This window comes from Halichoerus grypus, chromosome X, assembly GCF_964656455.1.
Source record: "Halichoerus grypus chromosome X, mHalGry1.hap1.1, whole genome shotgun sequence".
NCBI classification, from domain to species: domain Eukaryota; kingdom Metazoa; phylum Chordata; class Mammalia; order Carnivora; family Phocidae; genus Halichoerus; species Halichoerus grypus.
Window position 1 is genome coordinate 121,653,358 of NC_135727.1, and position 72,089 is coordinate 121,725,446.

Sequence of the window (72,089 nt, forward strand, 5' to 3'; positions counted from 1 at the left end):
AAGGGAAAAGATGAGCACTAGTAGAGTATATGCATAGCAGATGTGAATATTTCAATAGAAGAAGGTCTGTGACAGGGAAGTTGGGCAGGGGGAAGGGGAGCAGACAGATTGGCTAAAAGGGTGAAGTGCTCAAAAAGATAAGAGCATGGGATCCAGAGCTCAGAGGGGTGGAGGGAAGAGAACCACAGCAAGCCCGTGGTAGGGTCGACATATTTGTGAGTGTGTGCATGGATGCATGTGGAGTGGGATTGCAAAAATGAAGTCATTCTCTACATCTTGTTTCATACCCTGCTTTTAAAATTGTAGACATTGTGAAGGACTGTAGTAAATGCTGTTAGGGCCTCTAGCCTTTACCACTTGAGTGCCTGCAGCTCAACTTCCTGCGGTCATCCCCCGCATCTCCTTGCCCAAAGGCTCCCTCTGACATTGTAGTTGCTTTGGCCACCTGTTGTCAGGCTAGAAGTTCTACTGAATGAATGCCTCTCGGGAGCACCTCTCAACAAATGACTGATGGGAGTTGGTATACAAAAATACCCCAGTTCCAGGGCGCCTGGGTGGCTCAGTCGGCTAACTCTTGGTTTCAGCTCAGGTCATGATTTTGGGGTCGTGAGATCAAGCCCCGCATTGGGCTCTATGCTCATTGCAGAGTCTGCTTGTTCCTCTCCCTCTGCCCCTGCCCCCACTCACCTGCTCTCTCTCTCAAATAAATAAAATCTTTTTTAAAAAATACCCCAGTTGGGGTGCCTGGGTGGCTCAGTCGTTAAGCGTCTGCCTTCGGCTCAGGTCATGATCCCAGGGTCCTGGGATCGAGCCCCGCATCGGGCTCCCTGCTCAGCGGGAAGCCTGCTTCTCCTTCTCCTGCTCCCCCTGCTTGTGTTCCCTCTCTTGCTGTGTCTCTCTCTGTCAAATAAATAAATAAAATCTTTAAAAAAAAATACCCCAGTTCCCTTGCCCTTTAGGTGAAATAACTCAGATACAGTTTCACATCTGCTCCCAAAATTTCACCTGTTGCCATTAGTGGTACATACCTGTTAATCCCTCATTGCCTGCCTTTCCATTCCTGTCTCATTTCCGCAGTCATTACTAGAGTTTCCCCGACCTCCTGAATAGACTACTTGCATTTAAATTCTCATCTCCAGAGTCTTCTAAGCTAAGACAACACCTTTCCATTACAGGAAGGTGAAGGAGGATGTCATAAAGATTAAAGGAGTGAGTATCTATAAAGTGTTAAGACATCACCAGACTTATAATGAGCACTATATGCATTTGCTATCATCAGTACTGTTATTATTATTTACTACTACATCTCCATTTTTAATGGTTGGCAGCCTCGCTATTAACAGCTGTTGCAAAATGCCTCCTACCTTCTTTCACGGAGGAAGTTTATTCACCAAGCATTTGGACGTGGTCTATCATTCCCATTCCCTGTAGGCTATAGCAGGCCTTTACTCTTGGCAATAGTTCTTAGACAGGGCGCCTGGGTGGCTCAGTCAGTTAAGCGTCTGCCTCCAGCTCAGGTCATGATCCCGGGGTCCTGGGATGGAGTACTGTGTCGGGCTCCCTGCTCAGTGGGGAGCCTGCTTCTCCCTCTGCCTCTGCCTGCCACTCCCCCTGCTAGTGCTCTCTCTCTCTGTCAAATAAATAAATAAATAGATCTTTAAAAAAAATAGCTCTTAGACTTTTCATCGCATGTATCTGAATTACATTTTTTTGTTGTTGCCGTCATTCTCCAAAACCTTCACGCTCTTCTCTCTCACTCAGATATGAGGCATGCATTATTAATTAAATGACAACATTATTACAGCCAGTAATTGAATTACTCCATAGCTCCTGCCTGCAGTAATTAACATCTATCAAAATAAAAGAGGAGGAGTTGTGTTGCCCTTATTACAAATGATTTGCTTTCATGGGTTTTTGATCAAATTAAATAGAATCAAAGTAACAAGTGATTGAATTAAGTGAAAGTCATCATATTTGTATTGCCCTTATGTGTTCCCAGACATGACTGAATATTGAGAGTCCACTTCAGGGTCTATACATTCTTTCCTTATCAAACTTCCTCCTTCTCAGTGCAGACCCAGGAATGTGACTGACTATGCTTTTAAACTAATGTTCTCATCAGACTACGCAGTAGCTGTTTTGCACACAAAAAAACTACTTAAAAGAAAGTCAAGAACAACCAATTAAATGTAAAAAATGATCCTGCAGCCACTCTACCAATTATAGGCATAAGCAAGGAGCACTTAGTGTGCAAAAATACTCATAAAATCAGAATGGTCTCAGCGTAGGTCGATAGCTATCAATTTTGATTCGTGAACAGCAACAGATACTGGAGGAACAGTAATGGAGGGAAGCGCTGAGCAGGCCAAAAACTGAATCAAAGGGAAGTTTTCTTACGAACAGGCAAGATTGTCTCTCATAAACAGACACAAAATGCACACACACAAAAAATCAGTAGGAAGACAGACCACCCCCAAAATAAAATAGCTTCCCACCACACCATATTCCCAACAATATTCAGAGCATCATAAACCACAAAAATGTAATGAAATCTGTATTTGTAACAATATTCATGACAGCTGTGGACTTCAACAGGAATGGATTACTTTTCTTCTTTACCTAAACTCATAAAGACAAAACCTGCCTTACCAGGAATCTCCCTGTCTTCAGACACTGTTCCTTCGTTCCACTCCCATGCACAAATACGCACGCAGCTATAGCCATCACTCCCAGGTTGGCTAAAAGCAGCTTTGATGAACTTGTTCTAGTCCAGATTGCCTGGGACAGTCCCACTTATGGCTGTTGTTTAGCTAAGTTAGCAATAGTACCCCTTTCCCTCTCAGAAGTGTTTTGATTTGGAAGAGAAATTTTTTGGTCCTATGGAGTCCACATTGGAGGGTTCCAACACATCTTTTCGTTCTCTTCTGATTTGACATAGTAAGAAATTCTGAGTCCCAGTTAGCATTCCTGAATATCTCCAACTTTCCTTTGGAATTACTTCTCAGATGCTAGCACATGGTAGGCTTGTGGAATAGATTAGGGGAGAGGAAAGGGATTAGGAGGTGAAAGAAGAAAGGAAGGAGAGAAGAGGATGAAGGAATGGGGAGGAAGCTGTAATCATTGACTCACACAAGTTACAAAGCCATGACTCTCTATTTGTAAACACCTGGTCCTCATACAAATTTAAGATATTTATACAAGTTTCTTGGCAAAGTATTTCCTCTCTTAATATGTAAACAACAGTCTACTAGATAGAAGAAGGCATGGATGCATATAATGACTTTGCTCTGAACTAAAGACAAAGCATCATTATGGAGCTGAGGTTCTTTCATGCTAAAAATTTCTTAAATAATAAAAGGAAGTTGTCCTTAAAGAAAAGTGAGTTTCACACATAAACAGCTCTTTAATTTCATGACAGACAATAGAAAAATCAAACTATAGAAATATCAATGATGGAGCAGTAAGATCAGGTGGGTGGTAGAACATCCTAGAAATCAATCATCTCACTGGTCTCCAATATAATAGTATTCTCTCTGACTTTACCTGCCTCAAAAGGATCCTCTAAGCAATTATTCATCAAGATAATAAAGCACTGAAAGAGGCTGGCTTAAGAAAGTATCTCTATACCTAGAGATATACCAGAAAGAAATGCATACATACATACACACAAAACCTAAATTGCCACCTCTCCTGAGTGCTATGGACATTAATCTTCTGGACCAGCTGACTTTTCAAGTTACTTTCCAACCATACAAAATCTATGATTTGCTAAAATTTTGAAATCCTCTGTAAGCAACATGCTAATACAAATGTTACAGCATTAAGTACATCCAGGGAAAATGTGACCTTGTGCAGATGTCAACTTGTAAATAGCCAAATTAGAAAAAAGAAGAAAAATAACACACCAGCTCAAAGAACAAAACAATTTATTTCTTAAAAATAAATTCTAGTTATTCAAAATATATGTGTCCATTGGGGAAAACACAGAGATAGCAAATAAAACAAAATCACTCGATTCCAACATGGTTGACATTTTGGCTTGTGTCTTACGTATAACTGGATGAATTCTGATGCGTGTACACATCCATGTAACCTCCACCCAAATCAAGACTTTCAATACCTCCATCTCCCCCAGAAGGATTCCTGTGGCTCCTTCCATCAACTCCCACCCTCCATAGGCAACCACTGTTCTGATTTCTGTCACTGTAGATTAGCATTGCCTGTTCTTGAACTTCGTAAAAATGGAATTAGACAACAAAACTTTCTTGAGATTCATTCGCGTTGTTGCATGTAGAAACATGCAACTCATTTTTATTGCTTAGCCATTTTCCACCATATGCATGTAGTAGTATTCCAGCCCATGGCTCTACCACAGTGTGTTTACTCTATCCCCTGTTGATAGCTGAGGCTAAGTGGAATGTTAAGATGGGCACTAGAGAAGAGAACTGGTGAGAGTAACAGTTACAACCTCGAGAAGAGCTGCAGAGATGAAGGTCACAGTACTTACTGACTTTCCTCAGAAAAGTTTTGGCAGGAAAAGAGAACAAGCAGACTTGTAGAGAAGCTATTCCCAGAACTTATTATGAAATGCAAGGGCACCCACGTGGCACAGAGGATGGATGGTAGGAGATGCTCTGAGGCACCCGCCAGATCCTCTTGGAGGTCTGAGTGCTGGGGCGGCTGGTGGCCCTCAGCTGAAGAAGGTTGACTCACCTGAGGCTAAGTTTTGGGCTAAGGTTAGTCTTTTTCCATATGGATATCCACTTGTCCCAGGAATATTTGTTGGAAAGGTTAGCCTTTCCCCCATTGGATTAGCTTGACATAATTATGTCATCTGCAGATAAAGACAATACAGCATGGAGTAGAAGTTGTGAGAGCAGATATCCTTGCTTTCTTGCCAATCTTTGGGGGAAGTGGCCAGCCTTTCACCAATGAGTTTGTTAGCTGTAGGGTCTCCACTGCCACCACCAAGTTGAAATACCATTTTTATTAAATACCAAATCTTCCTATGTTCATGGGCCTATTTCCATTGATCTATCTTTTCCTACACTAGTATTACAATATTTTAAGCACTATAATTTTATCATTTTGATATCAGGTAGAACACTGTTTTTTAATTTTCTTGGTCTTTCTCTATTTCTTGATTCTTCTAGGTAAATTTTAAAACACTATTTGTTTTATTTGTCCTGTTTTCTGTCATTGTCCCTCTGTTTCTATTCCCTTGCTTTCTATGTAATCAAATATTGTTCTACTACTCCATTTTAATTCTTCTATTGACTTTTTATCTATACCTTTTTGTATTGCTTTTAGTAGTTAGTCTAAACATCACACTATGTATCCTAAACTTATCAGAAACTATGTAGACTTGGGGCACCTGGGTGGCTCAGTTGGTTAAGCATCTGATTCTTGGTTTTGGCTCAGGTTGTGATCTCATGGGTTGTGAGATCGAGCCCTGCGTCGGGCTCTGCACTCAGCATGGTGTCTGCCTCTCCTTCTCCTTCTGCTCCTCCCCCTGCTCGTACTCTCCCCATCTCTAAAATAAACAAATCTTAAAAAAAGAAACTATGTAGATTTAACATTATACTACTTCACATACCATGTAAGAACCTTGTAACAGTATAATTCTATTACCCTCTCCCTTCTTATCATTGTTACATATTATTAATGCCAAAATAAGATATTGTTTTTGCTTTAAGGAGTCTGTTGAATTTTAAGGAAATGAAGATTAAACAAAAAAAGAGTCTCTTTTTTAAGTATTTATTTATTTGAGAGAGAGCATGAGCGGGGCGGGGAAGGGGGCGCAGAGGGAGAGGGACAAACAGACTCCCCACTGAGCAGGAAACCTGACACAGAGCTTGATCCCAGGACCCCAGGATCATGACCTGAGCCAAAGACAGATGCTTAACTGACTGAGCCACCCAGTTGCCCCACAAAAAGAATATTTTACATGTGTGCAAATATTTCTCATTTCCAGTGCTCTTAGGTCACATATTTCTGTGTTTTGCCTATCTTGCTATTTTGATTGTATATTAGACATTATGAAGGGTATGTTTTAAAGAATCTGAACTCAGTTATCGCCTATGAAACTTTGTTGGTTTTTGTTTTACCAGGTTATTGAATTACAGACTGATAACCTTAAGTTTGTGGAGGCTTGGTTTTACACTTTGTTGGGGGGGAATCTATTTTGATTTGTCCTTAGTCTTAGAATTGATCTCTTAGTCTTGTGACAAAGTTTTAGCACCCTAGGCATGGCCTTTCTGGAATTTCAGTGGAAATCCAAAAGTACTTGCCAAACCTCTATAACTAGGTAGGACTCAAACTCCAAACTCTGTCTCCCCTGTTGCGGGCAGGAGCTTAAATCTCTGCCCACATATTTCAGCCTTTTAGCTGTTGCCTTCCACTGGTATCCTTGGATGCTCCTTGGTGCAAGTTCAATTCAGGGATCAGCCTAAGATGTAAGGGGAGATTATACCCAGATTTTTATGCATATATGAGATGCATAGATAGGATTCAATGGGAGATTGTATGCAGCCATCTTTGTGACTCCCTCCTTTCTAGACATTTTACCAGCCAAATTCCAGCCACTCTTGCATCTCCCAATTCAATCTTCTGACACCTCTGGCCAATATGACGTCAGCTTTCAGTTTGAGTTTTAGCATAGACTGGAGAATGCCTTCCAAGGAAGAGCTACGGAAACTTCGATCTTATCCAATGTAGTTCCCTCCTTTCAAGAGTCAAATCCTGTTTCTGCAGCCTTCTTGTCATTTTCTAGTGCCTTCAGATAGTTGTTTTGTTAATATTTTGTCAGAGGTTTACAATTTATATATGTAGGGGAGTTAGTCCAATCCAAGCTATTCTACCATCGCTAAAACTGGAAATCCTCTGCCGATACTCTTTGGCAACTTGCTTTGTCCACGTAACAATTTAGCTTGAACATTTTCGTTCATAATTAGTATTTTCTTCTACAATATAATTTTTCAGATTCAAGCATAATTTTTTAAAATAAATCTCACTATATTTGTGTCTGAATCATGGAAACTGCTAAAATACATAACTTTAGTTTTCACGTCATATTACAATGACGGCGGTTTGCAGCACCATGGAGACGGTGAGAAAACATTAGGTAACCTTTTGTGAAAATTCAGAACTTCACAAACTATTCCACTGAGAGTTCAACTAACTTGCATGGCCTCTCTTCTGGCTGTACCTCACCTGATATACCAGTCTTAGGGATATTCAAAAACTGTGACTCAGGTCCTAAAAAGAACTTGCCCCTCAAAAAAAATAAATAAATGTTCAATGCACCTTTCCAATATTTGCCATTTCTCAGCATGAGCTCCCTTTGTGCACTAGTATTTTCCTCATGGGAGCTCTAGGTAAAGGTGTTGGAAGAAAAAGTTGACACTAATGGAAACCCTTTACCACACATCAGGGCTCACCATTACTTTATATTTCAAACACGCTCTGATTTACCAACACAGTAAAACAAGAGAGCTTGACAGGATGTGCTAAGTCTGTGGGGAACTTTTCATATATAATACTGACTGATAAACACCCTACCTCTTCAGAGACAAACTGGGATGCTTTTCTTAATGCAGTCTTTGGTAGCGCTCACCACTGAGAGTAGATAAAAATTTCAAGCATTAGTTATCAAGTCTGACAAGATTTATATTTAGGGTTTTTTTTTTTTCTTAATTCCAGAGTTTTCTAGGCAATTCCATCTCCTGGAAGAGAAAATATCTTTTTCTAGTTTATGCCTGTGTTTATTATTCACCATGGAGAGTGAACAGCAGAAATGAAATGAGTACAAAATGAGGTTTCTCTTGAGATAGCAGAATGTGGAACACAGCTTTTCCTGGATTAGCATTCTGTTATTGGGTTTTCACAAGTGGAGCTGCAATTGTCTTTACTCAGGACACCTGAGCCCCGGTATTAAAAATCTAAGCATACTGGAAAATATAAGATTCCCCAGGCCTTAAATCATGAAACACTCAGCGCCAGAATCTGCAAGGATCCCTGCAGTTCTCCACCTCCTGGATGAAACGCTGGCTGAAAATTCAAATGAGAAATGTGATCTCTTATGCCATGGTACTTACACTCAGCTGTCTTATAGGAAACCTATTTTGAAGGACAAAAGGCATGTTTATCTTTATTTCGATCAGCATGCTTCCCGTTGGCCACAAGGGCCCATGAGTGGCTTGGACTGAACACACCACCACCCAGAGGTCAGGTAGTGGACTTGCAGGTGAGGTGGTACTTGTGTTTTGTTAACACTTTTAATTTGAATCTTTAAGTTATCACATCGTCTGTGAGGAAAACCACCCATCTGTCTGCTGACCACGAGAGCAACCTGTATTCTCTGAATTTTTCAGAAGCTATAGTCAAAGTTCTATAGAATTCTCAGAATTTCCCCTGCCTGCTCTCAGGAAGAGGCTTGATTCCTATGTACAAGAATGATCTAGGGCGCCTGGGTGGCTCAGTCGTTGGGCATCTGCCTTCAGCTCGGGTCATGGTCCCAGGGTCCTGGGATCGAGTCCCGCATCGGGCTCCCTGCTCTGCGGAGAGCCTGCTTCTCCCTCTCCCGCTCCTCCTGCTTGTGTTCCCTCTCTCACTGTGTCTCTCTCTGTCAAATAAATAAGTAAAATTTAAAAAAAAAAAAAATGATCTATAAGTACTCACTTAGCAACAAGGACCAAAATGACACAAATAAGATTTTTTTTAAGGTGCAAATAACATATTTCACCCAAAGGCAGCACGTACTGAATAGGCAATTAGTGACATTTGAAAAGCAGGAAGAATAAAAACGATTGAAAATGAAGGCGACTAGGGGCGCCTGGGTGGCTCAGTCGGCTCAGGTCATGATCCCGGGGTCCTCTGATGGAGCCCCACATCAGGCTCCTTGCTCAGCAGAGTCTGCTTCTCCCTCTCCCTTTGCTCCTCCCCCTCTGCTTGCTCTCTCTCTCACTCACTCTCAGATAAATAAAATCTTGAGAAAAAAAAAAAAAGAAAATGAAGGCCACTACAAGAGGCAAGGACAAGTGATTGAGTGAACCAGACCCCCAAATGGGTAAAACTAGATGAAAGCTAGGCGCATCGATGGAAGGCACTAAGCCTGTGTGAGCTATGAGAGAGAGAACACCGAGATGCTTGTGGCTGAAAATGAAAGACGTGCCTGGACACGAGACAACAGCCCAGAAGTGCTGTAATTCCACAAGATATCTTGCATCGCTTGACTGCTCCTCAGAGGGATGCCATTTGTAACTGAGAGAAGGGAGAGAAGGGGAGACCCCATTTGTTCCCAAGAAGTTTCCAGGGCCCGTGTGGTTCTACAGTATAAAATGCTATAGCTACCAAGTCGGGGTCCGGAAGAAGTTTCCTTTCTGAAAAAGGAAGGAGCGTGGCATTTAAGGAACACTTGCTATGAACCAAGAGCTTTACATAGTATCTCTCTTAATTTTCTTTAAAAAGAAAAAGTGTATTTATTTTAAAAACATGAAACTGAAGCTTGACAATCATTGATTAAGCTCTTACTGTGTGCCACGCACTGAACTAAGCACTTTATACACATTATCTCATTTATTCTTTACCACAACCCTTCAAGTAGGTATTCTTATCCCCAATTTACATATATTACAAGTATTAGCTAGGATGACCCTTCTTTTTGAGCTCTGTATAAGCTTGGTGTGAACCTCTGTTTCATGAAAAACTGATGTTAGCCCCGTGATTTTTAGCACTTCCTTTATTTATTTATTTCTTATTATTATTTTTTTTAATTTATTTGACAGAGAGACACAGCAAGAGAGGGAACACAAGCAGGGGGAGCTGAAGAGGGAGAAGCAGGCTCCCCACTGAGCAGGGAGCCCAATGTGGGACTCGATCCCAGGACCCTGGGATCATGACCTGAGCTGAAGGCAGATGCTTAACTGACTGAGCCACCCAGGTGCCCCTTTTTAGCACAGCCTCAGGAGCTTACTTTCTCATGGTTTCCGTGCCTCTGAGCTCCAGCTTTAGCTGAATGAGTTTTGCTTCGTAACTGTCTGATCCTTCCATCTTTCCCTTGTACATTCATTTCTACAGTAAACACCAGGCCAATTCCTTTACTTAATTTGCACATGAACACACTCACGCACATGCACACATCGACACACACACATACACATCCAACCAACCCATTTCTGTTTAGAGCAAATTGTACCAAAGATTTAGAAGGATATAATAGGTGTACAGCACAGTAAGAGAAATAAATTGGAAGATTAGCTCTGTCTGTTCCTGGAGTCCTTTCAGTCACTCCAATATTCCATGTAGCCCCAATCTTTCTTACTGGCGCCTCCTTCCGCTTCTCCCTTACCCCTTCTCACAGGGCCAACAATAAATGATTGATTTCTCCCACATTCTTATAGAAAATGACTGGGCCTTCCTGTATTCTGCATTTCCTTTCCAGACCCTTCTCTGAGGCCTTTATTTTCATGATGCCATCAGGTATTTTTCCAAACAAAGAGAATTCTGTCTCTATGAGGAATTCTGGCACCAGCAAACAAGAAATACAGATGAGGAAACCAAGGCTTTAACAGGTTTTGAAATTTGTCCCGGGTTAAGCAGGTAGGAAGTGACAGAGTCAAAACTCATTCTCTTGAGGCACCTGGGTGGCTCAGTCTGTTAAGGTTCCAACTCTTGATTTTGGCTAAGGTCATGATGTCAGGGTTGTGAGACTGAGCCCCATGTCAGGCTCTGAGCTGGGCATCAAGCCTGCTTAAGATTCTCTCTCCCTCTCCCTCTGCCCCTCCCCCCTCTTAAAAAAAACACCTCGTTCTCTAGAGCGGCACAGTCCAATATGGAAGCCACTAGCCTCAGGTTCCTACTTAAATTTAAATTAGACTTCATTAAAATTAAATAAAATTAAAATGTCAGTTCCTTACTCTCACTAGCTGTATTTTAAGTGCTCAAGAGCTCATGCGGCTGGTAGCCATTGTGCTAGACAGTGCATATATAGAACAGCTCCATCATCCCAGAAAGTTCTATCAGACAGGGCTTCTGCAGATGCTGTGCAGCTCCCAGAGTCTGTTCTCTTGCCTAGGTGCCACCGTTGGAGATGGTCACAGGCCCGTCTCATTCTTTTCATCTCGGACTGCCATCTGCTGCCCCATTTGTAAATGAGAAGAAACCCAACGCAGTGCACAGTTACAAGTATGGAGTCCGTGCAAACAGTCAGCCTAGCGTCTCTGTGACCTGTGTGCGGCCACCTCTCTACTTGGCACCGGTGTCCTGCCTTTGGTGAGGAAATCACCAGCCGCAGCTCTTCCGACGTTTCTGTTGGCCCTGGAGAAGTGTAGGGACTTCTTGTCCTCTGGAAACAGAGGCCTCATTCCATAATTCCACTTTATGAACCTCACAGAAGCAGCAGGTCTTTCAAGGAGTGGTTGTGTTCGCTGCTCTCCCTCCTGCCTTGAAGGCTAAGGCACAACCGTGTCTGAGAGGAAGTGCTGTTGACGGTGTCGCATTGATACGGATGTGGCTGCCTGCTCCCTCTGTAACAGTCTGCTCAGAATCCTTCCTTCTGATCTCTCAATTCTCTCGAATTCTCTGAATCAGTTCAAACAGCCACCATTTCTTCACTTTGAGCTTTGACAGCAAGAGGGATGATTCATCAGGATTGAATGCCTTTAAGCCAGTGGTTCTCAACTTGGCTGCCCATCACAATCAGCTGGGAGCTTGGGAAAATCCCAGCGCTCGGGCCCACCACAGACCAATGACATCAGAATCTCTAGGGATGACACCTGGGCATCGGCACTTTTAATCGTCCGCAGATGATTCTGATATGCATCCTGGTCATAAGGCAACACTGGCATATGTGGGGTGAGTACATTGTACACGTTCCCAAAACTGGCTATGCCTGAGCATAGCCCCAGGAAGCTTTGTAAAAATATAGATTGCCAGGCTCCTCGCCCACAACCGAGTCACAATCTTGAGGCTTGGGGTCAAGCTTTTTGTATTTTTTTTTTAAGATTTTATTTATTTATTTGACACAGAGAGAGAGAGACAGTGAGAGAGGGAACACAAGCAGGGGGAGTAGGAGAGGGAGAAGCAGGCTTCCCGTGGAGCTGGGAGCCCGATGCAGGGCTCGATCCCAGGACCCTGGGATCATGACCTGAGCCGAAGGCAGACGCTTAACCGACTGAGCCACCCAGGCACCCCCAAGCTATTTGTATTTTTCTAAAGAAGCATAAGAGATTTCAGGGGAAGACAGCTTTGCACACATTTCCCTGGGGGCCTGTGCCCCCCTTTAGGGATCAGGGCAGAATTGCATGGTGATATAAATCTGCTTCTCTCCTGCACTTCCCAGGCCCACCGACAGGCTTCACGCTCTTCCCAGCACTGCAAAGCGGACAGCTCCACACCTGCTCTTTTGCTGGTCACACACCCCCAGGGCCTTCCCTGCCTCCATCCTGTTTGGGTTTTACCTCTGCTTTCTAAAAAGGGAAATGGAAATAAAGCTGGCATCTAGAAAATCCTCAGAGAATCCTTATGCAATGGGCCCTTTTCCATTCATAATACAACTTTTCGGCCTCAACATGAGTCTTTCTCCCTAGCACCCCAATTTTATAATTGAGACCATGGTCCCAGCAACTCGCCTTATGCACAATAAGTACTCAGTACATGTTTGAATGTGAATAATAAATGTGTGCAAGTATTTCTATACTCAAAATTTGAAATTCAAAGATTTTTTTTAAAGGTCTGTTTTTTTAGAGTCCAAAGTCCCTTTTGTGACAATCAAATTAGTTCGATGGCACATCTTTGCATACAAAAGTGACAAAATAGAACTTAGGGAAATTATTTAAATTAGCAGAAGATGGACCCCGCAAGCTGTCTAATTAATGCATTGGGAATTAGTGTCACTCCAATTTTATTTTTTTAAGATTTTATTTTTAAGTAATCTCTACATCCAACATGGCACTCAAACTCACGATCCCAAGATCAAGAGTCACATGCTCTATGGACTGAGCCAGCCGGGCACCCCATCACTCCAATTTTATTTTATTTTTTTAAAGATTTTATTTATTTCAGAGAGAGAGAGAGAGCATGCACACAAGCATAAGTAGGGGGAGGGGCAGAGGGAGAAGCAGGCTCCCAGCTGAGCAGGGAGCCCGACGTGGGACTCGATCACAGGACCCTGAGATCATGACCTGAGCCGAAGGCAGACACTTAACCGACTGAGCCACCCAGGCGCCCCCATCACTCCAATTTTAAATCAATTTTCTGAAGTAAGTAGAAGAGCCCACTGAAACTTTTTTCCACATATTTGAATGAATTTTGCCCTTAAATACATATAAACTAACCAGAAGACCAAAGAAAAAAGAAACTGTTACTTCTCTCCGAGGGGATTTCCTTGAAGAAAACCCAGAAGTTTCAGAGCTCGAGGGGGCCCCAGCATTTGTTGAAACTGCCGGGAGGTGGTTTTTCTCAGGCTCAACAACTGGAGGTGGTTCAGACCTGCGAATGATTCAAAGATGCTCATCCAGGGGCCCTGGAGAAAGAGGCAATGATTATTTCCAGGGAGAAGGACTTTCCTTCCTTCTTTTTGCTTTTATTTCCTGTTTTTTATGCAGGAAAAATCTACTTTCAGGCAATAATAAATTGAAGGGTACCAGCTCAATAGTGAGCACTGGGAGTTCTGTTTTTATTCAAGTAGAAATCAGAGAAGACCTTTCCATCTCTGTTCAAAGATAGAGTAGGTGGGCCCAACTCGTGTTCACTTCGTGGTTGGAATCCTTCTCTTTAGTGGGAGCTTTATGCCAGTTTAAACTTTTGATGGATAAATATTAATCCATGATAGAATCTTTTCTCCATCACACAAGATTTTCCAGTTGCATATTCTTTTATACATTCTTCACGGATAAAGAAACACTTCAAAAATGGATCTTGTAAGTAGCTTAAGAAAATAATCCAAACATTAGAAAATCAGTATGCAGGGAAATCTGTCTGTAATGGTAAAAATCTGGAAACAACCTAAATGTCCCCAGATAGAAGAATGGTCCAACAAATTACTATATAGCCATTTGAAAGAATATTTTGAAGCTAATTTAAATGTTGATTATGAAGGATGATGACCCAGAAAATGCATATCAAATAACATTTTTAAAGAACAACATACAGGGGCACCTGGGTGGCTCAGTCGGTTAAGTGTCTGCCTTCGGCTCAGGTCATGATCCCAGGGTCCTGGGATGGAGCCTGCATCTGGCTCCCTGCTCTGCGGGAAGCCTGCTTCTCCCTTTCCCTCTCCCGCTCCCCCCACTCATGTTCTCTCTCTCCCTCTCTCAAATAAATAAAATCTTAAAAAAAAAAAAAAGAAAAGAAAGGCAACTGGCAGACACACAGTAGGTCCGCACGAAATATTAGTCGAGCAGATATTTCTTGGGTTATATCCTGAGCCCCTTCTCTCTCCTCCCTACACCCTCCCTCACAGTTTCATTATGACCTACAACTTTGACTCTTCTGTAGTAATGATTCCCCAGTCTATTTACGTCGCGGAGCTCTTTGCTGAGTTTGACCCCTGTAGCTATCTACCTCTTATTAATAATAACTATAAAGTTTATTACTAAACTGTGTTCATTGGCATTAACCCTCTTCTCTTAGAATCAGCACTTGCAACAATACCTTTGACTTTTTTTTTTTTTTTTTTGACCCAATACAAGCTTGTTTATTTGGACACTCCACAACACAAGTGTCAAGCTAGTGGTAAGGTGGCAAAGGAACGTGAAAGGTGGCGGGGGGGAAGGAATGTAGCAGTCCTCTGTAGGCTTGTCGCCTCTGAATATCCACTTGGAGTCTAAAGCGGGTGCCTGTTTGAAGCAGCTCCACCCTGCAACCCCTTTTCCCTTCCTACCACCAAAGTATGAAATATTAACGCTGAGGTTGTCAAGAGTAGGGTCAAGCAAATGATCTCAAAGACCCTGACAAGAAGGATGAATGCCTCAAAATAGAAAGAGACATATTTCAGGGATTAGCTACTTGGCACTATGTTAATGCTCCACCTGCATTAGCCCATTTAAACCTCATGTCAACTCCAAGGTGAGTGCTGATAATGTTTACATTTTTAGATGGATTTGGGCAGGAATAATAAGGTGCTAAAGGTTTCACAGCTAGGCAGTGGAGGAACAAGAATTTGAATAGAGGCAGTTGGACTCCAGAGCCTCACTCGGCAGATGAGGGTTCCTTTACCTCAGCACTAGTGACCTTGGGGGCCAGATAATACTGAGCCCTGAAGTCTGTCGTTTACACTGGCCTCTACCCACTAGATGTCAGGAGCAGCCCCCTAGTTCTGACAATCAAAAATGTCTCCAACGTTGCCAAGTGTCTCCTGGGGGGGTAAAATTACTGCCAGTTGAGAACCACTGCTATAGATGGTGGGGGGCTGAGGGCAGGGACTAGCTTAGAGATTGAATAGATTGCCAATATGGTAACTAGTAAATAGCCCAACCTGTATTCAAACCTAGGATGACCTGGCGCCAGATGCTATTTTGCTATATTGATCAATACAGCAGAAAAACCAAGAGCAGAGAAAAAGAGGAAGAAATGAAAACAAATACACTTATTCTTTTGGACTGATTTACCTTTGTTTAAAGCAAAATAAACAGAAACAGTCCCTAAAGGCTAGTAAGAGACTGGGGAATGTTGGTAAAGAAAGAGTCCTTAATGTGCATAAGCTTACCTAAGAGTAAATACAGATATTCTATAAACCAGTGTTTCCCAAACTACATATTAGAATCACCTACTGAGCTTAAAAAAATACTGATGTCTGAGTTCCAGCCCCAAGAGATTCTAATTTAATTGGTCTGGGATGTGGCCTGGGTTTAGGGTTTTTAAAAGTTCTCCAAGTGCTGCTAGTATGAATCCAAAGCTAAGAACCACTGTTATACATTATTCAGCTAGTACTTTATTTCTATGGGTCTTATCAATTATGTATATTAAACTGATTGCATTTGTTTAGCTTAATAGAAAACCAAATGGTTACCTAATACATTGAATACATATATTATTATCAACATTCAGGGATCATCAAAATTGTGGACGTTTATAGAGTTGCCTAGCCAGAAGGGAAAATATTCTCTACTTCCTAGTTTTTGGGCCCTCTTGTTTCCGATCATCATTTCCAGTAGAAAATGAACAAAAAAGATGGAAATGATATTAGTTATTTCATAGTTGTTCACAACATTGTAAAACTGTTATGGAAGAAATTTTTTTTAATTATTGGATAAAATGTGGTTTGGAATGGTTTCAGGGCTCTAAACACTTTCTTGTGGATTATTCCAGTATTTTTGATTAGGTGATTTTTCTACAAGTTCACCTTGTCCCTACCATCAGGAACAATCCAGAATTCAATAGATGCATCAAATGCAACAAATGCATTTCTAATATGGGATTTATTCAGATAACAACAGGACACTATAGGTTTTCATAACGTAGCCTTCAAACTATGGAAAAGACCATTTTCTCAACATGCTTCCTAATACAATGACCAACAAATCTTGTCTAATGGAGATACAACACTGCTATTCACTCCAAGCATCCTCCCTTTCACTCCCTGGACAGTCTACACCTTCTGATCATTTCTCTGGTATTGATGATCATTTCTAATCACACTGAACAAAAATGTGTCCAGCAATTTGCATCTATTCTTCAAAGATAGTCACTTCTCATACATTGATCTAACTGTAGGTCACTCCTTATACACACTGATCCATGGAATCCATTAGCTTCATCAGAATTAAGCAAAAGAAACCAAAAATTACATTCAATTACAAGTTCTCTTCCAACCACTACTCTGAAGACCAGGGAATGGGTTTGCTTATTTTGCTTTGTGGTTATTGCCAATTTTGTTGGGTATAAAAATAGATTAAATAATGGAATTAAATGGAATAAAGAGAAGGCTTAGGAGTGTCATGAGTTTTCCCAGGCCCTGGAAGTACATAACTACTTTTAAGAGCAGGGTGGAGTTGAATAAATTGTGGTCAAAACTCACTTCAAAAGAGTGTCTACGCATCCAGTGTAGCTAACACTGAATTGGAGTCTTACTTTAGACTCCAGAACCAAAAGAAAATAGCACTGACCCTGGAAAGCAGAAATATGTGAATTCATATGACTCATATATTCCCAGAGAGTTATGTGTCATTTGATGTAATGACATTTAATTCAATTTTAATCGCACAAATGGTCCACTCCTACAGTTAACTCTTTGCAAACCAACAAAGCATAGGGAGCATAAATGCCTACTTTTTTTGAGTCTTCATGGCACCTGGCAACCTGCTTTTTGTGTTAAAAATATGCCTTTTATGGGGCACCTGGGTGGCTCAGTCAGTTAAGCGTCTACCTTTGGCTCAGGTCATGATCCCAGTGTCCTGGGATCAAGTCCCATGTCAGGCTCCCTCATCAGCAGGGAGTCTGCTTCTTCCTCTCCCTCTGTGCCTCCCCCTGCTTGTGCTCTCTCTCCTTCTGTCTCTCAAATAAATAATCTTTTTTAAAAATATGTCTTTTATGTTCAAAATGCATGCTATTTATTGGTTGGCTAGGGAAAAGATCCTTGAATCACATAAATTATTATTCTCTATGTTATTCTGTCTAACTTCTGCTTTTTCTCATTCCATTGCTCCTTTCTAAAATGGAGGTGAATATGGCCCAGGGTGAAGGCTGTGAATGGAAGGATGAAGAGACATGGAAGAAGTATAGAACAGATGCAAGTGTGGGGTTTGTGATGACTATTGATTGCTTGGCTCTGCTTTCAGTTTCCATCGATTTGTTGGTGTTGACTGGATCTACTACTGTGATGCTTTGTTTCTGAGGGCCAGTATTTTTTTTTCTTCGAGAGCCAGTATTTTATTTTCCCTGCAGCAGCTTGTCCCTGGTGCATGGGTCATTTCCTAGAGACCTCGACATAGCCAGGAAACAGCCAAGAGTTAAGAAATAAGCCAAAACACCAAAATAGTGATATGGCCATGTCTCCATTGTCCAACACTTCAAAAATAGGAAAGCCCTTTGGAGCTCTCTGCACATAGTTCTAGTAAACTCTACCGTGTGATTTTCTAGCAAAGCACATTAAAAACAGCGAGTTTGTGTAGAGGTTAGGAAGGGAAGGTTGCCAAAGGCTGGGACACTGGCAACCATGAAAATGACACCTGATAGACTTTAAGAGAGAAAAACACCAAAGAACAAAACAAGAAAACCTGTAAAAACAAGAATCAAGGAGGGGGCGCCTGGGTGGCTCAGTCGGTTAAGTGTCTGCCTTTGGCTCAGGTCGTGATCCCGGGGTCCTAGGATCGAGTCCTACATTGGGCTCCCTGCTCAGTGGGGAGTCTGCTTGTCCTCTGCCCCCCGCTCATGCTCTCTCTCCCTCTCAAATAAATAAAATCTTTAAGAAAAAAAAACCAAGAATCAAGGAATCAAACAAAATTCAGAGGAGATGCTGTGTCGAGGCAAACATGGGAGAACATCATTGTATTCCAGCGTGGGAGAGAAACTGACATTCATCATGGTAAGCCTGAGATAAAAAGACAAGAACAAAGTATGCTCAGGAAACTGTTGGAGAAGGCAGGAAGTATGCAATACATTTTAGAAAGACTTCTAGCCAAAATGGTTTTGCTGTTGTTGTTTTCGTGTTTAAATGAGTAAAGATCAAGGCGGGGGGGGGGGGGGGAGTCTTTTTTTTTAAGATTTATTTATTTATTTTAGAAAGAGGGAGAGAGCACGTGAGGGCAGAGGGGGAGTGAGGAGCAGAGAGAGAGGAAGTGAGAGAATCTTCAAGAAGACTCCACACTGAGCTCAGAGCCTGACACGGGGCTCCATCCCATGACCCTGAGATCATGACCTGAGCCAAAATCAAGAGCCGGCCGCTTAACCGACTGAGCCACCCAGGCGCCCCCACCCCAGAAAAATCTTTTACTTTTTAATCCGTTAAAAAAAAATGTAACAGAAAAAAATCAGATTCAAAAGTCATTTAAATATGCCACTTCTTCTGGAACATGCTGGATACATTAGGCATTACTGTATTTCAAACAAAGCATGAAAATCTCTTTAGAAGTGTCGTGTTCTGCAAATATCACTATAACAACAATAATGTGATTCCCAAAGGAGAGAGAGACACAGAGACAGAGAGATACAGAAAGAGCAAGACTAGTAACTCTGACATGTCAGGGGTTATTCTGTCTTTCTTTCCTTTTGTTTCCCAGCCATATAGGTTCTCAGTGTCGCCCTAGTTATTAACATGACACATAATTCATTCTGCTTTTATTTTACTTATTCACCAGACTTACTTTCCATGCACCTAGATAATATTCCTAATTTTCATTTTGATGGCTGCCTAACATTCCATGTTCCTAAATTGCTTCCAATTTTACTAATTATCCGTAAACAATTGTTAAAAAAAAAAAAAAAAGAAGAAGAGGAGGAGCGCCTGGGTGGCTCTGTCGTTAAGCGTCTGTCTTCGGCTCAGGTCATGATCCCAGGGTCCTGGAATCGAGCCCCACATCGGGCTCCCTGCTCTGCGGGAAGCCTGCTTCTCCCTCTCCCACTCCCCCTGCTTGTGTTCCCTCTCTCGCTGTCTCTCTCTCTGTCAAATAAATAAATAAATAAAATCTTAAAAGAAAAAAGAAAGAAACAAGAAGCTCTTTTGCCGTGTGGCCTCCAAGACAGCAAGATGGGTCACCAGCAGCTCTACTGGAGCCATCCAAGGAGATTTGGCCTTGGCCGGGGTTCTACCCAAACTGGCTGGTCTGATCCGGAAATATGCCCTCAATATGCATCACCAGGATCAGGATGCTGAGGATACGAGTAAACTGGATTCAGTGAACTTTCTTGAATGGGTCATCCAGGATACCCACCTCAACCGCAAATATTCAAGATACTGACCCTAATGCTAACTCTTTGTGCATAAAATAAAAATACTTCAAGTATGAGTGTTTTAGAAAGGAAGGAAGGAAGGAAAAGAAAGAAAGAAAGAGAGAGAGAGAGAGAAAGAAAAGGGAAGGAAAGAAAGAAAGAAAGAAAGAAAGAAAGAAGAAAGAAAAGAAAAGAAAGAAAAAGAAAAGAAAGAAACAAGAAGCTCCAAACGGAGTCATTTGCCACCCCCCACCAAAAGCAGAGACTTAATTAGTTTCAACCTCTCCCAGGAATGAGATCTTTTAACAGTCAGTCTGAAATGTCCTGATTAGCACTAGTGAGGTTATCTGCATGATAAAAGCACTCCTGTTCCCTTCCCCCCAAAACAGGAAGTAAAAATCCTTTCTTTTCTTTTGCTAATAACTTTATGCCCCACTCTCCTTCCTATAGGAACCTTCCATTCTGTACAACTCCTCCAGTATCTTTCTACAAGTACTTGTTAGCTGGGGTACTGTTCCTTTCGTGAATCACTTAATAAAGCCAATTAGATCTTAATTTTTTTTTTTTAATGTAAACTCTATGCCCAACGTGGGGCTTGAATTCACAACCCAAGATCGAGTCGCATCCTCTACTGACCGAGTCGACCAGGTGCCCCAAGATCTTTAAATTTACTCAGTTTTATTTTGTTTTTCAACACAATGCTGTAACAAACATCTATACCTCTATAGGTCTAGATATATAGCTATTATGTTCTTTTATAGTTTTCAATTACCAACAAAGGATAAATTCCCTAAAATGGAATTAGCAATCTAAAGTGAGAAATGTATCTGAGCACGACTTGCTTTACAGGTGGTCTTGACACTGATCAAAACCTTCCTCCCCGGATTAGCTTCAACCTAACCCCGCGCTTGGATCCTGCTTCCTCCCACTGCTCTAAATGGCCCAAGAACCCGGAGATTTGTTCAAGGGCTTTGCAGAGAAAGCCAGAAACTTTTGCCGCCATCTGGTGGACACTCGGTGACGGCTGCGTATGACGGCGCAGTGACCCCCTGCCTGCGCTGAGCGCCTGTGCTCGGCTCCCACACCGTGAGCACACATCGTCCATCTGTGAAGAGGGCCCAGTGGGCATTCTTGTTCCTCTAGTAACAGATGAAGATAGGCTCTGACAAGTCGTCACTTGACCCAGGCCACACAACCAGGAAGGGACAAAGCCAGATCTTTCATCCCCTAGAGCAGTTCTGTCCATTTTGCCCCATGGGCTCATGGTGTACAATATCCAGGCCAAGCAAAATCGGAAAATACCGGGGGTGGGGAACTATGAACCTGATTTCCGCCCCCCGTAATCTATAAAGAGAATACTGCACAGTACATGTAGGTGTGCTTTACTTCTGTGTCATAACCCGTAAAGTATCTGGTGAGAAGAGAATACATGCCATAAGTGAAATTATGCTCTAAAAAAAGCCCTTACACGTTGCTGGGCTCAAATGCTCTTAGCCAGTTGAAATGAACAGTATTATTTAGAGATTAACCTAACCCTGAGCTGGTGGATGATATAATTTTTTAAAATGTGAAAGAGTGGAGGTGGGAATGCAGTCTACAAACACCGCACTGTTGGACTTTAGGTGTAGAGTGCCACTCAGTTACATGGGATGGCATATGCCACTGAAGTGTATGGCTGTGAAATGAACGCACTTCCCCGTTACTTTTTTAAAGTATTTCTCCATCGCTAACTCTATACAGCTGTGCCCTCTGCTGGATGAAGAGGGTACTGTTTTGCGGAGCTCTACATAGACCTAATACAGTGCTTTATAATCCTACCTAAGCAAAAATTTTCATCACTTGAATTCTGAGTAATATCTCACAATTAGTTGGCTCTATCCCACACCAATCCCCTAATCCTCTTTATAAATTACTATTAAAGAATCTCATCTACCGAAGATTCAAAACACTGTTAAAGATTAACTCAGAACTGTTAATATTGTCAGCTGATACTGACTCTTGTTACTTCTCAAAAAAAGTACACTTAATTAAACATCATAAGGTAAATATGGGTTAATCTTTTTGGAGTTCCCCTCATCTCAAGAAAATGCATAATGAATCCTTTCATCGTAGTTTTTCAGTTTGCAAAGATCCACATAACCACAATTATTGTCCCATTTCATTTCATTATTTCATTTCACCAGGATTTATTCCCATGCTAGGTTTGGGTGACACAGAACCAAATAAGGTATGGCCCCAGTTCTCAGGAGGTTTGTCATTGAGTGGAAGATGTCGAGAAGTAAACTGATAACTGTAGAGTAACACATGTCATGAACACTGGGATGACCCCGCTCCCCCTTCAGCAAAGGACTTGTTGCTCCAGCCACAGGAAGCCAAGTAACCCAATGCCAGGCCCCCTTCTAGGAGCCGTGGCCGGTGACTGCTCCAGATGGGAGAATAATGGCCGACCCATCTCTGCCCAACTGGTGACAACTCAGAAGGGCCATTCTAGCTCCTGAGATGCCTGGGGGTCCATGAATATGGCTGTTAGGCTGCTTCCTAGTTCAACTCTTCTCTCTACCCCAGTGGCTCTCAAATGGGGGTGATTTTGCCCCCCCTTCACCCTCACCAGGGGTGGCAATGTCTGGAGACACTTTGGGTCATCACAACTGGGGGAGAAGGAGGGAGGAGAGGTGTGTGTACATACACTGGCATCTAGAAGGTAGAGACCAGAGATGCTGCTAAACATCCCACAATGCACAGGACAGCCCCAACAACAAAGTATCGCCTGGTCCAGAACATCAATACACTCTGCTGAGAAACCCTCTTCTACCCAATCCTACTTACTCCACTTTCCTTTCATGGGTGTTCGTGCCAAGCTCATTTCTTCATAAGCACCGTCCATCCTAAGCTCCATCACAGAGCCAGCTTCCTGGGGAAGAGTTGCCCAATAGGGATCTACGACAGGAAGCCATCTGGCTTTACATGTGCATGTATTTAAAAAAAGAGTAGTATGTGTGTGTTTAAAATTATTAGCATAAAACAAAAGTGGGAGGATGTACAATAATTATAAGGAGTGGTTCTTTTAAAGTCATGGTGTTGGGAAGGATTCTTGTTGTTTTCCTTTGTGCTTAAGTACACGTGTCTTCCAAGATTCGTGGTTTTCTTCTTGTGTTTTGTTCTGTGCACTAAGCACGTATTACTTTGCAGTTTGGGGAGGGAGAATGTGGTGATTGCAAAAAGAAAAAAAGAGGACTTGACCAAGAGTATCAAATACTGCAGAGGCCAAATAATGGTAGACAGGAGAGGCAGAAGTCAGCAGAGAGCCTCAGGGACACAGGTGTGATGTGCTGGAAGAGAAATGGCAGCGGGTTGAGTGGAAGGAAGGCGAGGACATTGAGGTAGCCCACTTTGTACAGAAGTAGGACCACAAAGAGAAGGAGAAAGAACAGTAAGGAGCGCGACATGAAAAATCCACCAAAACTACTGTAAGGATCGGAGAGCCTGAGCAAGGTTGGTGCTGAGGGGGAAGGGGTTGGGGAGGGAGGAGGCACATAACTGAGGGAGCGAGGTGCCCCTGAGGACATGGGACTGGATCCAGAGAACACGAGGATGGATTGGTGTAGGCAGAAGCCAAGATACCTCTTCCTCTGAAACAAGAGGCGCTGCCTTCCCGAGTGATGAGACCTGCACCTGGGCATTTTCATTTTTGTCAGGAGAAAGGTCTCCGTGGAGAGGGAGGGTCAGGATGGTGGGGCAAAGCTGACAAGAAGGTGACATCAGGCGGAGAGTGTAGGAGAGGCCCTCAGGGGGGCCAGAAGCTGCCACTAGGCAATGCTCCTGGGAAACTTGATGTGGACAACCAAGGCAAAAGAAATGTAGAAAAAATTAAATGTCCTTACAACTTGCAGCCCATTGACAAGTACTCAAGACAGGCAGAGTGACCTTCCTCCAGGAACTCAACTGCCTCAATGTGAATACTTGGCTAGAGGCGAAAGGCAACCTTAGCTTGACATTAGCCCGACCTCCAGGATCCTGTAAAAATCCCTCTGGAAACTTCCTTTATCTCTACCTCCCCCCCCCCCCCCATGATATGTGTTAGCAATCATCCTCCAAACCTGTGGCCCACTGATATACATCTGAAGGGTCTCATGACTAAGGTTTTACTACACAGTCATAAATGACCTTATCTTAATAGCAGCTAGCCCCTCAAGGTCCTGAAAACCTTGCTCCCAAATTCCTTAGAGACTTATGCTCTCCCTAACCCCCTCCCAACTTAAGAGTATATAATCAGTCACTCCTCACAACCCTGGTGCAGCTCCTTCTGCCCACGGGTCCTGTCCCCAGGCTTTAATAAAACCACCTTTTTTTGCCAAGAATTCTTTCTTGACCATTCGCTCCTGGACCCCAATATTTCACATCAAAACTGACCTTCCTTTATGCAGCTCCCGGGTAAGAACTCAGGACTGTTTGCAGGGGCTTTAGCACCACTCACTTGACCCAGGCAAGCGGACTGGCTCCTAACCAGCTTCTCGACAACACTCAGGCAGCAGAGAGGTAACAGGCGTGGGGAGATCCAAAAAGCCCCCAGGAGATGAACCATGGCTTCCCACACCTAGCAGGATCATCCACACCTGTTCATCCCCCGGGAGGACTTTGCCACCCACACCCCACCACCACCACCACAGTCTGGGACTACTCTGTGAGCCTTCGTGCTTTAGGCAATGACCCCTATAGATTCCCTTGCCCCGGGGGATTCAAAGACATTTTACATCCGCTTTCTGGGCCTTTGGGCAGCCCTCAGTCAATCTCATCTCCAGCTGCTGGGACAAGCAGGAACAGAGTTCTCCAGAGTATTACAAAGAGGACATGTCATGCTGCATCTGGAGCCTGGTTTTTGCCCAGTAGTGTCTTTCTGTTTCTCCCAGACATGCCCCTCCCACTCCCAGGGTACACAGACACGAAGCACTGTGACAGATGGCCTTAATAGTCCGTGGACTCTTAGATACTCTGTTTAAAGGAATGGCCCTCAGCAGGGAGCGATTTGGCCCCCAAGGGAGATTTGGTAATTTGGGGTTGTCACCAGCGGAGAGGGGAGGGATGGGGGGGTGCTACTGGCATCCAGTGGGTAGAGGCCGGGGAGGCTGCTCAACATCCTCCGGTGCATAGGACGGCGCCCACAATGAAGAATTATCTGGCCCCAAACGTCAATAGTACCGGAGGTGAGGAACCCTATTTTAAAAAGTTCCTCATCTTAAAAAGGAGGACCCTTAAGGGTTTGCTAAAATCCACTTAAGGGTTATTTATAATTTGAGGTTTACACCTGACCCGAGTGAAAGCCCATCCCAGGCAAGCGGGGGAAGAACGGTAGGATTTATAAATTTCCACCAGATGGCGCTACAACACAAGAGAAAAATCCAACATTTTGCCGCTTCCGTTTCTGAATCCAGTTTCTCTCCCTGGTCAGCCCTCTGGGGTAGCAATGCCCATCCTTTTCAAATGGGATCCTCACTTTTTGGGCACTTAAGTGTTTCCCATCACCAATATTTTTATGCAAATGAATTGAAATGAATCATGACTAAAATTCATTCTGGAAGATGAACAGGGCCACCTCCTCAATCGGCTGCGGGCTTTCCATTCCCTGTGTCAACAAGGGGGCCGAAGAATCTGCTAGCATCTTGCTGCCTCCTTTAGCGAACTTTTAGCTGGGCACCTGGCCAGCAGACCATTCCAGGACTCCTTTGCCCTTAGAATGGCTGAATGATGAATTTCTGGCCATTCGTGGGATTTGAGAAGTGTGGTGAGTACCTTCTAGGTAGTAGTGCACTTAAAGCAAGGGTTCTCATCTAATGGTGCCTTCGCCCTCCAGGGGACATTTAGCAACTTCTGGAGACATTCTTGGTTGTCATACTGGGGGATGCTACTGTAACCTAGTCGGTAAGGGCCAAGGATGCTGCTGAAATCCTACAATGCTCAAGAGAGCCCCCCAAAAGAACACAGAATTATCTGTCCCGAATATGAATACTGCCCAGGTGGAAAACCCTGCCTTAGAGGGAAGGGGTATGCCCCAGCTTCCCCTCTCCCCCTTGCCACTGGCTGGAAGGTACAGTGGTGCATCATCTTTGGCCATTGTCTTTGACCACATGGGCCACGGCAACAAGCTGGGGAGTGTGGAGCTCCGAGATAGGTGAAATTTGAGTCCCTGGCCCCATACATCTACCTTACTACTCTGGACACTTGATACCCAGAGAGATAGAAATACATTTTCAACAGTTTGAGCCACTCTCCTTCTGAGTCTCTGTGAGAGCAAAGTAATATGCTATCTAATACCATAGTATACTCATTATGTATATATACGTACAGCCACAGCACTACAGCATACAGACTGGTATCACTCCAGTAACCGCTCTACCTGAAACGTATCCACTGCAAGCCTGCTTTGTTCTGTTTCCCAGGGGCTCCCTGCGCTCTTTCCCCCTGGTATCTTACCCCTCTTCTCTCTTTCCTTCCTCTCCTGATGTGGTTTCTTCCCTAAGGCAGAGATTCCACCAGGCCCAAATGATTTATCAGCCTCAATCCACAGCTGACTGCCCAGAAGACACCACATTCCTACCATCCCCTTCCCATTCTATCCACAGAGATCTCATCCTTGCCACATCCATTTTCTGAACAGGGGAGGAAGACTCTCATCTAAAATAACCACCCTCAATATATACACCTTTTCTGGCCCTTACCCTCGCTTTATGTTCCTCATATAACCAAGATATACAATGACATTATTTACCTGCTCATTGTCCATGCTGTACTCAACAGAGTGTTACTTTTATGAGGACAAAAACGGTCTTGTTCACCACTGTATATCTGGTAAATAGAATACCAATGTCCAATAGAAATATATAATGATGCGTGGGACCTATGTCATTTCAAATGTTCTAGCAGTCACATTAAGGAAGTAAAAAGAGAAAGGTGAAATTAATTTTAATCTCATTTTATTTAACCTAAACAGTCCTTCCCTAACATGTTATCACTAGCAAAATAAGGTATTTTATATTCTTTGTCTCATACTAATTCTTCAAAATCCACGGTGTGATCTACCCTTCCAGCATACCTCAGCTCAGACTCTGCAAGCTCTCAACAGCCACATGCGTCTAGTGGCTGCAATGGACAGTGCAGATACCGAATAATACCTGACACATAGTAGGCAGCCAGTACATATGTTAATTTTCTATAGTTTGATTCTTCTGTAATATAGGAATACGTAGTAATATTCACGCCACGGGTAGAGCCTAATTGACTTAGCCACTTGCTCTTATTAAGCACTTGTTTTTTCGTTTTCACTTTTAAAAATAATTCTGCAATGAACATCCGGTTTAACGTCTGCTTTTCCTTGGAATGAATTCCCAGAAGTGAAAATTCTAAGACAAAAGTATGCCCTTTTTAGGGCTCTTGCCGCGGTTTGCCAAATTATTACCCCCGAAAGGATATGCCACTTAGACTTCGGTGGATTTTGCTTGGTTATTAACGAATCCTCTGTGATGCTAACAGGGCAAGTGTTGCTGATAATGCCTGCAATACAAATAATGTTAATAGGTACTAACGTTGGTCGGCTACATCGCACCAGGCACTGCACTAGGGATTATTCACATCTTACGGGCGAGAACCCGAGGCTCGCGAGGTTCATAAACTAAACGCTATCTCCAAAGCCTGGGCGTGTCCTCCTGGGCCACGACCTCTAGCCTTGCCAGTTTAAAAAAAAAAAAGAAAGAAAAGGCTAACCAAAGAAATAGAGGAGGAAGATAAGAGAGCTGAGAGAAGGGTGAAAAGTCGACAGTCAAGGAACTGGCCCAGGGACGAGGGCGGTGCAGAAACAACCCTCGTCTTCCCGCCGCGCCAGACCCGTCACCCGAGATACAGGCGGAGACCCGGCGCCAAGGCGCCGCAGTCGCGCCCGGACCTGTGGCCCATCACTCTCCTCCAGCCTTTCCCTACGCTCCGCCCCGGAAGGCGGAGCCTCATCTCACGACAGTTTCCCCACGCACACGTGGCGCAGAACGCGGAGCGGACGTGGCGTCAGCGGCGCCGTGCGCGGACTTCCGGCGCGCATGTCACGTGATCCTCGCCGGAAGTGCATTTCTGGTCTCCCGGGCAACAGCCCCTCCCTCCCGCGCCCCTTCTGTCTCCTCACAGGAAATAGGCCCCTGCTCGCCCACCGCCCGAGATCCGCGAGCAACGAGCCCACGAGGTGACTCCGGGGACGGCTGGGTTTCCTTTGGGGAGTGAGGGAGGAGCCTGGAGGCCCCGGAGCCCTTCCGCAGATGCCGGGAGAGCCGAGGGCTTCCCTGTCACGTTGTCGTAATTAGCCTCATCCCGCGGGGCCCGTGAGATTCCTAAATCATTGCTGGTTAATTGTGACAGGGGACTGGTTCCAGAGACTCTCAGCCGCCGTGCTTCGGAATCACTGGATGACTTTTGAGAATTCTGATGCCCGGGGGCCCATTCCAGACCAATTAAATTCGAATTTCTAGAAGTAGGACCCAGGCATCGGTATTTTTATTAAACTCCCCCCTCCCCCACGTGATTCTGAGGTGCTGAGTAACACTGTGTTAAGCTAAGTCTGGATGAATTCTGACTTAGGCCATACAGCCCAGTACCTGAACAGCACGTCGCCCAGAGCAGCCTCATCCTTGGAGGGATGTCTGGAATATTGGCCCGTCTACTCAAAACTTGGGGTTTTCATTCTTTTCCCTCCCACTTTGACTTCTGTGGGAGGTCAGAAATTTTGGTGGAAATTATCTAGAGAACATTTGGCACCTGTGGTCTTTTATGCGCCTTACCCGTGGAGGTGGAGAAGGTCTTTGCCCACTTCCTCAGTAATTAAGTGGAGTTGAACAGGGACCAACGAAGTACCTTTTAGCTCTGAAATCTTGGGAGTTCCTTAGTACAGATCAGATGGTTCTGAACAATCTTATCTTTTTCAAGAATGATTTTTAAAGTTGTTTCATAGGCTAGGTTTTGTATTCAGCTGTTTTGCACCTTAAGTCAGAACATTACTAGAAAGTCTAGACCAAAGATTAATAACACTTCTGGGCTTAGTTACTCTCAGGATTTCCATGAATTGTGGGGTGGAGATAACATTTGCAAATACAGTTTATAACAGCCCCTTTGGGATGGCAATGACAAGAGATACCATATATTTTTAAAGATCATTGGTTAGTGACTTGGGGTAGTAACTTGGTTACTATCATTGTTTAGTGACTTGGGATAGTAAATTGGTTAGTGACTTGGGATAGTAACTGAAGACAGGTTCACAGTAAGGTATACAGATCTCCTCTGTGTTTATTGCTGGGCTGGGAAAGTATATAAACTAAAGCTCCAGAGAGAAATTTTCATTCTAAAACTGTTTTACAGATGGTGACGGATTATTTTGGGTTTTAGGATCCAGCATTTAAGGGTGGGGTGAGATAAGAAGGATGGGGGAAAACTACAATTAAGGCCAGAGTGGAGGCTGGAGAGATTACAAACTGGGTACAGAACTCTTGGACCCCTTCTCTCCAATAGGAAATTAAAACAGTTGGACAAGTGAAAAAAGAGCGTAACTGTGGTTGATCAAATATCAGATGAATTAAAAATAGTTTTGAAAACATATTAATGTATTTAAACGTCTGCTTTCCAAAAAGATCTGGAGCTGTACGGTTACTTGAGTGACTAGCTATACAGTTTATTTAGGGAGGGTAGAAGGAGGAGGAGAGACTATTATCAGGAAACAACAATCTCACCAGCATCCAAAGGCAGGAAAATATAGCTATGGTTTTTATGCTGGAAGGAAAATAGGAAATTTAAAAGAAATAGATTGCAGAATCCATGCCTACAAGTAATTGATTAAATGAGTGGGATGTAGTGAGTGCCGTATAAATTCAGAAAACACAGTGATTAAATGGAATTACCATGTATGTGTTTATAGAAGTAAACTTGAAATAAAGCTCCTGAAATCTACTGGTGGGCTTAACCACTTTAAACTAGTCATGGTTTTTGCTGATAGGCTCTGAGCTTGCATAACCTGCCTGTTTCACCCTTAGTCCTTTACAGTCACACTAGGTTTTGCTTTGTGAGCGATAAACTTGCAGTGAATTGAACTTAACTGTTTCCTCGTTTGAGTTGTATTACTATTATGTCCTTCTTTGTTATCCCCGTTTTCAACTCTCCCATTGCCTGTTGTGTTCGTAAGTCAGAGGGTCCACTTTGTTTTTGAGTGGCCTCATATTTCACTTAAGATTTTGACTTTAGGCACATGGGGATTTGGTGAACTTGCAAATAAATCCACTCACAAATCCATCACTCTGCTGACAAACAATGCCGTTCTGTGGGTGGAAAGTTATTTGTGTTTAAAAAAAAAAAAAAGAGGAACGCTTAATTATGTCCTTTCATTCTTCCTCCTTCCCCATGCTGGGCCTTCCTTTGTGACATTCTAACTGCAACGTCCGGAAGAGAGTTTGGGGTTGAAGGAATGAAAAGGAAATAAAACTTTTTTGGCTCCCTCGCCCATCAGCTTTAACGATGGTTGTTGTAGACGGGGAGGTGCGGGCTCTCTGAACTGGGTAGTATGTGCCCTTGTGGGAGGCCTGTGTCTGGCCATAAGACAGAGCCTGGACTCCTGAGGGTGGGAGGACATTCAGTCTTGAGCCATCTTTGTCCACATTACCCAGCAGGGACCATGCTAAGCCACAGGAGGGAGCCCATGAGTGCCTCAAGCCAGTTGAAACTGCCATCAGGCAGCCGGGGGTGGTGGGCCGGAAGCAATGCTGTCAGAAAACCTTTTATTATCTTAGTTGAGGAAATTCCTACTGGTGTATGCATTATTGGAAGACATCTTCTCTGATAGGGTTATTACTACATATACAGAAATTCCTTAGAACCCCACATGACTCAATTCATGTAATTTTCATTTCTCATTGTACCTTCATTTATTTTGAGCAATTTCCAGCAGACCCCCTTCTACCCTGAAACATATACCGAAGGCCTAAATTAGATCCTCCAAATTATGTGTTTGGTTCAGAGAACCAAATCACTGGGAGCCTTATCGGAAAGGTTTGACTTTAGGGGCTTTAGCCAGCATAACTTAATGAGTGACCTCCAATGTGTTTCTATGCAAAAATGAAAGCAGGTGAGTTTTCATGTATTTAATTTTCAGAATTCTGCTGGAAAAGGAGGATAGAGAGGAAAATCCGGTTGCGGAGTGTACATTATTGTTTGAGGGGAATTTGTGTTTTTATTTTATTTATTGGTTGCGATGACACATCCTAGATCCTATATTTACAGGAATAGAAATACGCAGTAAAAAGAATACGTACGCTCTAACTACCTTTCAACAAAGCCGCATTACTTGTGGAATTTTTTAATAACTTGATGGAAATAGTTGGATTTTTTCCATTGAAAATGACAAAGCTCTTGTCTGTTATTCCTCATGTATATTTATGCATTTAAAAATACATTTCCAGGATAAGCAGATTCATTGAAGAATGCGTGTGTTTTTTAAGAAAGGCTACATGGGAAAATATATGGGAAATTCAAGACCCAGAGCACTGTCTTGCCTGTGGGCCCCGGGCCTCGGCAATGTTTCCTGAATGACCTCAGCGCTGTTTTTTTCCTTCCTTCTCTGGTGGTTGAGGACAGACAATGAATTCGGTCTCTGTGCCCGCCCGGGCTCAGCTGGGTAGTGACTATTATGCCATTGTGCTCGCCGGGGAGGGCTGCCGTTTTGGTGAACTGTGGGTCCCAGCCTGCCCTGACATTGCCATCCTCTTTTCTTTCAGCTCCGCCATCCCATTAGGAGGAAAGCTGCTTTTCAGTCCATGAAGACGTGTGCCGCAAGAGTAGGAGACACTCCCAAAGAGGTGGCGAATGAAAGATAAAATTAAAGACCTTTGAAAGGCATCTAAATCTGCTGTAACCATAAGCTTGCTTCTCTTTGAACTGGTGGCTGAAAGTGTTGCTTTAATGTCTAGAATTAGTTTCATGTTGGCTTTTCAGAAACCCAGGCATTTTTTTTAGGTCCTAAAGTTCTCTGTGTGGAAAGAGTAGCCGGTTTGAAAAAGTTCACAGGACCCATTCTTAGAGGAGGTTCTCACCTTCCCTTAGGAGCTAACTGATGCACTTAGCAGGAAGGGATTTGTATTCCTTCTTCCAGGGAAGAGACTCTGGGAGCTCTCTCCTGCTCCCCATCCTTGTTGGGTTGCTGTCCAGCCCATGGCAGCTAGTAGGGTCTCCATCAGAAATCATGGCACTACACGTGCATTCTAAGCCCAATTGATTGCAGGAGTTTGGTTTTTTTTTAATTAAGTCTTTAAATATCTATGTAGATCTTTAAGAAATGGTCCAATTTCCTTATTTAGTCATGGAGACAATTCTTTTGTCCCAGATATTAGGAACTGGTCACCAAGATTGCTGGTGGTCATCATCACAGTTGTCTTGCTTCCACTAGGCTTACTCCAAGCCTAATCATTTATGAGACGAGTGAGAATCACAAAGTTCCTCCATGGTTTGCCAAGTGGAGAGTGAGCAACAATGAGAGCCCCCTGCGTACTGAAAGCAGAGTCAGTGCAGCTGAATAATGTATTCACATGAAATAGGGACTGGCCAAGGATGGCCCACAGCTTGTTTTTGTTATTGCCTGGGAGCTAAGAATGGTGTTTACATTGTCAAAAGGTTGTTTTTAAATTTATTTATTTATTTGTAAAGATATTTATTTGAGAGAGAAAGCACGAGCCGGGGAGCAACAGGCAGAGGGAGAGGGAGAAGCAGACTCCCCACTGAGCAGGGAGCCCAATGCGGGGCTCGATCCAAGGACCCTGAGATCATGATCTGATCTGAATACAGCCACTTAACCGACTGAGCCACCCAGGCGCCCCAGATTGTTTTTAAATTTAAAGAAAATGAAGAATGTGTGACAGAGACTGTATGTAGCCCACAAGCCCAAAATGTTTACTGTTTGACCCTTTACAGAAAAATTTTGCTGGCATTAAGTACCAAGAGTAATGCTGGAAAGAGAAGCCAGTAATTATAAAGCTGTGTGTAAGCTGCTACTCCTTTAGACATATTTTTCTAGGCCTTCTTTCATTTGATTTCTGAGAGTTTACTTAATTTGTCATTCATTCTCAGGAATTACTTTTAATTGAATATCTGTAGGATTTTAGGAATCTTCCAATACTTAAAATGTAAAAGAATATGATACATAGGTTTTGGAATTTGGGGAGGAAGAATAATAAAGCCAGGGGTGAATGAGCATATGCGACACACAGCTCCAGGACTCTTAACTTGCCAGAGAATGGCAGCAGATTTGATCGTAAGTGTCCCAGCGGCCAAAACAGGAAAGCACTATCAGAATAAAATCGATGTCAAAGATGCCCCTATTCCATCATTAAGATAAATTCAGCTTTCCTTAATGGCCTGGGTCCTGAAAGAGGCCAGTGCCTTAGCCGACTAGTTGGTCTACTTCATAGGGCACTGGCGCACCAGGCTGAATCAGAGCTGCTTGTGCTCCAAACCCTGGCATCGGCTTGCTTCAGCCATCTCAGCCCACTGTCCTGGCTTCCTCTTGCAGAAGCGCTTAGGGCATTGCCTTGCGTGATCTCTGAGACAGTGTAACATGGCAGCCCTTCTAGCAAATTATTTGTCGAAATCAAAGGCATAAATAAGTAGCCTCTCCTCAAATTAACTCTGCATGCCCCCTTTTAATCATAGCCATTTACATTCGAGCAGCCTGGTGAACGTGATGAATTACGCTGGAGCCTCTTAAACAGTTATCTACTTGATCGCGCATGCCTACACTTTTAGCTCTGCAAAGTGGAACCTCTCATAAGCCATCTTGTACATTTTCACAATACTGGTACTATTACTTTTAAAGCCAGGCAGGATTTTCCCAGTTATAAATAAAAACAGGATTTCCGAAGGTCTGCAGTAGTGTTAAATTACAATAATGTTTATGGCATATTTGAGGCTGAATCCAGACTTCCCAGTTCAGGATACTTAATATTTACATTGATCTGGTTCTAAGTACGTTTTATGAGGCATCAAAGTCTAGATTCAAAACTCTTAATTTCCAGAACACATGCAGATGCCTCCTAGACTTTTCAAATTTAATTCTTATGCTACTTGTTAATCTCTAAAACAAATTTGATTAAGACACACATGGTGTTCACTTTAAAGGCATTATGTGCTGCGAGCTCTCAGAAAAATACTCAGATTTCGGTGATACAAATACGAAACCGGGCTGGAATGAATTAGCCACTTCCAGGCTGCACCTTACAGTTTAGCACTCAAGTATGTACTGATTTCTACTGTAATTTCATTTGTGTTAGTGTTACTTCTCTGGGTGGTTAACCCCTTAATTGTATTGACTTTTATATTTCTTCAGTAGCTTGTAAAGCACATAGGCAGTTAGCCAGGTTTTCAGATAATTGCTCACGTTTTAAACCTTTAAATTACAGTTTTAAAGTAATGTGAACTTAATTTACACTTATATTTTCACTGCATTGGTTGGCTTTTTTCCAGTTTACATTCACTGCATGTGTGTGTATTCCTGAATTTAGAACAGGGAACAGGAAGTGTGGGCTGTGTTTAAGATAAATTTACAGAAGATCGGGTCAAACCTCTTAGAAATAGCCTATTGGAAAGCCTGTTATATTTTAAAAGAAAGTGAATGGTTCTCTTCAGGCTAAATCTTAAAAGATGTGGTCAATTTAACATCTCAGTTTTCCACATTAACCATAGCAAAACATCTGATAGAGATTACAAAATAAGTCAAGTTTATTTCTTAAGGCTTAGAGATTTTTAAATTCTGCCCTCTAAGTGAAGGAGGAAAAACAGGCCTCCTTTGGTATCTGATTTCCCAGAGTTTCAAAACCCAAGTAGCTGTTTGCTCAGCATTACATTGTGTTAGTGGTTTCATCTCACAGATGCTTCATTTCTTGTGCATTTTAGGTATTACTTTTGGGTGTTTTTTTTTTTTAATTTTAATTTAAAATTTTTTTTTTTTTTAAGTAATCTCTACACCCAGTGTGGAGTTTGAACCCATGACCCTGAGATCAAGAGTTGCATGCTCTACCGACTGAGCCAGCCAGATACCCCAGGATATTTTGTTTAACTTTTTTTTTTTTTAAAGTACATTCTGATGTATGCTGGCATTTTAGTAGCTCTGAAGTCCTGAACAGGAAGGAGAAAAAATCGTTTTAAATAGTTCATAGAAGGTACAGCTGCAGATTAAACTTTACCTTTAGGTATTTTCTGCCATATCGATAAATCACAAGCTGGTAGGTAGGGGAGAAAGGGGTAAATCCTGGCCGAGCAAGGCTCTTGAGCAAAGGCGTTCTATGCAGGCACTTGGTGGAGAGTCTCCATGAAACAGTTTCTCCTGCAAAGACGCAGAGTGGTTAGGCAGGGAGAGTGTGGTGTCACACACGGCTGAGAGATGCTTACTACAATCCAAACCAAAACAAGGCTCATCTGGGGGCTTAAAGCCCAGGGCACAACCCAGGCTGGAGAGAGATCTCATTTGGAGAGGCTTCTCCAAGTCCCAGATCTGAGGCAAGACCCAACAATGATTTCCAGTGAGTCGGCAAGATGTATTCTGTTCAAGCCGTGGGGACATCTAGGGTTAATTTAAATAGGCATCGGCATGAGTTAAGGATTAATAAATTAAGTAATAGTTGTATATTTTTAGTTCATGTTCTATATTAATATTTTTTATACAGGTACTAGCTACTAACTATGGATCTTTCCAGTCTACTTTCAATAGGTAAACAAATATTTGAAAAATGCAGTGTCCTTTGAGCCACTTAATCATACTTAAGGGGATCCCTCCCCAGGTGCCAGGGCCCTATAGTATATGTTGCATGAAGATCAGGCATGGTACTTGGAAGAGGCAACCTCTGAGGAGCTGCTCTGTAAACCGTGAGGTAGCCACAAATATCACCCACGTGTACTGACCAGATGTTTGCACTGTGGTTGTTCTTTCCTAGTCTCAGTGCCCATTTGGACGTCCACAATCAGAGATGGCAGCAGAGGTAAGATTTTCTTTTTTAACTCATGAGGAAAGGGTAAATTTTAGCCTTTAGAGTCTTGGTATTCTCATTCCATGATGGAGAAGACCAAAGAAACAAATACATCCAAAAGCTAAAAGTAAACGCGCCACTGGGTAGGTTGCTAGACAGCTTTTGTCCAGGCACTGAGGAGTGGGCCAGACCAGCAGATGTTAAGGGGGTAGTGAGGGAGGGACCAGAAAACATTAGTCCATGTGGTTCTTGGAACTAGTCGTTTAGTTACAGTGGGTAGAGGGGGCCAAGATGGTTGACGTCAGTATCTCTCCCTACATCTTATCTAAAAATGATAATTATTAGCCTCTGTCCCCACTTTACCGTGGCCATAACCTTAAACTAAGTCCTGTGCGTACCTCATGCACATGTACTTGGTGTCCGTTGTGGGCATGGACCTGTCCTGTGTCCTCTTTGGCCCAGTAGTAGCATCCTGATGTAGTCGGTATATAGAAGATACTCAGTAGATACGTGTTGTTTAGTCAAATATTTGAGGGTTCTCTTGAGGAAGAACTGTGTGGTATCTAGCCTCCACCTCCCTTTATTCTGTAGGTGGCATCCTGGAAAGCTACTGAGCCTTGGTCTTTTCATCCAGTATATGCAAGATACTGGCGACATTATCATCAGGCGATGGCCTGGATGCGAAGCCACCATAGTGCCTACAGGAAGGCTGTGGAATCGTATTTCAGTTGCCCGTGGTCCTTCCCTCCTGCAGCTCTTCCCCAGAGCTCTTACACTAACAAGGCCAAATCTCCTCGGCCCTCTCCTGACCACGTCCCGGCTTCCACGGACTCGCACTGCGGTTCTGCACATTCCAGAAGGTCTGGGCAGCATCCCCCAGCCCGCCCAAGAGAACGCCGAGCTGGGCCCGCCGCGGAGGAGGCGGAGTCCGAGTCAGACGGGGGCGTGGAGTGCGACCTGAGCAACATGGAGATCACGGAGGAGCTGCGCCAGTACTTCGCCCAGACCGAGAGGCACAGGGAGGAGCGCCGTAAGTGTGCACCCGGCCCCGCGCGCTTCCTTTGCTGGCCCTGCCTTGTGCATTGTCTTCTTCCCTTAAGTTATTTTATAACTTCCTCACATTCCACATCCAGTCCCACCTCAGCTCTGGCAGTTTCCAGAGGCATTTTAATACAGGCCTTTTTTTTAGCTTTAGAACAAAGCTTGTGCCAGTGGTACCTCTGCCATCTGCTGAGTATCAGACAGCAGGTGGGGGGTGGGGGCAGTGTGCACAGGGGTGTGCCTGTGTTCCCTAATCTACACCCCAGCCCCTCGAGGGCATTCCACCCATTTCGCAAATGAGGCAGGCGACCCTTCAGAAGGTTGATTGACTAATTCCATGGTACACAACTAGTAATCAGCTGGTGGGATTCAAATCAAGGTCTGTCTGACTCCCAATTCCTGTGATGCTTCCTCTAGCACAAACTTAGGGATTAGGATTTGTCCCTGAGACTGCTAGGTTTTTAACTTACTGCTGTCACCTCACTGGTACACGGCTCTGAGACTTCCCTGGTGCTAGTGAGCTACCAGGTCTTAATTATTAAGCACCATTCAGAGTAGAGGTCAGCGTGAACCTAAACAGTCAGAAAATGTCTAGGACTCGAACCTTTCTGGTTTGATCCCATGTCGAAGCAGTCTGCTCTTAGGGTTAGAGAAGCAAAGCAGGAATTTCCTTTTTTTGAGTTCTTACCAAGTTGCTACAAAGAACAAGAACTGCTTGTTGTGCTCTCCTTACTATGAAAATTCACCAGACTGTTTACGTTTGAAGTGTCTCAAATAGATACACAAATGTTTTTCTCCTTGTAACCAGTATGTAGTCTCAATATTGTTTTTATTGAGTTCTAATTATATGATATTTTACTTAGGATTTTTTTAATAAATAGAAACAAACAAGATAAATAAACAGAAACATAGAAGTCTGGGGATGGGCAAGTTTTGGTTCCATCTTTGATCTGTGTTTTCCTGATGATGGGCTTATCGATCCCCATGGGGTACCAGGAACTGAGCAGTGGGCTTTGTATGAAGTATCGTGCCCTTTAGTGTCTTAAAAGTTTACAACGATGAAGGAGAGGAGGTGTTCAAGCATGTCCACATTTGGTTGGAATGCCATTTTTTATAGCTTTTGAAAAAATATGATGGATGTGGGGTTTCTTTCTTTTGTCCTTACCATAGGGTAGAATAACGTGTTTTTCCCACCAGAGATGGATACTTTTATGAGAGCAGCTCTAATTAGGGATGGAAGCAAACCCCAGTCATCCAAAAGGCCATTTTGAATTATCTGCTAATGTAAAATAACTTGATATATAGTTACTCAATAAAAAATAGATGTGATGAAAATGAAAATAAAGTAACAAAATGTGTCTTTCCAACGTCAGCAGTTCAGTTACAGATATGGCTAAGAACCATCCCTGTTCCTCCTCTTGCCTTGGTCAGGTAGAATTCTAGGTAAGTTTAAAAAAAAAAAAAAAAATCATAAAAATTACCTGCTAAGTCATGCCTGGCACTTAATACTGTTTTGAATGAGTGAATGATTTCAGTATTAATTATGAGCCTTAAATCAGAGGTTTTCAAATATCCCAGAAAGTGATAAATTTGCTTTGCTTGTGTGGGGCATTTTACAAAGTGAGTTAGGCTTTGAATGCTTTATAAACTTGATGAACTTCATATTTTGTTTTATATTATTCCCAAATCTGCTGAGTTGACTTCAAGGCTCCAGATTGCACTGTTATCATCACTGTTGTGGGTTGAATTTTCTTCCCTAAAAAAAAATATTCGTTGGAGTCCTAACCTTCCCCCCCTCCAACCTCAGGATGTGACCTTATATGGACATGGAGTCTTCACAGAGGTAATCAAGTTAAAATGAGGTCCTTAGGGTGGGCCCTAATCCAGTATGACTAGTGTCCTTATAAAAGGAAACATTTGCACACAAAGGTAGACATGCACCCAAGAAGAAGGCCATGTGAAGACTGGAGTTCTGCCATTGGAAACTAGGAGAGAGGCCTGGACCTGATCTTCCCTAGCGCTTTGAGAGGGGGCACGGCCCTGCCCACACCTTGATCTCACACTTCTGGCCTCCAGACCTGTGAGATGAGAAATTTCTGTTATGCTAAGCCACCCAGTTTGTGGTGCTTTGTTACAGCAGCCCTAGGAAACTAATACAATCCCCCTGTGAGAATTTTCTTTGTCCCAAATGCAGTCTGTGAGTGGGACATGAAGTGAACTGCACAGGTCTTGCCATCCCTTTGAAGAAACTGGTACATACTTGTTTTACCATGATCTAGACAGCAAACCAATAAAAAAGGGAATTTTGTGAAAACCCATACAGCCTTCATCTTTAACCTCATTCTTCAATATATACATCATTATTTGTAACATTATACCAAGCGAGCTGTGGCAGAACCGCTCCCGTCACAGAGTCCCGCCCGCCTCCACCACTTATCAGCCAGAGGTTCTTAGCTTGTGGGTCACCTACCCTAATCAGTCTGTGCCTCAGTCACCTCACCTGGGGAAGGGGGTCCTAATTAATGGAGTGGTAATTATGAAGATTTGATGAGATAATAAAAGATAAGTTAGAGAACCATGCTTGGTACAAAGTCCGTGCCCAAGAAATGTTAGTTGTTATGGTGAGTTGCTAATTACTCATCTTTTAGTGTGGATTATTAACCATATACTGATTTTACTCTGATGCTGTCAGTGTTAATTAGTGCTTAATTGAGATTCTGCATTATTTTTAAAAAAGATGTTCTGTGGCTTCAAAAAAAAAGTCATTTCTGGTCTGCACTTTTCAAATTCTTAACTTAGAATATTTAAAAAGCAAAAGAATTAAAGTTTTGGTGTTGATCCAGTTTAGTCGTTAACACAGTTTCATCAAAGTAGTCATTAACACAACTTTTAATCCATTTCAAGGACATTCTTGCCTGATATGACAATACAGTAAAATACATGGAAAAATGAACCCACTTCCATATTACTAATAACAGCACTAAACACATCGAGCTTCTGCTTCTTTGTGCTTTGTAAATGTATAATTGTAGCATAGTTGAAAACTGCTTGTCATAGGGTCTCCGCGATGCTTTTGTGTCCTGCGGTCTGCCCTGAAAATATCATCAGGTCTTTGGGAGATGTGGACATTGTCTGGCAAGGGCGAGAACATGCTGTGGTGTAGGAGTCTAATCTGACTGTTAAAGATTTAGAAGCTGCCGGGGCCTGACCCTGTACCACCAAAAACAATGGGCATTATTTTTTTCACCAGCACTTTTGGTAGCATATAGGATGAATACTGCTCCATACTGTTCCTTCGAGCAGCACTGAGGGATGGAACTCAGATGTAAGCAGTGTGAATGCCCATCGTGCTTTCCAACCCATTACCTTCACTAGTAATGTTCATGGAAGTTTAGCTACATACACAGTTGGGATATATTTTAGTAGTGATTAGGGACCTAAGTAGTGTGAATACTTGGTTAAAGTTGTTCTGTTTTGCTCTTTGAACCACTAGAAGCTACTTATTCAGTAAAGGCAAATTCAACTTCGAATATGGATCATCTAGAGAACACAGAATTTTATGAAATACCACTAGCAGGGAAAAATATAGCTAAACTTGATTTTTCGGTATTATTCACTTCCACGGGAATATATATGTTACATAATTCATCATCATCTGAGTCTTTAATTTTTTCTTAGAATAAAATCTTTCATACTGGACAGCATGTTCTTGTTTGTGATTACTGCTCTTCCAGATAATCTCTAACATATTTTAATGATAACAAAAAAATTAAGTAGGATAAATAAAGAACTCCTTCTGTGTGGTGGGAACAGACATGCTTTTGATTATGTTATATGTCATTTCCTAATGCGATATTTCCGTTATTCAAAACCTCACTGGTAACATTACTTATGGGAAAGTAGACAGTTGTGGAGTTTTAAAGGTCAGCTGTGTTTTCAGTTATTTCTTAGGAAAAATGTTTATTGTTAGGTTAAGAAAAGTATCATGTTTTAGTCATAAATAACCATCAATTGAGACTGCAAGGTTATAGTCCTAGTACTTAGAGGGGAAATGAGTGAAAGTTATCATTCCCAGTGGAGAAGAAGACCCTCCGAAATGAACGCCACCACTGTTGTCTCAGGCTTGAGCCAATCAGATTTTATCCCCTGTGTTTTGGGGGTAACCGTTGGGTCAAAAGAGAGACATATTCACAAAGAGCTTAAACCCAGTCGGGAAGAGGAAACAAAATCAAATTAAAACTGATACCTAGAAGAGCCATCTATGGCCTGGTCCATGGGTACTTTTGCAGTGATGAGTAGAGCCAGTGAACTCAGCCATCAGAGAAGTTTCACGGGGTAATGGTGGAAAATGGAGTGTGCTCTAGGCTTTGAGGGAGGGGGTTAATTGGGATCAAGAGAGAAAGAAAGGGGATAAGTGCAAAGTGCTGTTCTTACCACAGGGCCCGGAGGTGCTTTTAGACATTTGATGGGAGACATCTGCTCCATCATGTTGTGTCCACCGAAGCTGGAAGGTTTAGACCAGTTTTCAGGACCGAACCTTCAGTCAGCTGCAACCCCATCCAGTTCGCCCTCAGTCCACCCTCTGTGGAAAACCTGGAGGATATAGTGCAACGCACAGCTCAGTATTGAATGAGCCGCTGTGGCTTAGTGGGTGGGATTAAAGCGTGGCATCCTGTGACTGAGCACAGTTCCACCGTGTGTGTGTGTCTCGTCTAGTTCAGATGCTCGAAGTCCAGAAAACCAGGCGGGGGGAAGATGCATATAAAAGGCTGTAGAAAAGTGGAAGGGCAGGATGGAAATGCACTTTTATTCTAAAAGGGAAAACAGTAATTATCCACTGACTTCATTTGTCAGGGGGAGAGGGATGGGAGGTGAGGACGAAGACCCAGCAGAAATGGCTCCCGGCCGGCTGGCGAGCACCTGTGTTCCGGGTGTGTTGCTGACAAGCCAGAAATGAGTCACTCGTGATATAAATCCAGACTGTGCTTGTGCTCGGTTGTGCTAAAATCAGTAATTCTGGCAACATAGCAGAGAATACAATCAGAAAGACATGCTAATCCTAGAAAAATGAGGAAAAATAATGTTCTTCAGCACTCATTTGTCTTAGTGCTTTGTCTTCCAAAATGTTCTGCCTTTGGGCTAATTATCTGTGGAATACTGAATGAATGTTTTCCTGCTATGTCAGGTCTTCTAAAATCCAAGTCACTCCTCATGATTTTGTTTTCCTTTGGAGACTGTAAGTCCACACTGGTAGTAGCATCATGTAAATTTATAGATTGAGGGGGAAAATATCAAGGTTATGTGTCCTGAACCCAGATGGGATCCAGTAGCATTTCTCCTTCAGAGGATGTTACTGTTTTCTTGTTTTAGCCCTATATGCATATTAACCTTTATCTTAGTTTCCTAGGGCTGCTGTAGCAAATGACCATAAATTGGTGGCCCAAAACAACAGAAATTTATTCTCCTAGTTCTGGAAGCCAGAAGTCTGAAATCAAGGTGTTAGCAGGACCCACTCCCTCCAAAGGTTCTGGGGCTTTGCCTCTTCCAGCCTCTGGTGGCTCCTGGCGTTCACTGGCTTGTGGGGACATAGTTCCAATTCTGCCTCCTTGTTTACACGGTTTCCCCCCTGTGTCTCGATGTGTCCTTTTCTGTCTCTCATAAGAACACGCTCATTGGGTTTGGGGTCCACACTAATCCGGTATGATCCCATCTTGATCTTTAATTACATCTGCAAAGCCCCTGTTTCTAAAAAAGGTCTATTCTGAGGTTGCGTGTAGTTGTGAATTGGGGGTGGGGTGGGGAGGGCACACTATTCAACCCACTCCAGCCCTGTATTAAATCTGGAATCTAAAAATATATTCTGATTTGTATTAAAACAAGTTCCCATGACTGAATAGCCTATAAGAAAAAAAGCCCTGGGTAACATTGAGTCCCACAGCTGTTTTCAGTAAAAAATGATCAACTTCTCCATGACGTGGCACCTGTTCTGTCTGAAGTGTGATGTTCTACTTCTCTGCTTCAGTCAGATGATTCTCCCATCTGGTTGAGCCCTCACCTAGTTTTGACAGGAAGAAAAACTGCTAGTGATTGAGAATCCTTTCCTTCATTGGGAGGAAGGAAGCAATAAATAGAAGACAGTAAGCGATGCCTTCAAATGAGTATATTCTGTTCTAAGGTTTGCTTGGTCCCCTAAGTCAGTATAAGCTGAAGTACTTTCAGGTGCTAGCTGTAGCTTCCGATGTCCAGCCAGTCTGAGGGCATTTGATTTTAGGCTGACTGGCTTTCAAATTTGTAGTCTAGCCTTAGGACTTTTTTTTTTTTTTAAGTGTTTAGGTAAGTAGAGGCACAGTGATTCAGATATAAAGGAACAAGATCAGACCCCATCTCACTGGTGCCCCCATCTCCCGCAGCCTCTCTGCTATGGAGGCTCTGAGGAACCCATGGGAGGGGAGCTCTGCCCAGCACCTTTTGAGATTTGAGCATCTGTTTCTCTATCCCTGAGTTGTCATCATTTTTCTCTAACAGCATCTGGAAGAAACAGCTGTTTACAAAAAATAATGTATGGCCTCTGTCCAGGCTTTCTCTCAACAGTCATTTCCTGAGCACCTGCTTAGCGTCAGGCATTGTGTCCTCCCGGGGCTGGGGACTGTGGGGGGTGGTGAAGGCAACCGTGCCCTTTCCCCATGCATGACTTCCACAGGCAGGTTTTAGCACTAGCCGGTCAGTGCAGGGGACAGGCTTCCCGCCCCTTAGGTCCGTGTTTTAGGGCAACTACCCACCATGCTGGAAACCAGGAAAGCTCCAAGCCTCTTGAGAGGCAGGGAGAGGACAAGGGTTGAGTCTTAAATTTTCATAAGGAAACCTGAACAGGAAGGAGAGACAAGAAGACAACTGAGAGCAGAGGCCTGTGCCTTTTATTCTGTTATTCTTACACGAAATGAGCTTCATTAGCTGAAACCCTGTGTTGGTAACCCATGAGCACCTGCCAAGTGTGAACTTGGAAAGCTGCACTGGCTACGTTGACCAGCGGCTCCACTTGGCTCGTATGAACAGTGTTTTGTTGATAGATGTCAACCGTAAGAGAAAACATCTCGATGTAGGATTGTTATACTGATTGCCTACCTGTTAAGATAGTTTTGGTCAGAAGAGTAGCAGAACCATGTTAAATTACCAGGAAAAGAAAGAGAAAGATGCAAAAGTAAGAAGGTTAAATTCACATATCCCGGCGGTAGAGAGCAACACTTGCTAAGATAGCGTGGATCCAGTGTTTATTAAACCTTGTAAACGCAAGGACTCCGATTTAGACAGGAAGCTGAACATCTGCTGTGTCACCGGATCTGTCGGTGAGGCTGATTATAGTCTTGGGACAAATGTGAGAGTAAAAGGACTGCGGTCTGGGAACCTCTGTCTTCTGGATGCACAGGCTCTGCCCACCCACCCACCCCCACGGGATGGTTTCCTCTGGGCCTACGACGAAATGAGCCCAAGTACTGGTAACTGCCCAAGGCTCCCATAGGAGGCAAAGGGAACTGCTGTCCCTGGCTAATGTGGAAAGGCCACACTTTCAGAGGAGTGGTCTTTGGAGGGTGGGGGTACACAATCTAAACACCCGTGAGAACTGAACAACTTACATCCTGATGTTTCGGACTTGGCAAAAAGACCAAAACTGAGAGACAAATGCTTATTGACCTCCTGTTCATTTGCACATCACGCCAGTATTTTGGTTCAGTTCTGCATTTCACGGGAAGTCAGCTACATCTCTCTTCTGTGGATAAGGGAACAGTTACATTGCACTTACTTGCTTGACAGTCATTTGGCCTATCTGTAGGTGACCTCCTGGTATAAGAAAGAAGCTGTGGATGTGCTAACTCAGAAATGGCCATCCACGTTTATCGTGTTCCCAAGTGTCCAAAACTCCTTCCTTCCAACTCCAAGGGGATACGTGCGAAGAACGAACTTAGGAGCATGACCGCCTAGCCACAGACATATCTTGCTGCTCACTTTTGGGTTCCCTTTTACACTAAGCTATCATTCTGCTACTTTAAAAAAAAAAAAAAACAAGGAAAGAATGATGTATGTCATTGTTTCATCCCCTATAGCCACCTTCACTCCTTATTCAGCAGCATTTCTCCCGGTCGCAGTAGTAGCTACAGCTGTGTGCATTCTACTGTCTGTTTCTCTGTTCCTGACAGTCACTTACAAAATCTATCGGTTGGCTAAATTTTACCTTATGCAGTGTTCTCTTATTGATATGTTAACGTTATTTCTATATACATAAAAATAAAAGTAGGACTTGTTTCAGTAAAAACTATACAGGGGAGAATATACTGAATTTTTTGCTTTACAAGAATCCATTTAAATTAGTAGGATTAAAATCCGGTAACTCTATCACTTGAAATTTAGCCGAAGCTAAGCTGTGAAGGGGAAAGACCAATCCCATCGTGAGGAAATCGGCGCACTTGCAGTTCTGTTACTATAGCAGGAAGCTCAGAAGTCAGGTCTTCCTTCCATTGGCAGAATTGCCCTGGCTCGGCCCTGTTTCCTCGGGCAGGTGTTGAATTACGTGACTCCATTTCCTGGCATGCTCTGTGCTTTGGCCGTGTGAAAGGATTGGGGATCAGGGCTGCAATTCTATAGACACCAGCACTTGCTCTTTTCCAGGTGACTATAAAATCGGCACCTCTAACACGGGGTTGACTCCCCCCCACCCCCCCAGCACCTCATTTGTGGGCGGAAGTATTACTTCTTGCAACCCTGGACTTTGCAGGAAGCATTTTGTGTCCCTGCCCACAAGCCGCCCAGCTGGGAAGGGCCGCCTAGATGAAAGGGACAGAGCTGTATTCAGGGCTCAGTGCGGAGGTTTGATGGTGCTGGGTGACATGTTTCCTGGCGGCTTTTCGCCGTGTCTGGCGGGGCAGCCTTAGCCTCCCGGATAAGCGATCGGTGCATTTCCTAGGCACGCAAGTACTGGTGTGCGGCTGATGCCTTAGAACCTAGTGAGTGTCTCGGCAGGCGCAGCCAGGCCCGACCTGGCGGTGCAGCTAGCAGCCGCACCCCGGGCTCACCCCCCCACCCCGCCCCGTGTCGGTTCGTTCTCAGGGCGGCAGCAGCAGCTGGACGCCCAGCGCCTGGACGACTACGTGAACGCCGACCACGACCTGTACTACAGCACCCGCCGCTCAGTGGAGCCCCCGTCCGAGAGGCCTGGCGAGCGGCGCAAGGCCGAGATGAAGCGCTTGTATGGGGACAGTGCCGCGAAGATCCAGGCCATGGAGGCTGCCGTGCAGCTGAGCTTCGACAAGCACTGTGACAGGAAGCAGCCCAAGTACTGGCCGGTCATTCCGCTCAAGTTCTGAGCCCGCGGCGCAGGGTACCCAGCCATCACCCCCTTCCTCTTGGATTCACTCAATCTCTCCTTCTGTGCATTTTCTCAGGGAAATTTCTCTTATACTGAGAAATAAGCATGTCACCAAAGTCCCAGGGGGCCCGTCTCAGGGCTGGATGTAATACGTTGGCCACTTGAAGTCAGCAAGACATGTACTGTTGCCAACATGAAAGATTTTCTTTTGACCTAACATGATAATTTCATATATATTATGCTTGCTTTTGATGTCACTAATAATGTTCACTTCATTAAAGTCCTCACTTAGAGAAACTGCCTCGTTTTTTGCCTTTTTCTATTTTCTTCTGTCCTGTCTTTAACCCAACTGAACTTCAACGCACGTGCCTTGAATGAGTCAGATGTCCTCTCCTGCTCGAAGTCCTTTAGCCCCCACTGAAAATGACCCAGTGGGACAAACACCACTTCTCTCCAATGTAGAGGTCAGCGTGCATGTCCTGTAAAGGAGCAGAGAGTGAATATTTTCAGCTTTGCAGGCCACACAGTCTTTGTTGCAACTACTCTGTTCTGCCCTTGCAGCGTGAAAGCAGCTGTAGATGGTGAGTAAACAAATGGGTGTGGGTGTGTTCCAACAAAACTTTATTTATAAAAACAGGCCTTGGGCCAGATTTGGCCTAAGGGCAGTAGTTTGCGAACCCGCTGCTCTAATGGAATGAGAATAACCGTCTTGACATTTTTCTTGTTATCTCATTATCTCTACAGAGCTTGAATGTCACACAGAATTGAGAGTGAAGAACAGTAATTCCCAAACCTGCTCACCTCTGCAGTCTCCTCTGTTGTAGAAAAGGTATGATTGAGCTCTTACTATGTATAGCGAATGTTGCTTTGAGAAGGGAATACATTTCTGAGGATGAAAATCTAAAAATTGACGGAACAGTCCATTTATAAAAGCCAGCTGCCTTTTAAATAAGTTATCACAGTATGTTGCCAGGGTGAGCCCATGTTGACCTGAGAAGATTAGCACATCCATCAAAGGTTGGTGAAAAGATTGCGTATTGACATGTTTCTCCCGAAGAACACTTAGCTCCACATTTCAGCCCCTGCCCTGAGACAAATGCATTACTTTCACCAGCCCCAGGTGCTTATTTTTCCAAGCTCTCATTGTATTCCTGGAGTTGTGATTTGTGCTTGGGTATTGCCGACAAAAATCAGAATTAACTTCCCTTGAGGTGACACAGGACTAAAATTTCAAATCCTTGGGGTGCCTGGGTGGCTCAGATGGTTAAGCGTCTGCCTTCGGCTCAGGTCATGATGCCAGTGTCCTGGGATCGAGCCCCACGTCGGGCTCCTGGCTCAGCAGCCTCCTTCTCCCTCTCCCTCTCCCTCTGTCTCCCCCCCCCCCGCTCATGCTCTCTCTCTCTCTCTGTATCTCTGTGTCTCAAATGAATAAATAAAATCTTTTTAAAAAATAAATAAAATTTGAAATCCTTAGTAGCTCTTGTTTTTTTCTGTGAAACTCCTACACCGAAATAGAAAATAAGTATGGCTCAGGCACAAATACAAACCAGAGCCTGTAATTGCAGCAGCTTCTTAGCTATTTGAGAGTGAAACGTTCTCTTGACAAAGGACTCTCATACCTTCCCCCAGAGAAACCAGTATGCGGGCCCGGGCCTGCTGGCTTTGTTAGCACAGGTGCGGGCCAGCTACTTCGCGCTCCTCACACAGGTGGGGGTTCGTGATGCCCCCACGTGGGGTCCTTGTGAAGACCGCACTGGATTAGTGCCTGTGAATCACACACTGCTGGCCACATGGTGAAGACTCAGGAAACGTTGACATGTAGTCCCTGCCTTTAAAAAATGGCCAGAGTGCCAGTGGAAGTCCTGGGTATATATGAAACTTCTTCCAGATACGGAGAGGTGTTTCCCCTGGCAGCTCTTCAAATGGATGCTTTGGCTTTTCGGCATCCGGGAGGGACCCATGATTTGATGGTGGATTTATTCAGCAAATTTTTGAGTCCTTTCTGTTGCAGTTGGCTAAGCCCTAGTCTCTTCCCTCGGGGGAACTTGTCTTCTAGGAGGAGAGGCATATAGGTGTGCAGTGCTGGTAATCGCGGTCTGTGCTCCGCCGGGGGCATGTGCAGGAGCTGCGGCAGCGGGGAAGCAAGGTGGGACAGGGCAGGGCTTCTCAGCCTCCGCACTGCTGCCATTCGGGGCTGGATTATTCTTTGTTCTAAACAAGAATACATGCTATGGATGCATATGTATGTATGAAAATCAAGAGGCTTGCATGGACAAAGTTCACACCAGTTTCAGAATCGTGGTTACTTCTGAGGATTGGCGTGCCATTCAAAAGGGGTTTTCCTGTCTCTCTGGTATTTCATCTCTTTCTAACAGAAAAGCTATGATAGGAACCCCACTTTTATGGAGGCCCGCAAATTCAGACTCTGTTCTGATATAAAATAGTTTATCTTTCACTGCATTCATAGGGTTAACTGTTACCTGAAATGTTAAACGCTTCTGTAGGGCTTACTATGGGTACACACTTTTGTAATTGCTTTAAGAATACTAATTTCCTTGGCAATCAGTCTGTGTGACAAACCTGTAAAGAAGCTGTGTGACAAACCCTGAGGTCAAGTGTGTTGCAGAATACAGACATTGTTGTACTTTTGAAAGGTACAACAGCATATTCTAGAACTTGTCCCAATGGGCTGGGCCAGCAGCCTGTCATCAAAGACAGTTGTGCAGTAAAATGGAAGGATATTCTAACTGGGATAAGTAAAAACCATAAATATCCTCCGTTTCATTCAGGTCAGGTTTTGTCATCAAATCCTTACCGTCAAGTCAGGTTTGGCTGCCAAACAAATTATTTAAAACACACACACGCATACCTTCCAGTTTCCAGAGCTTTGGGGATTTCAGAAAAGTGGTGAAGGAATGTGATCCCTGTTTTGCAGATGAGGAAACAGTACAGACAAATTAACCAACTTAACCGAGTGCACTTTCAGTGGTGGAAGTGGGTGTGAAACCCAGATAGAATCTGACTCCTAAACTCCCCCCTTTGGGCTGCTTCACCCCGCTGAAGTCAACTTCTACAACCATATTCACAATATGTGTAAAGCACAATACATCCAAAGCATAGCAAAGAATCTGGAGCCAATTACAGCCCTCAGCAAGATTCCAGTGTATTTTGTGCTGGAGCATGGAGTTAGGTACTATTCCTAGCTCTGCTTGAGAATGTGCGACCCTGGGTGGTGCACTTGTACTCTTTGTCTGAATTGTAGAACTGAGGCTAGAGTAGCTAGAAGAAAAGGAGACACACTGGAGATACTGAGGATCTAGATGTTCTGTGGCTCGGCGATTTGGGCAGGTGAGGAAAAGGCTAGGATGGCTCGGGTTTCTGTCTTGGATGGTGGTTCTAGTCATTGAGGTAAAGAAAACAATGAGAAACAGGTTTGGGACAAATTCCATATGGGACAAGGTTTGAAGAGCTCACGACATCCAGGGACATCCTGCCAGTCACTGGATATTGGGCTTTGGAATTCAGTGGAGAGGGTGTGCATCAAAAATACAGACTTTTGAGTCCTCAGCCTTAGGAATATGGAAAAGGGGACCATATATATAGGCCAGTGACAGTGGGGCTTTGAAGAACAAGGACTTGAAAACATAAGAGTCTGTGAAGGGAACTGAGAAGAAATGGCAAAGATAAAGAGGAGGACAGCCGGGAGCTAGAGGTATCTCAAAGGGGAAAATTGTAAGTGGGACAACCAGATAATACGGCTTTTACTGTGATGCAATGGGAAGTGGACTTCACCACCAATCAAGTATTTTTTGCAAAGATACAGATACATAGATACAGAGAGATCTCAAGTATATTGCAGATACATATATGTACACATACAGAATCTAAGACTCTAAGTACCAATTTACAGGAAGTTCAAGGAGTAGACTAACATGTTAAAAGACACTATGAAGATACAATCATACAAATCCATAATGTAGGAAATTTGATAGGACAAAAAACCTAGTTTCTTCAACAACTGGGTTTTTAAAAAGTCTGTTGCAGAAGGGGTAGTGGCAAGAGGGGGAGACTGTTACAGGCCGTAACGTGTGCACTTTGTAGGGGTACTGATTTGAACAAATTATTAAAATTTAGGGGAAATTTGAATATGGACTGTTAGAGGATATTAAAGAATTATTAATTTTGTTAGGTGTAATAGTTTTTTGGTGGTTATGGTTTGTTTTGTTAGTTTGTTTAAAGTTATTACCTGTTAAAGACACTGTACTCTTTACAGCTGAATTCATAGAATGTCTGGGATTCTGGGATTTCCTTTTTTCTTTTTTTAAGATTTTATTTATTTATTTGAAAGAGAGTGAGAGAGAGAGAGAGAGAGCAGGAGCAGGGGGAGGGGGAGAAGCAGACTCCCCTGCTGAGCAAGGAGCCCAATGCAGGACTCCATCCCAAGACCCTGGGATCATGACCTGAGCTGAAGGCAATCGCTTAACTGACTGAGCCACTCAGGCACCCCCCCCTTTTTTTTTAAGTTTTATTCATTTAATCTCTACATCCAGCGTGGGGCTCAAACACATGACCCCAAGATCAAGAGTCACACACTTCTCCAACTAAGCCAGCCAGGTACCCCTGCCTAGGATTTCCTTTAAAGTATTATAGTGGCAGGGCGTCTGGGTGGCTCAGTTGGTTAAGCATCCAACTCTTGATTTCGGCTCAGGTCATGATCTCACAGTTGTGAGATTGAGCCCAGCGTCAGGCTCCACACCCAGGAGCCTGCTTAAGATTCTCTCTCTCCAGTGGCAGAACATGTGAGAGGTGACCTGTGAAACAAGATGAGCAAAATGTTGAGAAGTGTTGAAGCTGGGAGATGGACACATGGAGATTCATTATGTTCTTTTCTCTAGCTTGGTCTGTGTTTGAAAATGCCATAATAAGTTTTTTGAAATGCAATTTGAAAGAAAGAGATGAATTGTATTGTCACAGAAAGGTCTGGTAAACTAAGAAAAGAGTTAGACTTTGGCCTGACAATCTAGAAACCATTGTAATCTAAAGGACCTTAAAGCAATTTCAGTGCACAGGTGGGGAAGAAAACCAAATTTTACATCAAAAGCTAACATCCTGGGGTGGGGGCGGGGAAGGATTGAGGCATGTCAAAGGGATATGGGGGCCAGTCTGAAAGAGCTCCCAGTGGGCAAACTGGAACAATTTGAGCAACAAATATATAACGTAGTGCTGGACTATAAAGAAATGCACAAATGATTGAATAATAAATGAGAAGAGACAAGTCTTCTTACAGAAGAATTTCAAATATCTGTAGATACTGCCCCTTCTAGGAGGCAGACCTTAGTCTCCCTCCTCTACTGAGTCAGGGCTACACTGGTGACTGGCTTCCAAAGAACGGAGGATAGAAAGGGGAAAATGGCAACTTTCAGTGGACAAACCTGACAGGCACCACATTCTCCTAGCTCTCAAGGATAACATCACCAGTAATAAGTTCTGTGGATACCTTGTGCTACCTGATGTGATTTGATGTGACAAGAAGGGCGCTTCACCTCTATGGTAGGTCTCAAAACCCGTAAGCCCAGTCTCATCGTGAGAAATACGTCAGATAAACCCAAATTGATGGGATGCCTGGATGGCTCAGTCAGTTAAGCATCTGCCTTCAGCTCGAGTCATGGTCCCAGGGGATTGAGTCCCACATCGGGCTCCTTGCCCTGCGGGGAACCTGCTTCTCCCTCTCCCTATGCCTCTCTCCCCTGCTTGTGCTCTTTCTATCTCTCTCCCTCTCTCTGACAAATAAATTTAAAAAATCTTTAAAAAATAATAAATAAATAAACAAACCCAAATGGAGGGATATTCTGCAAAATGCCTGACTAGCTCTCCTCAAAACCCTGTTATGAAAAACAAGCAAGGACAAAAATTGTCACAGAAGAGACTAAGGAGACGTGGCGACTAATTGCCATGTGGGATCCTGGATTGGATCCTGGTACAGAAAAAGGATATTAATGGGAAAACTAGTGAAATCCATGTAAGGTCTGTAGTTTTATTTAATAAGAATGTGCCAGTGTTGATTTCCTAGTTTTGACAAATGTACCAGAGTTGCATAAAATGTTAATACAGGAAACTGGGCAGAGAAGTGTGGGAACTCTGTATGATCTTTACAACCTTTCTATAAATCTAAAATAATTTCCAAAAAAGAGCTTTAAAATAAAAATAGAAATGTAATATTGGTTTTTCATCATTGTATTTATACCAGTTATTTTAGTGCCACCTTTCAGAGGGGAAGATATATTTTTATTTTGCTAGAGGAAGACATTACAAAGCCTTTTTTCTTCTTTTGAGCACTGTGGAATCTGACACCTTAAACACTAGAATGACAAGACTGGGGGCGCCTGGGTGGCTCAGTTGGTTAAGCGACTGCCTTCGGCTCAGGTCATGATCCCAGGGTCCTGGGATCAAGTCCCGCGTCGGGCTCCCTGCTCAGCGGGGGACCTGCTTCTCCCTCTGACCCTCTCCCCTGTCATGCTGTTTCCCTCTCTCTCTCAAATAAATAAAATCTTAAAAAAAAAAAAAAAGAACGACAAGACCGAAGGGAAAATGAAGTAAGGATTCGACCTTTGTTAGGTACCCAACGTGTATAGTGCTGGACAACTTACACAAATTACCTACCTCGTTTCTTCTAACAACCCGATGACGTATGATCCCCAGTTTTCTGATGAGCAAATAGTTTCAAAGTAAAAAAGAAAGAACATGCCTAATGACTGGAGGTGGGGTAGAAATGGGGAGTGCCTGCGAGTGGGTGCGGGGTTTCCTTTCGATGTGATGAAAATCTAGTTCTGGAACTGGATAGAGGTGGCGGCACGACACCGTGAATGTACTAAATGCCATGGAACTTGTTCACTTCAAAATGGCTGTTCTCGTGTTATATGAATTCCAGCTCCATGAAAGAAAATGTAGTAACAAAGCAAGAAGAAACGGTAGTCTAGGGATGGGAGAAAAACCCAAAGAGCGATGTGCAGAAATCATGTGGTGTGCAATATTTCTCAGTTTTTATTTTTATTTTTTTAAGTAGTGGAGCCCAGCGTAGGGCTTGAACTCACAACCCTGAGATCAAGACCTGAGCTGACATCAAGAGTCGGCCGCTTAATGGACTGAGCCACCCAGGCGCCCCTCAGTATTTATGTTTTGACCAAAGAACAGTTGTTCCACAAAATGGGCATTAGTATATGACAGAACACGAATACTCCATAGGACACAGTTTGAGAAACACTATTTCTTTGGATGAGGCTGCATTTTAACAGAACAATGTAGGAGTCTTACTTGGCTACAAGTGCTAATAGAAGCCACCTATGGGGCTTCAGGAAATTGAAAGAGGATCAGAGACCAGTCTGAGGAGAAGCTTTGTTTGGGTTCCGTCTGTTCCTAGAATAGATAGTTTTGGCAGTATGGAAATGGCACGGACACACACTCCAGGTAGAGCGCCCAGCAAGAGGCAGAAAAGATGGCTGTGTGTGGGAAACAATGTAGGCCCATCTGCCAAACTCCCAAGATTCTCAGACCTGGCTGCACATCAGAGATGAACCTGATGTGCAGCCAGGGTTGAGCCCAGTGGTCTAGATCAGCTTTCTCAAATACGGTGTAGGGACCTACTGATGTTCAATTTGAAGTACGGTGGTATTCACTAGTTCTCAAACTCGAGCGTGTGTAAGAATCACCTGCGGAGCTCTCTATAACACGGATTGCTGGGCCCTACTGTCCAATTCCAAATCAGTAGTCTGGGGTGAGGCCCATGAACTTGCTTTCCTATCAAGCTCCCAGGTGATGTTGATGCTGCTGGTCCCTGGACTCCATATTGAGTAGCACTGATAGAAGCAATGGGATACAACAATAAAGGAACGGTGGAGAACACGGGCTGAAGGTGTTTGAATGGGAGGCGACAGGGCGGTGTTAGGATTTGCGAGTATCCCGCAGCTGTCCCTCCTCCACGGCATGTGCTGGGGAGAGGGTCATGAAGCCCTGGGCCAGAATAGTGGGTTCATGAAAGGGAGACCCACAAGTGTGGGAAAGGGCCAGTTTCCGAAGGCTCTTCCTGCTAGGCTGTGGACTCTCTAAGCAACTGCAAGGTCTTTACAAAGGCCTGGACTGAACCAAGCATTTCTCGAGAAGGTGTTTGCAGTATCTGTTCGCAGACAATTACAGTAATGAGAATTAATGGGGCTCGACTAGAGGAGCGGCAGTGGTACGGGAGAGAAGATGGGTGTGAGGGCTGGGGCAGAAATGGCAACTCTGTTCCAAGCAACTCTCCTTCCACTGCTGCGGCCGATCTGTCACACGTCCGCCTGCTGCTACCTCCTCTCCCATTCCCATGGCCGCCTCCGGGTCGGAAGGGCCGCCCTCGCTCATCTGGATTCCTGCAGCGGCTGCCCAACCGCCTTTGCCCTCCTGCCATGGCTTCTCAGCACAGCCCCTAACGGAGATGCTTCTAAAAGAGAAGCCAGATTACATCTCTTCTCTGCTCCCATCTCATTTACAACAGTAGCTCAACTTCTTACAGTGGCCCCCTAAGGCATGGCAAGATCTGGTCCCCTATGGGCTTTGTGACATCGGTTCTGCCTACTGGCCCCTCTGTCAGTTTGCTCTAAGGTCCTCTCTAGGATCTTGCTACTCCAAGTTTCCTTCCTGGACCAGCGGCATCAGCACCTACTGGGAATTCTTTAGAAATGCCGTGTCTCAGGTTCCACCCCAGACCTACTGAATGGGAATCTGCATTTTAACAAGCCCCCCGCACGCCTCCCCAGAGTACTCCTCCATACATCATCGTGGGAAGCAGAGATCCAGAACAGCCTGGCACACTCCTGCCCCCAGGATTTTGTGTTCATTTCTCTTCCCAGACAGCTTACCATCTAAGTACCCCCATAAATCACTCCCTCCCTCCTTTATCCATATGTCACCTTCCAAATGTCCTCTTGAAAATTGCAGCCCCTCCCCCAGGAGGGCACTCCTTAACCTCGTCTGTTGCCTTGATCGCCTCCTCAGCACTTCTGACCACCTGAAAATGGTGGCCTCTGAGGAGTGGAATCAGGTGTGGAATGATGGGGGTACGGGACTATGGCTTTTCTGAGTAAGTGCTGCAGGATTATTTGACTTTCAAATTATGTGCATGTATCCCTTTCATTCACTTGTTTGTGGAGATTTAAAACTGGCAGAGGCTGGTTCCACATGCCAGGAGCTTAGGGGTCACCACTCTGTCCTAATAACAAGTACGAAGCTGAACAGACTGAAAAATCAACAAGTCATCTAGGATCCGGAAGAGAGGGGAAGACACAGTGCAAACCGCTGTGGCCAAGATTGGAGAGACAGGCAAACACAAGTTGTGGCTTTTACCACAGCAGAGACTCCCAGGCCAAAGGAAGCATCCATGATCCAGTGTTGGGGGAGGGAAAACATGAACTGTGCTTGACAAATTGCTGGAGGCCTCGTGTGGACAACTCCCGGGGGGAGGGGGCTCATGGGGGGGCACCACAGTATTGTGAGGTTGATTTCCGGCAGCTTGACCAGATTCCAGCAGTAAATATTGGAGGAAAATCCCCTCAGATTTCCAGCAGGGGACGAGGAAAAGGAACCATTTTGGAAATAAGCCAGAGCATGGTGTGTTTCTTACCAGGGCCTGCCCTCAGGGGAAGCTAGTTAACCAGAGCCTGACCTGCTGGGGTATTATCAAAGCCTAACGGACCTGAGGATGGAAGATAATCTCACTCCAGCCATCCTATCCTGCCTGAGAGGGGAGAGCAAATACTGAGAAACACTTGTTAAGTTTATAGTCCAGAGGCCCAGGCCCACTAACAGACAGGGACCTAATCACAGGACGATTGCAATCTTTCCTCCACGCTCTCACCACCACCACAGGCCTAAAGGCCTATTACAGCAGCTCCTTTAACCTGGTACATCAGCTCCAGCTAGCAAGAAAAGCTTACAAGATACCACAAAGGACAAAAACACAGTTTGACGAGACAGAGCAAGCATCCAAACCAGACACAGTAGGAATGTGGGAATTATCAGACCAGGAACGTAAAACGGCTATGATTCATAGGCTAAGGGCTCTCAGGGAGGGATAAAGAAGACAGCGTGCGAGAGCAGATGGACAATGGCAGCAGAGAGATGGAAATCCTAAAAAGAACCAAAAAGAAACGATAGAGCTCAAAAACACTGCGACAAATGAAGAATGCCTTTAATGGGCTTAGTAGTAGACTGGACACAGCTGAGGAAAATCATCTCTGAGCTAGAGGATGGATCGATAGACTCCTTAAACACCAAAAAGCAGAGAACAAAGACTGGGGGAGGAGGGGGCCAAGGAAAACCAGAACATAATATCCAAGGACTGTGGAGCAACTACAAAAGGTGTTAGATACACATGATGGGAATACCAGAAGGAGAAGAAAGAAAGGAACGGAAGAAACACTTGAAACAATAATGACTGAGAATTTCCCCAAATTAATGTCAGACACCAAATCTCAGACCCAGAAAGCTCAGAGAACACCAAGCAGGATAAATGCCAAAAGCAAAACAAAACTACACCTTGGCATATCATTTTCAAATTACAGAAAATCAAAGATAAAGGGAAAACTCCAGAAAGAAGTCAGGGAAAGAACACCTAGAGAGTTCTATCCAACTTCTCCTCGGAAAGCGTGCCAGCAAGAAGAGAGTAGACTGAAATATTGAAAGTGTTGAGAGAAAAATCCCACCAACTGAGAATTCTGTACCTGGTGAAATTATATACTTCAAACATGGAGAAGGAATAAAGACTTGCTCAAGCAAAAATTGAGGAAATTTGTTGCCTCGCAGGAAATGCTAACAGAAGTTTGGAGAGAAGGAACATGATACAGGTCAGAAACTCGGATCCACACAGGGAAAGGAAGAGCATCAAAGAAGGAGTCAGTCAGATGTGGAGAAAGGGGAACCCTCCTACACTGTTGGTGGGAATGCAAGCTGGTGCAGCCACTCTGGAAAACAGTATGGAGGTTCCTCAAAAAGTTGAAAAGAGAGCTACCATACGATCCAGCAACTGCACTACTGGGTATTTACCCCAAAGATACAAATGTAGGGATCAGAAGGGGTACGTGCACCCCGATGTTTATAGCAGCAATGTCCACAATAGCCAAGCTGTGGAAAGAGCCAAGATGTCCATCGACAGACGAATGGATAAAGAAGATGTGGTATATATATACAGTGGAATATTATGCAGCCATCAAAAGGAATGAGATCTTGCCATTTGCAACGACGTGGATGGAACTGGAGGGTATTATGCTGAGCGAAATAAGTCAAACAGAGAAAGACATGTATCATATGACCTCACTGATATGAGGAATTCTTAATCTCAGGAAACAAACTGAGGGTTGCTGGAGTGGGGGGTGGGGTGGGAGGGATGGGGTGGCTGTGTGATAGACACTGGGGAGGGTATGTGCTATGGTGAGTGCTGTGAATTGTGCAAGACTGTTGAATCTCAGATCTGTACCTCTGAAACAGTGCAATGTATGTTAAGAAGAAGATAGCAGGAGGGGAAGAATGAAGGGGGGGAATCGGAGGGGGAGACGAACCATGAGAGACGATGGACTCTGAGAAACAAACTGAGGGTTCTAGAGGGGAGGCGGGTGGGAGGATGGGTTAGCCTGGTGATGGGTATTGAGGAGGGCACGTTCTGCATGGAGCACTGGGTGTTATGCACAAACAATGAATCATGGAACACTACATCTAAAACTAATGATGTGATGTATGGTGATTAACATAACAATAAAAAATTTTTTTAAAAAAAGGAGTCAGTCAAGGTAAAATAAAAACATTTTTTGTATTTTTTTTTATTTCAAAGTCTGCTTATTATTTATTTATTTATTTATTTTTAGTAATCTCTACTCCCACTGTGGGGCTCAGACTCACAACCCCAAGATCAAGAGCCACATGCTCTACCAACCGAGCTAGCCGGGCTCCCCAAACTACCTACCTATCTACCTATTTTTTAAAGTAAAATTTGGTTATTTTAATGCAACTTCATTGTTCAAGATAGTGTGGATATGTGAAATGGTTCATTTCCTTCCTGAAGAAAACACTAACAGCTTCTATGTTACATGATTTTGTCAAATTCAGACATGACCAGCAATGTGTTTGTTGTTGTTTTTAAATATTTTCTTTGCATATCTTGATAAGATTGTTTTATTCTGGAACATTTTTTTTTTTTAAACACTCAAGTAGTTGGGAAACATTGCCTATTTGCTCATTCCTCTGGGCACAGCCTTTCAGAACATTTATCCCAGCTGAATTGAAAATCTCTGTTCCCTCAGCTGGTGGTAGGGCTGCTTGATGGAGGCGATCATGGGAAAATGACGAGGGAGCAAGCTTTGCCAACTACTTCTAGTTCTCTTAATTAGCATGCTGCGATTCACCCCAGTCTCTGCAAGGTCAGACGTGCAAGGCAAGTGCTTGGCCAAAGAGCAGGATTCTGACTAGTGTAAAAATAAAGTTTAAGTAAAATAGAATCTCTCTAGGAAAGAGAATTAGGTTATGCTTTACATTCCCACTCTTGCTTTAAAATATTTGTAATATATTAGTCCAAGAGGGACTTAGAAAGTTGGTCTGCCCCAAGGAAAAATTCAGAATGTCTGAGTACATTCATTTTGCCAAGTTAGAAGTCAGGTTCTTTGGGAAATGCTGCAGTCCATCCCACCAAAATGGCTATGGGTGTGCTAACGAGTCACGTGTGAGACATGAGCTAAGAAACAGTTCTGAAATGTGATCATTTGAAAACAAAGCCCAGCATTTAACAGTATATCTTTTTATTTTTTTAAGATTTTATTTATTTGACAGAGACAGCGAGAGCGCAGGAACACAAGCAGGGCAGATTGGGAGAGGGAGAAGCAGGCTTCCCGCGGAGCAGGGAGCCCGATGTGGGGCTCGATCCCAGGACCCTGGGATCATGACCTGAGCCGAAGGCAGACACTTAACGACTGAGCCACCCAGGCGCCCTTTATTTTATTTCCAGTATAGTTAACATACAGTGCTATATTACTTCCAAGTGTACAATATAGTGATTCAACAGTATATATATAAAAGTTAACCTATCCAGCTACCTCTTTTGGAATCTAAATTCTAACAGGAGCCTCTCTTTTTCTTTTTACTTTTACTTTTTTTTAATTAAAAAAAAATTGTTGAGATATAATTGACATATAACACTGTATTCGTTTTAGGTGTACAGCATAATAATTTGGTATATATATGTGGGAAAATAATCACCACAGAAAGTTTACTTTAACATCCATCACCACACATAGTTACAATTTTTTTTCTGATGATGAGAACTTTTAAGATTTACTCTCTCAGCCACTTTCAAATATAGGCTATAGTATTGTTAACGGTAGTCACCATGCTGTACATGAGATCCTCAGGACTCATTTATCTTACAACTGGAAGTTTGTACCTTTTGACCCCCTTCACCCATTTCACCGCCCCACCCCCCACCCCCTGCTTCCCGCAATCCCCAATCTGTTTTCTGGATCTGTGAGTTTATAGGGGTTTCGGGTTTTGTTTTGTTTTTTTAAGTCCACATATAAGTAAGATCATGTGGTATTTGTCTTTCTCTGTCGGACTTATTTCACTTAGCATAATGCCCTCAAGGTTTATCCATGTTGTTGCAAATGGCAGGGTTTCCTTCTTTTTTTGGCTGAATAATATTCCATTCTATATTCATCTGTCAATGGACACATAGGTTGTTTCTGTGTTCTGGCTATCATGAATAATGCTGCAGTGAACATTAGTGTGCAGATCTCTCTTCAAGACAGTAATTTCATTTCCTTTGGATATATCCCCAGAAGTGAGGTTGCTGGATTATAGGGTAGTTCTATTTTTAATTTTTTGAGGTTTTCCATAGTGGATGTGCCAGTTTACATTCCCACCACAACAGTGCCCTAGGGCTCCCTTTTCTCCACATCCTCGCCGACACTTGTTATTTATTTATTTTTGATACTAGCCATTCTAAAAGATGTGAGATGATCTCTCACAATGATACCTCGTTGTGGCTTTGATTTGTATTTCCCTGATTGATGAGTAATGTCGAGCACTTTTTCCTGTACCTGTTGGCCACTTGTATGCCTTCTTTGGAAGAATGGCTTTTCACATCTTCTGCCCATTTTTAATCAGATTGGGTTTTTTTTCTCTTGAGCTGTATGAATTATTTATATATGACTTGTAAATATTTTCTCTTATCCCACAGGTTGTCTTTTCATTTTATTGATGGTTTCCTTTGCTGTAAGAAGCTTTTCAGTTTTATGTAGTCACATTTGTTGATTTTTACTCTTGTTACCTTTGCTTTTGGTGTCAAATCCAAAAAATCAATGCCAAGACTGATATCAAGGAGCTTGCCCTTTATGTTTTCTTCTAGGAGTTTTTTGGTTTTAAGTCTTACATCCAAGCCTTTAATACACTTTCAGTTGATTTTTGTGTATGGTGTCAGATTATTTTACTTTTTTATGTTTTACTTTTACTTCTTATTCTTCATCTAACAGATGACAGTTTGCTCAAAATAATAGCAACAATGTATTCAATTCTGTATACCTGTGTATATATCTTAGGAGTGTACATGCCTATGTGTGCTTATGGGTGACAGCAGTAAAAGAAGAGATGAAAGGGAGGAATTAGGATTATTTTATTTTAAGGTACTCACGCTACACGTGAAGTGGTATAGTGTTATTTGAACGTGGACTTGGATTCATTGTAAATACATAGTTGTAAACTCTAGGACAACCACTAAAAAAAGTAAAAAAAAAAAGTATAATTGATATTCTAAGAAAGGAGAGGAAATGGACTCATATAAAATGCTTAGTTAAAACTACAAAAGGCAGAGAATGAGTAGATTAAAATGGAACAAAGAAAAAAATGCAACACAAATTACTAGTATCAGAAATGATGTTCACTACAGATCCCATGGAAATTAAAAAGATAATAAAGGAATACTCTGAACAACTCTATGCCTACTACTTTGATAACCTAGATGCAATGGATCAATTCCCTAAAAGACACAATCTTCCAAAACTCACACAAGAAGAAATAGATTATCTGAATAGGCCTATATCAATTCAAGAAATTGAATCAATGATTATAATCTTCCAAAACAGAAAGCACCAGACTCAGATGGGTTCACTGTTGTATTCTACCAAACATTTAAGGAAGAAATCATACCAAGTCTTTACAATCTCTTTCAAAGGACAGAAGCAGTGGGAATATTTCCTAACTCAGCCTATGAGGCCAGCATTACTCTAATACCAAAACTAGACAAAGGCAGTACAAGAAAACTACAGACCAATATCTCTCATGAACATAGATGTGAAAATCTTCAACAAAGAAGATATACAAATGCCAAATAAGCATATGAAAAGATGCACCACATCATATACCATTAGGGAAACGCAAATTAAAACAATAATGCGATGGCACTACACATCTATTAGAGAATGGCCAAAATCCAGAACACCAACAACACCAAATGTTGGCAAGGACGTGGAGCAACCGGAACTCTCATACATTGCTGGTGGGACTGCAAAATGGTCCAGCCACTTTGAAACACAGTTTGGCAGCTTCTCACTAAACTAAACATACCCTTACCATATAATACAATAATCACGCTTCTTGGTATTTACCCAAAGGAGTTGAAAACTTAGGTCCACACAAAAATCTATACATGGTTGTTTATAGCAGCTTTATTCATAATTGTCAAAACTTGGAAGCAACCAAGGTGTCCTTCAATAGGTGAGTGGATAAATAAACTGTTGTGCATCCAGACAATGGAATATTATTCAGTGATGGAAAAAAAAAAAGTGCTATCAAGCCATGAAAAGAGGAACCTTAAATGCATATTACTAAGTGAAAGAAGCCAATCTGAAAAGGTACATCCTGTACGATTCCAATTATCTGACACTCCAGAAAAGACAAAACTACGGAGACCATGGAAAGATCAGTGGTTGCTGGCTGGGGTTGGGGGAGATGAATAGACTGAGCAGAGAGGATTTTAAGGGCAGTGAAAATACTCTGTATGGCACGATAATGATGGATCCATGTCATTATCCATTTGTCCAAAGCCACCGAATGTACACCACAGAGAGTGAAGCCTAAGGTAAACTGTGGACTCTGGGTGGTGATGATGTGTCCTCAGGACGGCCATAGTGAGTGGCGTGGACAGTCGGGGAGGCTGTGCACATGTGGTGGCAGATTATGGGAAACTGTCTCTCAATTTTAATGTAAACTTCAAACGGCTCTAAAAACATAAAGTCTGGAAAAAAAGCTGCCAGAGAATGGACCCCAAGTGGAGGACCCCCGGTTCTAGCAGAAGCCGGAAGAGGGTCAGTGCTCTCTGGCGCTGCTCCAGCTAGCATGAGCTCAGGCATCGAGTGCCATGGCAACGAGGAAGAAGGAACGTCCTGGAGACTCGATGAATGTCACCCTGGATGTTTACTAAACTGAGAAGAAAGAACTGAGCCAAATGAGGAATGGCCTTATCCAATAAACTGTAGAAATAGAAGAAAGGAATGCACACATTCGGCTGGATGTCTGAAGGGGCACGTGCGCATCAGTGCTGCACACAGATTGTTCCAGTTCTTCCTGACCGGACCAGGTCTAGCCGGGGAAACGCGAGCGGCAGCCTTCAGGAGCCCGGGCACAAGTTTCTATTCCTTTTCCCAGCAACCCCCCCCCCCCCACCGGTGTGGCCACTGGGAGGCCCTGGCCGGTGAGCCCCGTGAGGCTGCATGAGGAGGCTATGGAGTCAGCCTCCAGCTGTGCACATGCCAGTGTCGTGCCTCAAGGGACACGTAGTGTGACCAGGAAGTAAACCTTTGCTGTTTAAAGGCACTCACATTTTAGAGTCCTTTCCATGCCCGACCTTGTTCCTCGTGACTGGTGCAGTGAGGGACTGCTGCAGTGGGAGGGGCGGTCACACCAGGGCCACCTCCTCCGGGCACAGACCGCAACTCCAATGCATAGGGTGCGCCCTCTCGCCGAGGGGCTGCAAGCAGCCACGGATAGGCTTTGTTTGGCCAAGATCAAGATTCGTTTAGGGGCGCCTGGGTGGCTCAGTCGTTAAGCGTCTGCCTTCGGCTCAGGTCATGATCCCAGGGTCCTGGGATCGAGCCCCGCATCGGGCTCCCTGCTCCGCGGGAAGCCTGCTTCTCCTTCTCCCACTCCCCCTGCTTGTGTTCCCTCTCTCGCTCTCTCTCTCTCTCTCTCTGTCAAATAAATAAATAAATAAAATCTTTAAAAAAAAAAAGATTCGTTTAAAGATTTCAACCTTTGGGGGGGAGCGGCGCCTGGGCGGCTCAGTCTTTGAGCGTCTGCCTTCGGCTCAGGTCATGATCCCGGGTCCTGGGATCGAGCCCCACAGCGGGCTCCCTGCTCAGCGGGAAGCCTGCTTCTCCCTCTCCCACTCCCCCTGCTTGTGTTCCCTCTCTTACTGTGTATCTCTCTGTCAAATAAATAAATAAAATCTTTAAAAAAAAAAAGATTTCAGCCTGGGAGATGGGCTGTGGGTGATTTATTCCCCTCTTAGCTATAGTCCCCACTCCTCCCTGTTGCCGGCAGCAGTCTCATGGGACTCCTGGGCTTGCCTGTGAGCCCCCGAAGGCATTTGAGTTTGCAACCCCTGGTGGTGCATGCCTCCAAGCCATCGAGAGAGGGTAACGTAAGCATTACCGTTCTCACCGAACAGAAGAGAAAACAGAGGCCCTGGGAGGTCAAGAGGCCTCCACGGTGACACAGCAGGACAGTGGCAGGGCTGGGGCAGGCTGCGGATGCCGTGCCCCGGAGACAGCTGCCTTCGGCTTGTGGCATCAGCCTAGGAGGTTCATCTATTGATCGCATACTCTATTGTCTACTCAGCCCGCACGCCGCCAGAATTTATCACTGAGCAAATTCCCATTTGTTTTTAACAGGAAAATCACACCATCCTGAAATGCCTTGAACCAAACTCTGCAGTCTCAACAAACAGCTTCCTTTTAAATCCATAAGCTGAACACAAATCTCTTTGCATTCTTTCAGCCAAGCCATTGCAGCTCTTTTTCTCTTTAAGTCTGACCTCTTTTGTGATAAAGACAGCCAAGCACCGGAAATTAAAGCAACAGCTATGAGGAAATAGCTCCAGGATATACTATTAAGTGCAAAAAGCAAAGTGCAGGAGAGGATGTATGGAATGATCCCATCCTGTTTGTATAAATGGAAAAGAACAAAATCAATACATATTTACAGGTATTATGTGTATTCATATTTATATATGCAAAACTGTCTCTAAGGATATGCATGAAATATTATGATCCTATCTGGAGAGCAGGTGGGGGCACTGCTGGTGCCCCAAGCTCTCAGGCCCTGACCCAACCACTGCCCTCTGTGACTTGGCCTGAAGGCTCCCTCTGGCCCCAGAGCCTTCTCGGGGCCGTGCTCTGGACAGGTGAAAGTGCTCGAGAATTAATGCCCCCGAGGGCCACCCTCAATCAATGACTGATGGGACTTGGTGGGGAAATACATCGAGTCCTGCACCTCTCGAGGGGGATGATTCTGAGATCATCGGCCTGTGCTCCACACTGATTGTCCGAGTTCCCTGCATCCCCCGGCTCTAGGTGCTCCCAGCGCGGACGTGTTCTTTTCTGGCTGCCTTCCCTTCCTGCCTCGTCTCTTCCCCTCCCTGACCCTTCCAAACAAATTCCAAACCCTGTCTCGGGGCTGGTCTCCAAAGGCACAATGCTGTCTAAGAGCAATGTCTTCAATGATGGAAATGTTCAATGTCTGCACCGCCCAGCACAGTAGCTACTAGCCCCATGTGGCGCTTCAATTTAAATTACTTTAAAATGCACTTCCTCAGTCACACTGGCCATGCGTCAGGTGCTCAGCAGCCACGTGGGTGGCACAGCATGGAACATTTCCCATCATCACACGAAGTTCTCTCGGGCGGTCCTGGTTGGTAACGAGTATAGATTTGTACCACACGCATCAAGAAGCAAGCAGATGTTTTTAAAGGGGGAAAGGATATGACCTCACCTCTGTGAGTCTGACATCTGTGTGTGGGGTCTGTATGTGAAACCTGATTCTGACTCGGGTATTCTCCTACATCTGTGGCCAAATCTGAACGCTTTCTGTTCTCAGCTGAGGAGAAGGCTGCTGTTAGCCCGTAGGGCATCTTGGTGCACGTTAAGACCAAAGCGCCCCTCCCTCCCCGGGGTGGGGGACACAGCCCCTTGCCCGTGCACCCTGGGCCTCAGCAGTGCCAGGGAACACGGCCCACCTAACAGCTCTACACAAATCTGGCCCAAGGGCTAGGCTTTTGAAATTTAGAAGTCAAGAAGAGGTTCTTCATTGCTCTACTTTCTGCCTTTCAACACTTCCCTTGGAAATGAGCACAGATAGAATGGCAGGGCTCAAATTTGTAAGTTTGCAGGAGAGCCAAAGGATAAAAGAAATACCAGGAGGGGCGCCTGGGTGGTTCAGTCGTTAAGCATCTGCCTTCGGCTCAGGTCATGATCTCAGGGTCCTGGGATTGAGCCCCGCATCGGGCTCCCTGCTCAGTGGGAAGCCTGCTTCTCCCTCTCCCACTCCCCCTGCTTGTGTTCCCTCTCTCGCTGTGTCTCTCTCTGTCAAATAAATAAATAAATAAAATCTTTAAAAAAAAAAAAAAAAAGAAAGAAATACCAGGAACATTTTTTGTAAAAACAACACTCATAATACTCCAAGTCAAAAATATAGCCTTACCATGTTAGTCTCAATTTTCAAATAGCACAGATATTTGAAGGGAATTAATGATCATCCCTTTTTTTATATATGACTAGACAATGGCCTGCTTATGCGATTATGCCCATTTAATGATAAATATGGGTTTCTTCAGTCTGTGGCAATACTGCTTATGAGGATGATGAAATTCATGGCCACATACAGTATCTGAATATTGGATAATTCCATCTATCCGAAATGTCCAGAATAGGCAAATCCATAGAGACAGAAAGTAGATTGGTGGTTGCCAGGGGCTGAAGAGATTGAGGGCAAGGGAATGTTAATGAGTATGGGATTTCTTTTCAGGGTGAGGAAAATGTTCAAAAATTGATTGCGGTGATGGTTGCACAACTCTGTGAATATACTAAAAGTCATTAAATTGTACATTTTAGGTGGGTAAATTGTTCGGTATGTGGAATATATCTCAATAAAGCTGTTATCAGAAAGACTGAGAAATACAAAGGTCTTACAAAATGGATGGGCCTAGAGGGCATTATGCTAAGTGAAATAAGTCAGAGAAAAACAGGTACCACACAGCTTTACTTACATGTGGAATCTAAAAAACAAAATAGGGTGCCTGGGTGGTTCAGTCAGTTAAGCGTCTGCCTTCGGCTCAGGTCATGGTCCCAGGGTCCTGGGATCGAGCCCCACATTGGGCTCCCTGCTCAGCGGGGAGTCTGCTTCTCCCTCCACGCCTCCCACTTGTGCTCACTCTCTGTCTCTGTCTCTCTCTCTCCCTGCCAAATAAATAAAATCTTTAAAAACATAAAAATAAAACAAATGAATAAACAAACAAAAAGCAGAATCAGACCCATAAATACAGAGAATGAACTGATGGTTGCCAGAGGGGCTGGGGTGAGGGGAGGGGCAAAATGGGTGAAGGGGAGAGGGAGACACGGGTTCCCAGTTACGGAATGAATAAGTCACAGGAATGAAAGGTACAACGTCGGGAAAGTAGTCAATGATACCGTAATAGCGTTGCATGGTGACAGATGGGAGGGACACTTGTGGTGAGCACAGCATAACGTATAGAGTCGTCGAATCACTATGTTGCACACTTAAAATTAATGTGTTTCTCAGTTTCTACAGAATATAGACAATGGCTTCCTAATCCTCTGTGTTAAGAAAGCTCTTCGTAGGTAAGCTTTAACTCTCAAGCTGCTCTTCCTCAGAGCAGAACAATTTGCATGAATTCCAAGGATTCTGTAACCAAGTTCTACCCTGTTTCTGTTGGCATCATAGCACTAGATACAATCCCTCCCATCTCGAACACTTTCCACCCTTTACAGCCTCTTTCCATGCCCTTTCTGTGAAACAGACATGATTGATCAGTCCTGTAGTGACTCAGATAAATTCTAATGAGCTCGGCTTCAGCTAGTGTGCCTCGTCTTCCCGATCTGGATCTTCCCTTTCAGGAAAATCAGAAACTTTGGGGAGCTGAAATGTCATCTCTCTTGACTTGTGAGTGTTCGAACCCGCCGGCTTATTTGACAGCTTCCTTTCCTGCCCGTGGCAGAGGTCTTTTCTCCTTCCCATCTGGACCGCTTGAGCGCTCGCTGTCAGGTGCTGGGGATACAAAAGCAAGCTTCTGCCCCCAAGGAGCTGCTGTCTACCTGGGGATACAGGCGAATGTGACAAGAAAGGATTCTCCCCTGTAACGGTCATTCATTAACTCTGGGAAGAGATGAGATCCAGAAATGGAGAAAATAGGAATCATCTTTGGGCTTTTGAGTTCCGAGCGCCTCACACTCAAGGGGGATAAGTGGAACTCATATGTGCAAATACCCTAAGTATTGGAGAATATGAGATCAGTTTCAACAATGCGTTGTCACGCTCTCTCGGCCATTCCTCCCCACCAGGTCGTGAGTCCCTGGGAGGAGCAGTTGTTGTCAGAGGGCCAGTTATATATGCAGATACATTGTGGGGTTTTATAACCCCTCCTGCAGAAAAGCCTGAGGCAAAAGAGAACAGAAAGAAGCTGTGGCAGACGCCGTTGGTTGTCCTGAACCCTGACACTGTTCAGATATCGGACGACAAGGTGCTGAGCTCCAGGGAATGAATCGTGATTGTTCTAAACCAGCCACGGTAATCCTGCCCTTGGCCAGTGGGTGGCTTAGGGGGTGTCATGTGGCCCAGTTCTGCCCAAGGAGCTGTTGAGGAGAGTTCTGGAAAGGTTTTTCCTCCTTGAGAGAGAAAGCAAAGGACTACTCCTTCCTGCTTTGGATGTGGTCATGAGAGAATGTGATAGTGCCCCGGCAAGTAGTTTATGACTAAGGGCGGGAAGCCAAGAGAATGGCAAAGAAGTAGCCTGTCTACTTCCAACCTTCTTGTCATATGAGATGATTCAATTCATGCTTTTAAGCCACTCGACTTGCAGCCAAAGGCTTTCTAATTAATGCAGACCCCACCCAGGGATCCTGGAGGAGGCTGTCTCGCCTCCTGGGTGGAATCCCATGGCAGGAGCAAGACCCCAGAAAAAATATGGCCCCATGGTCTGTGGCAGAGGGGTCTCAGGCAGCCAGGCATGGGCATAAAAGGATGTTCCCCATGTGTCCTAGGGTGGCAGAAGTGGACAGTGTCTTAGGGAGCTCCACAGACATTCCCATGAACAATCCCTTAAAAAATAACTATTAAGAAATCAACCACATTGCACAAATTTGTTTACATTTCACAGAGCCCAGTGAATACTTTTTTGGAGGTTGCCACTGGTCCTAGGGACCAGCATTTGGGAACAGCACATGGAGGACACATCCTGGTGACTGATTTCCAGCTCACTGTGGCAGAGACTGTCAATTGTCCCCCGGTATCCAAAGTCCCTTCTTCCATAGTAATAGAAACCCTGATTTTGAGCTGGACATATGGAAAGACTACATTTCCCAGCCTCCCTTGCAGTTAGGTGCAGTCATGTGACTACATTCTGGCTAATGAGGTGTGAACAAAATGCTTCCATGGCTGCAGCCAGGCACCTCCTTTAAAAGACAGCTGGCACATACCATGGTGAAGGTTTTCTTCTTCATGCCTGTCTCCTCCTGCAGCCCAGAATTCTCACGTGGTGGCTAGAGTCCTGATCTCCATCTTGTACCACAGATGAAGGCCACACCCTGGGCATTGGGGAGCAGTGAGATGAAAGGAGCCTGGGTCGTTGAGGACTTCATGAAGCCCAACGGCCACACCAGCTCTGGGCCACCCTATCCTGACTTTTACATGTGAGAAGTAAATTTCTATCTTCTTGAACTACTGTGATTTAGAGTCTTTTTTACCTACAGCTGTACCGAATCCTCTGCGATACACGTGACCAGCAGCCATACTGTGAGAAAACCCCACGTCAAGAGAGTCGGGATCTGGGCTATTCAAGATGGAGGACAGCCATGGCAACTTCCTCCCATTATTGACTCACATCCTCCACCCACCATAAATCACATTTATAATAACTCACTTTGTCTGACTTTTCTCTTTCCCTGCATGTATCATTTTTCTTTCTATTTCCTGTTAGGACCCCATTTCATGAGATGTTTCCAGCTTTATAAAAAAATGTATACTGGAAATTGAAGTTGTTACCAAATAGATAAAACACAAGTAGTAGAGACTCTCATTATAACCCTGCATGAAGTAGAAAGCAAAGGGGTCTAAGAATCAAGTTTCTAAAAAGAACCCATAAAAAGGCATTACTTTTCTTTCATCTGTGGCCCCTTCCACTTTCTCTGGGGTAAATGGTCATCCCTGTGCAAGTCTCCCTCTGTGGTGGACATGCACATCTGCTATTTCTGTTCTAGAATATAGTGTGTCTCTTCAGGTCACAAAAGTCCACTGTTGCCCAAATTATGAGGAAAAGAGTGTGAAGCTATCATGAGCATTTTCCAGTACACAGCACTTTCCTGTCATCTTTCCAGTAAAACACTTTTGTGTACTAGTTCAGAAAGCAAATTTCTGATACAACATTCTGTCCTCTGTACTTAGACCCATTTCATATAAGGAAACAAATCCACCGAATAAATATAACCGCAAGACACCCATTCCACAAATTGGGCATTGTTTGAGATTTTCACAGTAAATTCTTAGATTGTGTTAAGAACCTAAGTATGTCAGTCCATAGAAATAATAATTATCTGTGGAGTTTAAGAGCCTAATAAATTGCAACCCTCCCCCCAGGGCACCTGGCTGGCTGTCGGTAGAGCATGTGGCTCTTGATCTCAGGGTTATAGGTTCGAGCCCCATGTTGGGTGTAGAGATTACTTAAAAAAATAAAATCTTTAAAAACAAATTGCAACCCTCCTTCCACCAAGTTTAAGATCAACTGAGAAATAAATTCAGGAGTCCAACAAATGGAGATAGAAATATTCAAGTTTGTTACTGATGAGATGATTAAAGAATGCGGCCTTAAATCCAGGGGCCAATGGACTTTCCAGTACACTCTCACTGACTTGAACTTAACTGTGGGCTCTGCTATTTCTGGGGCAGTACCCACCCGACAAGCTTCTCATGGTAGAGAGCAAACCAAAATGGACCCTCTGTGGGCAGACAAATCTGGAAGAGAAACAACTCAAGAAACCCCGAGCCAAGCATGCTCACCTCCTTCTTCCAAGCTCACCAATGAGATGTGCCATTCCTCCCCTGGAGAGAGGTGATTAGTGGGGTGGGGGCATGGAGAGAAGCTGGACTCGTACACAAGTCCTTTTCCCTCTTGTAGCAGACCCTGTTCTTGCCCCACCTCTACCTGCTGGGACTTAGCACTTAAGGCTGACTTCCAACTGCCTGTATTAACAACTTTTTGCCCAAGGGCTTTCTCCCAAGCTAGAGAAGCGACAGCCAGCAACCAATGACAGATGGGAGTTGGTAAACACCCCAGCTCCCTTGACTATCACCTGGATAACCGAGGTGCGTGTTCTGTGCCGCTTCCCAGAGCTTTCTGGTGGGATTAAGCCTCGGTCACCCACAATGATAGCCGGCTCGATAACACGCTCTTTAGCGGCTTCCTTCCTTCTCTGTCTCACCTCCCCCACTTCCCTGGTGCTTCCCAGGGATCAACACCCAAGTAAACTGCTGCTTCTCAAGTGGTTATCTCAAGATCTCCTTCGAGAGCAAAGGGCGGGGGAGGCGGGGGTCAGCACACCTTTTCCATAAAGAACCAGAGGGTAAATATTTTAGGCATGGCAACTACTCAACTCTAGCCCTGCAGCACGAAAGCAGACAGAGGTACAAAGACTCTACATCAAACAATAGGCATGGCTATGTGCCAGTAAAACCTTTTATTTACAAAATGCGGCAGTGGGCTGGATTTGGCTTGTGGGCCAGGACATAGTTTGCTGACCCCCGATCTAGAGGAATCAAGCTCTACCATCCTCTGTATTAGTTCTCGAGAGCTGTGTAACAAACTGCTGCAAACTGATTTAGCGGCTTCAACGCAAATTTGTTATCTCACCGTTTCCATGGAGTGCACAACTCGAATTACCTTTTGTCAGAGAGAACAAACACCTCTGTCTCTTTTAAGCCACTGTTGTTTGGGATTTGCTTTATATACAACTTAGTAACTGATGCAGAGGGATTCAATAACTCTTCCTGGGTCACCTTGTAGTCCTAGGTAGGGATTGCAAACCTGGTTCCCTCAGGCGACAGCATGCTTGGGGCGAGCCATCCGCGTGTTTGGATTGGAAAGTGGGACTGGTACTGTAATTGGGAGATGAAGATGCCCTCTGACCTCACGGACTTAAGTCACGTCTTTATTTCACAGACTCTCTTCTGATTCCAGCTTCCAGCCTCTGCAAAGCTTCTTATTGCTGACAGAGATCAGAGGAATGAGGAGTAAGCTACTTTCCATAGGTGAACCTCAGTCCTTAGAATTAGGACAATTTTTAGAATAAAATTTAACTTTTTTTTTTACTGTTATAATACATGTAACACATGCACATTGCAAGAAATGAGGACCAGAAAGGGGCTACAAAAATGAGAGGCAAAATTTTCTCTCCCCCAACATAAATCTAAGTCCCACTACTCGCTACCTTATGGATCTCTCCAGAATGCTT

General features: G+C 43.9%; 1 protein-coding gene across 2 annotated transcripts; it reads left to right on the plus strand.

The window, feature by feature from the left end:
- Positions 1 to 27,958: 27,958 nt before the first annotated feature.
- On the plus strand, positions 27,959 to 46,587 carry GEMIN8 (gem nuclear organelle associated protein 8). 2 transcript variants are annotated; one of them, XM_036123377.2, is made up of 5 exons: positions 27,959 to 28,087; positions 31,656 to 31,736; positions 35,859 to 35,903; positions 36,483 to 36,921; positions 46,032 to 46,587. In XM_036123377.2, the coding sequence occupies exons 2-5, from the start codon at positions 31,695 to 31,697 to the stop codon at positions 46,286 to 46,288; spliced, it is 783 nt and encodes a 260-aa protein (XP_035979270.2). In that variant the 5' UTR covers positions 27,959 to 28,087; positions 31,656 to 31,694; the 3' UTR covers positions 46,289 to 46,587. The 2 variants fall into 2 exon arrangements, with proteins under 2 accessions (XP_035979270.2, XP_077921265.1); XM_078065139.1 differs by lacking the exon at positions 27,959 to 28,087 and adding an exon at positions 34,048 to 34,161.
- Positions 46,588 to 72,089: the final 25,502 nt, after the last annotated feature.

Coding starts and splice junctions, on each gene's coding strand:
- GEMIN8 (XM_036123377.2), top strand. CDS start 31,695: ATGAAGACGTGTGCCGCAAGAGTAGGAGACACTCCCAAAGAG. Junction 31,737..35,858: donor TAGGAGACACTCCCAAAGAG/GTGGCGAATGAA, acceptor GTTCTTTCCTAG/TCTCAGTGCCCATTTGGACG. Junction 36,922..46,031: donor GAGGCACAGGGAGGAGCGCC/GTAAGTGTGCAC, acceptor GTTCGTTCTCAG/GGCGGCAGCAGCAGCTGGAC.